General features: G+C 45.9%; 1 protein-coding gene across 2 annotated transcripts; it reads right to left on the bottom strand.

Annotated features, from left to right (window-relative positions):
• Positions 1-20,086: 20,086 nt before the first annotated feature.
• Positions 20,087-47,112, bottom strand: LOC137340831 (uncharacterized). 2 transcript variants are annotated; one of them, XM_068003644.1, is made up of 3 exons: positions 47,090-47,112; positions 46,209-46,335; positions 20,087-22,796 (listed from the first exon to the last, which is right to left on the bottom strand). In XM_068003644.1, the coding sequence occupies exon 3, from the start codon at positions 22,311-22,313 to the stop codon at positions 20,616-20,618; it is 1,698 nt and encodes a 565-aa protein (XP_067859745.1). In that variant the 5' UTR covers positions 22,314-22,796; positions 46,209-46,335; positions 47,090-47,112; the 3' UTR covers positions 20,087-20,615. The 2 variants fall into 2 exon arrangements, with proteins under 2 accessions (XP_067859745.1, XP_067859746.1); XM_068003645.1 differs by lacking the exons at positions 46,209-46,335; positions 47,090-47,112 and adding an exon at positions 30,247-30,331.
• Between the last annotated feature and the right edge of the window lie 24,977 nt (positions 47,113-72,089).

Genomic DNA, 72,089 nt, shown 5'->3' with positions numbered 1-72,089 from the left:
ATTATAGCACACATGGTGCAGTGCACGAGACGGTGAGCCTCACCGATAGGCCCATCGATGACTCTGGAGAGGGTTTCCTGGCAATGGCAGAGCCATTGTTGGGGGGGGGGGTGTCAGGGAGGGTCATGACCCCATCCCTCCCATCACTTGAGGTCGAACAATTTTGCATATCAGGACTCAGCCACAACTGACTGCAAATAATTTACTCACTTAACTTTTAAATTCCCGACCACGATTTTGTTACCTTTTTTGAGTCTGCTGTGAATGGCAATGCGTATTGAAGGACTTTGGCCAAATTGGCCCCATCTGGATTTGACCCCCCCGCCAAGTCCTTTGTCCTTACCCCTGCCCCTGCTTCCGAGACATAGTGATAGCATTAGGATGTGTTCCCCAGGGGGTCGGTACTAGGACCGTTGCTTTTTTTGATATATATTAATGACTTGGCCTGGGGCTATGGGGCACAATTTCAAAATTTGCAGATGATACAAAACTTGGAAGTGTAGTAAACAGTGAGGAGGATAGTGATAGAATTCAAGAGGACATAGACAGGCTGGTGGAATGGGCGGACACGTGGCAGATGTAATTTAATGCAGAGAAGTGCGAAGTGATATATTTTGGTAGGAAGAACGAGGAGAGGCAATATAAACTAAAAGGTACAATTCTAAAAGGGGTGCAGGAACAGAGAGATCTGGGGTATATGTGCACAAATGTTTGAAGGTGGCAGGACAGGTTGAGAAAGCGGTTAAAAAAGCATATGGGATCCTGGGCTTTATAAATAGAGATATAGGGGCCGATTGTCAGGTGACAGAGCAGGTGCAATGGGGGCGGAGCGGCTTTGAAAATCGCTAAAACGCCGAGCGAGTTCGGAGCCCGGCTCCAACCAGCCGACTTCCGGGTTCCCCAGTGACGCGTCCAGGCACACGCACTTCCCGAATGTGGGACTCCCACCGGAAATTAAAGCCGGCGGGATGATAATTTACATAGTTACTCAGATAGTTGAGGTACTTGACAGACCTCATTGAGTGAAGATTTCGGCAGGGGTGCAATTTTGAAGGATCCTCAGCGTGTTTCCCGTGCTGTGGGAAACACTCCCTGTTGGAGCAGACGTGTTTCAGCCAGCAGCCAGTGGGAGATGCAAAGGATTATTTGACAGGTGGGGGGAAAACCTCATTTATTGCAGCAGGGCACTCGGTCACTTCAGACAAAGTTTTGTCTGCAACACCTTTGTGTTTTCACTCAAAATTCTTACTTTCCACCCAAAACTCTGCTGTGTAAACATATTTACCTACTTTGCGGACCCCCTCAAACTCACACTGTCAGGATGGGGGGCACCATGGCTGCATTCATCACTTCATCCGAGGACGAGCAACATCACCAGCCTCGCCAGGCACACCGTCCACCTCCGCCACGTGGAGCTCCACAACACAGTGCTGCACCACAGGCACCTGTACAAGAGCACAGAGGGTAAGAACAGAGAGAGCGACACTGCAGGAGGCACTACCCTCGCCACAGGGTCTACAGACCGAGGCTCAGCTTCCTGGACCTCTCTGAGGAGCAGTGCATACGGAGGCTCAGAGTCAGTCACCAGGTAGTCGCTGACATCTGCAGCCTCCTTCATGCCGAGCTGCCCCTGGCTGGGCCTGAGCAGCATCTCCTTACCTGTTGCTGTCAAAGTCACTACTGCCCTCAACTTCTTCGCCTCCGGATCATTCCAGGGTGCCACCGGGGACATCGCCAGGGTCTCTCAGTCGTCAGCACACAAGTGCATAAGGCAGGTCACCGACGGCTTGTTTCGCAGGGCCTCGCACTATATCAACTTCCCCATGGACGACCTCAGCCAGACGGAGAGGGCAGTGGGATTCCACGCTGTGGCTGGCTTCCCACAGGTGCAGGGTGTAATCGATTGCACCCATATAGCAATCAGAGCACCTCCACACGAGCCAGGACTGTTCATCAACAGGAAAGGCTATCACTCCATCAACACTCAGCTCGTTTGTGACCACCGCAAGAGATTCCTTCACGTGTGCGCCAGATACCCTGGCAACTGCCACAATTCCTTCATCCTCCGGGAATCCCGCCCCTCTTCCACTCACTGAACACCTGCAAGGGCTGGCTCCTCGGGGACAAGGGTTACCCCCTGCACACATGGCTCATGATACCTATGAGGAACCCCACCACTGAGCAACAGCATTGATATATGGACAGCCCCATCGCTACCAGGTCTACAATTGAGCATGTTATAGGGCTGCTCAAGATGTGTTTCAGGTGCCCTGATCATTCTGGGGGAGCGCTTCAATGCACACCAGACAGAGTGGGACACATTACAGTCATGCGTTGTGCCCTGCACAACATGGCACAACAGAGAGGTGACGCTGGAGGAGGCCCCATCCACATCTGCCACCCACATTGAGGAGGAGGAGGAGGAGGAGGAGGAGGAGGCCGAGGGGGAGCAGGAGCAGCCCATGGGCAGAACAGCGGCTCACCTGGCTGCTCGTGAGGCCAGGGAGTCACTGATATGTGAACGGTTCTCCTAACATCAGACAGTGTGAAGAGTCCAGTCCTCACCACCTGGACAGAGCAGTGCCCACACCAGCCTCCCCCGTACCCCTCCCTGCACAAAACAGTCCTGCAACTACACCTACACCCACTGTAGACTGACCCAATGGGTGGCATCAAGTGTGGGTTTTCATGGTGAACCTCATGAAAGGGACTTATTACAGAAGCCAGTCACGAATGGCCAAGACATGGCAGTAGTGGTGACAATAATAATATTTAATGTGAGTTTAACAAAAAGCAAATATAAATAAAAAACATGATCAACCGTCAAACACCCTTGTGCATTCCCTTTATGTTTACAAAACCTTCGCCTTTCACTTCCGACTACTCCTACGTGGTGCTTCCCCTGTGGCTGCAGCAGAGGTCGTGGCAGGTTGCTCTTGTTCATGCCCTGACCGATTAGATGCTTTGGGCCTACGCCCTCTGGGTTTTGGTGCCTCCAAAGACTGCGATGAGCATACTGAAATGCTAAAGATGGCAAGGCATGTTAACATCAATTCATATTGTGAGTGCTGAATGTTAAAGTTATGTCATCAGACGTTTGTCGGGAGCCAGTCTCAGCGTTCCCGACGGACAGGCACTCGAGGGTGCGGCTCAGCTCCAGAGCCTCCTGCTCCAGGTTTGTGAGGACGACTATCTGTTGCGGCCCCCCTCCGGTCCTCGCCCTCTCCCGTGCATTCTGGGCTCTCTTCTCCTATAAGGGGAGGAGGTACAGACGCGTGAGTGAATGATGGTGACGTGGCCAACCGATGAATGCATTGGTTTGGGAGAGGCTGATCGTGAAAGAGATGCATCAGAGGGTGAGTATGAGACAGAGCCATGAGATTGTATGAAGATTGGGTTGTGTGGTAGTGGTGGGGTGACTAATGGGGAGGTGAGTAAGTGCTGAGAAAGTGAAGATGAGGTTTGAGTGGGTGTGAGGAGTGATGTGATAGAGGAGTGTTGGCAGTGCAGAATGAGTTGTGGGGTGGGGGCGGTGATGTGGAAGGCGGAGTGCAGGAGAATGAGTAAGTTACTCACTTTGACTGACCTAGTTAGGTCATTGAAGCGCTTCCTGCACTGGACCCAGGTGTGGGAGATGTTGCTGCTGCTGCTGACCTCCTCTGCCACCTCGAGCCGGGCCTTCTTGGTGGCAGAGGCAGGCCACTTCCTCCCGCCCGCCGGGAAGAACACATCCCTCCTCCTCCTCACCCCATCCAGTAGGACCTGGAGTGAGGCATCGTTAAATCTTGGAGCAGCCTTGCCCCTGGTCTGCTCCATTGTGGTCTGTGGGTGTTTGTTCCAGGAGCAGCCATTGGAGGACTGCCCCTTTAAATTGGGCTCCTCCAGCTGACAGCCTGTGATGCGGGTGCGCAGTCCGCCCGCTGCGCAGCTTTCGGACGGCAAACCCGGAAGCCACGTTAAGTGGCTCCAATTTACCCGCATGGGGAATGGACAGATTTTATTGGGCGGATTACCCACATGCCCAATTGTCCCCCCCCCCCCGCACCCCGGCTGCCATCCCACCTCCCCGCTAATATCGGGGCCATAGAGTGCAAAAGTAAGGAAGTTATGTTGATCCTTTATAAAACACTGGTTCGGCCACAACTGGAGAATTGTGTCCAATTCTGAGCACTGCACTTTAGGGAGGATGTGGAGTCCTTAGAGAGGGTGCAGAAAAGATTGACTGGAATGGTTCCAGGGATGAGGGACTTCAGTTACGTGGATAGACTGGAGAAGCTGGGGTTGTTCTTCTTAGAGCAGAGAGGGTTGAGAGGAGATTTGATAGAAGTGTTCAAAATCATGAAGGGTTTAGATAAAGTAAATAAAGAGAAACTGTTCCCATTGACAGAAAGGTCGAGAACCAGAGGACACAGATTTAAGGTGATTGGCAAAAGAACCAAAGGCGACACGAGGAATAACTCTTTTACGCAGTGAGTAGTTATGATCTGGAATACGCTGCCTGAAAGGGTGGTGGAAGCAGATTCTATCATAGCTTTCAAAAAGGAATTGGATAAATATTTGAAGAGAAAAAATTTGCAGGGCTACGGGGAAAAAGCGGGGGAATGGGACTAACTGGATTGCTCTTAGAAAGTGCCAGTATGGGCTCGATAGGCCGAATGGCCTCCTTCTGTGCTGTAACGATTCTATAATTCTAGGATGTAATGCAGCATTTATCACTTGTTCCATCATAGATTTGTGAATTACTGTATCCTGGTGGAGTTAACCTTTTCCCTTTCACATGATGTTTAAGCTATGTAGGCCATGTTGGTGATATGCTGGCCAGCCATTGGCAGCAGGCCAGGCATCAGGGCAAAATTCAGGAAAAATTCTCAGTTCAATGTGGGTGATATCAATATATTAAGAAATTATTAAAAATTGAGAATCTTGAAAAAAATTGTACTAACTGCAAAAGCATGTGGATATTTTTAATACTGGGGCAACATCGATCAACAAAGGCGCTTTCAAAATGCTCAGGTATGAATAAAAGGCATTGTACAATCGATGGCGACTCCCTTAGTTTCGATCGACAATATTTATCCCCCTGTGAACTCCCTCTGGTTTCTCTCTTTGTGAACTCTCAATTCCACGGAATTGTCTTCCCTCAGAAGGAAGGCAAATGAACTAACACTTCAACAAATTCTCAATCTTCAACCAATATAGGTAAGCTTATGGCTTCTTCGCAAATTTTTAAAGAAAGGCTTGCATATATATTGTGCCTTTCATGACCTCAGGGCGTGCCAAAGCACTGTACAGCCAATAAACTACTGGTAAAGTGTAGTCACTGTTGTGATGTAGGAAACTCAGCAGCTAATTTGTGCATAGCAAGGTCCCACAAACAGCAATGTGATAATGACCGGTTAATTGTATTTAGTGATGCAGGTTGAGGGATAAATATTGGCCAGTGAATAGATGAGCCATACAGACCAGGAAGATTCCAGGTTTGATCCTCAATCTGTACTGAGTGAACTGATCTCAGCTTGCAACCATCTTCAGCCAGAAGTGCCGAGTGGATGATCCATCTCGGCCTCCTCCCGATATCTCCACCATCACAGAAGCCAGGCTTCAGCCAATTCGATTCACTCCACGTGATATCAAGAAACGGCTGAGTGCACTGGATACAGCAAAGGCTATGGGCCCCGACAACGTCCCTGCTGCAGTGCTGAAGACTTGTGCTCCAGAACTAGCTGTGCCTCTAGCCAAGCTGTTCCAGTACAGCTACAACACTGGCATCTACCCGACAATGTGGAAAATTGCCCAGGTATGTCCTGTCCACAAAAAGCAGGACAAATCCAATCTGGCCAATTACCGCCCCATCAGTCTACTCTCAATCATCAGCAAAGTGATGGAAGGTGTCGTTGACAGTGCTATCAAGCGGCACTTACTCACCAATAACCTGCTCACCGATGCTCAGTTTGGGTTCTGCCAGGACCACTCGGCTCCAGACCTCATTACAGCCTTGGTCCAAACATGGACAAAAGAGCTGAATTCCAGAGGTGAGGTGAGAGTGACAGCCCTTGACATCAAGGCAGCATTTGACCGAGTGTGGCACCAAGGAGCCCGAGTAAAATTGAAGTCAATGGGAATCAGGGGGAAAACTCTCCAGTGACTGGAGTCATATCTAGCATAAAGGAAGATGGTAGTGGTTGTTGGAGGCCAATCATCTCAGCCCCAGGACATTGCTGCAGGAGTTCCTCAGGGCAGTATCCTAGGCCCAACCTTCTTCAGCTGCTTCATCAATGACCTTCCCTCCATCATAAGGTCAGAAATGGGAATGTTCGCTGATGATTGCACAGTGTTCAGTTCCATTCGCAACCCCTCAAATAATGAAGCAGTCCGAGCCCGCATGCAGCAAGACCTGGACAACATCCAGGCTTGGGCTCATAAGTGGCAAGTAACATTCGTGCCAGACAAGTGCCAGGCAATGACCATCTCCAACAAGAAAGAGTCTAACCACCTCCCCTTGACATTCAACGGCATTACCATCGCCGAATCCCCCACCATCAACATCCTGGGGGTCACCATTGACCAGAAACTTAACTGGACCAGCCATATAAATACTGTGGCTATGAGAGCAGGTCAGAGGCTGGGTATTCTGCGCCGAGTGACTCGCCTCCTGACTCCCCAAAGGCTTTCCACTATCTACAAGGCACAAGTCAGGAGTGTGATGGAATACTCTCCACTTGCCTGGATGAGTGCAGCTCCAACAACACTCAAGAAGCTCAACACCATTCTGGACAAAGCAGCCCGCTTGATTGGCACCCCATCCACCACACTAAACATTCACTCCCTTCACCACCGGCGCACTGTGGCTGCAGTGTGTACCATCCACAGGATGCACTGCAGCAACTCGCCAAGGCTTCTTCGACAGCACCTCCCAAACCCGCGACCTCTACCACCTAGAAGGACAAGGGCAGCAGGCACATGGGAACAACACCACCTGCACGTTCCCCTCCAAGTCACACACCATCCCGACTTGGAAATATATCGCCGTTCCTTCATCGTCGCTGGGTCAAAATCCTGGAACTCCCTTCCTAACAGCACTGTGGGAGAACCTTCACCACACGGACTGCAGCAGTTCAAGAAGGCGGCTCACCACCACCTTCTCATGGGCAATTAGGGATGGGCAATAAATGCCGGCCTCGCCAGCGACGCCCACATCCCATGAACGAATAAAAAAAAAGCTAATACAGTGGGGGGAGGGGGAGGGTAATGCTACATTTGGCCTCACAACCCCTGGGTTACTCAGGGGAAACTCAGACATGTGGCATGGTTTTTACTCGGAGCTGGGAACCCAGCAGGAGTGTAAATATTTGTGTGGGGAATCCGGAAGTCAAGTTAGTGAGTCGTAATCAGGCTGTCAGGAGGGAAAGGAGTCGCGATTCAGAAAGGAGGGAGGGAGAGATCGTGGGCCGTTAATGACATGGGGGGAGGGCCTTGGAGAAGATCGGTGATGGGGGGGGGTCTTGGAGAAGATCGTTGTTGGGGGGAGGGCCTTGGAGAAGATCGGTGGTGGGGGGGGGCCTTGGAGAAGATCGGTGGTGGGGGGGGGCCTTGGAGAAGATCCGTGGTGGGGGGGGGCCTTGGAGAAGATCGGTGTTGGGGGGGGGGCCTTGGAGAAGATCGGTGGTGGGGGAGGGCCTTGGAGAAGATCGGTGGGGGGGGGGTCTTGGAGAAGATCGTTGTTGGGGGGAGGGCCTTGGAGAAGATCGGTGGTGGGGGGGGGCCTTGGAGAAGATCGGTGGGGGGGGGGGGCCTTGGAGAAGATCCGTGGTGGGGGGGGGCCTTGGAGAAGATCGGTGTTGGGGGGGGGGCCTTGGAGAAGATCGGTGGTGGGGGAGGGCCTTGGAGAAGATCGGTGTTGGGGGGGGGGGGCCTTGGAGAAGATCGGTGGTGGGGGAGGGCCTTGGAGAAGATCGGTGGGGGGGGGAGGGCCTTGGAGAAGATCGGTGGTGGGGGGGGGCCTTGGAGAAGATCGGTGTTGGGGGGGGGGCCTTGGAGAAGATCGGTGGTGGGGGAGGGCCTTGGAGAAGATCGGTGGGGGGGGGGAGGGCCTTGGAGAAGATCACTGGTGGGGGGGGGGCCTTGGAGAAGATCGGTGGTGGGGGGGGGGGGGCCTTGGAGAAGATCGGTGGTGGGGGAGGGCCTTGGAGAAGATCGGTGCGGGGGGGGGGGGGCCTTGGAGAAGATCGGTGTTGGGGGGGGGGCCTTGGAGAAGATCGGTGGTGGGGGGGGGCCTTGGAGAAGATCGGTGTTGGGGGGGGGCCTTGGAGAAGATCAGTGGTGGGGGGGGGGCCTTGGAGAAGATCGGTGCGGGGGGGGGGCCTTGGAGAAGATCGGTGCGGGGGAGGGGGCCTTGGAGAAGATCGGTGTTGGGGGAGGGCCTTGGAGAAGATCGGTGGTGGGGGAGGGCCTTGGAGAAGATCGGTGTTGGGGGGGGGCCTTGGAGAAGATCGGTGTTGGGGGGGGGCCTTGGAGAAGATCGGTGCGGGGGGGGGGGGCCTTGGAGAAGATCGGTGTTGGGGGGGGGCCTTGGAGAAGATCGGTGGTGGGGGGGGGGCCTTGGAGAAGATCGGTGGTGGGGGAGGGCCTTGGAGAAGATCGGTGTTGGGGGGGGGCCTTGGAGAAGATCGGTGTTGGGGGGGGGCCTTGGAGAAGATCGGTGCGGGGGGGGGGGCCTTGGAGAAGATCGGTGTTGGGGGGGGGGCCTTGGAGAAGATCGGTGGTGGGGGAGGGCCTTGGAGAAGATCGGTGGGGGGGGGGGCCTTGGAGAAGATCGGTGTTGGGGGGGGGCCTTGGAGAAGATCACTGGTGGGGGGAGGGCCTTGGAGAAGATCCAGGACAGGGAGGAGATTGGATCAGCAGATGGATGAAGAGTCGGAGGTAGAGGTGGGTCTACTATCAGGGTGGGTCTATTATCAGGACGGGTGCGGGGGGGGAGCTGGTCGGCCGATCGCAGGGGCCCTGTTGCACCAGGTGAGCTTATCGGGCCTGGATGAAGCACTCCTGCTCCTCCAGGCCCACAAGCGGTGCAATAAAGACACTCACCTCACGGATCCAGACCTTCTCGCCTGCCTTCACCTGACAAGAATCAGAAGCCAAGGGAAACCCATGGATGTGAGTTTAAATTCGTTTCAGCTATTTCAATGAGGTACTTTAACAATCTGCCCACCGGCATTGAGTGGAGACGAGACTTCTGGGTTTCTGTTGCGTGCGTGCACCCAACGCGTTTGGGTTAAACACAGAAGTTGGAGCCGGGTTGCGATCCCACTTCAAAAAACTGTTATTTTTATCTCCCACCCACCCTAACCCACCCGTTCTTTGGGGTTAAAATTACCCCCACAGTTCCTGCTCCTGGTCCCTATCCACAGACACTTGCTATAAGTGTATGTGTATTTATGTTGAGCCCAGGATAGGATTGGGCTCAGCTGCGATGTCCATTGTGATGGACTAGCCTGCCAACATTCAGTGTGAAGAATTGTGCATGAGTAATGTTCACTTGGGAGAGATAAAAGAGAGTGACCCATGCCCGTGTAAACATACCCCAGTGAGGAAAAGGACGGGAAAACATGGCTGGAAAAAGCAAGTAAGCTTGCTGCAGATGGAATGTGCTGTGGGAGCCTGTGACAGAGTAGGAAGCACAATCGGGAGGGGGAGTGATGTACTATGACAGTCCATTATCACAAACATATGTGTCCCTGCAGGATTCTATTGTATCTCACCCGCACAGACCAAGCAACTGTGAAGTACATTTACATTTACATACATATTAACCATAACAGTAGGCCCCCTGCCCCCAGCCCTGGGAGCTGACTGAAATCCTAAAGGCTTTCAGGACTCCATCCACCTATCGGTTATTTGGCTCATCTTGTCAAATTTTAGAACATTTTTTTTCAAATTGTGCAGTGCTGTGACTGACCTGTCAGAGAATTACACGGGATTGTAAAAGATTCCGATTAATATGAGGCCAGATAATTCAACATGTGACTGTTTAAAATCTGCCTCAAGTTAATTTGCTAAAATCAAAGGCTTTAACCTCTGAACCCAGTGACTGAGGGCAGCCTGCCTCACCCATGCGTTAAAACCTGGCAATTAACTTGAGCTCTGTTGCACTGACTGATGCCAGTGGAACAGAACAGAGGGAGAAAAATTAGAAATCATTTCTTTCTTTCTCACAGTCGGAGGATATTAAATATTAAAAACTGCAAAAAAGATTATTAATGCTTTATCTCGAAAGGTTCTCGCAGAGCTTCTGGAAGTATTGTGCTATACTGTAGATTTAAAGGGGCCTTTCATCGTCATGACAAAAATACTTAGCAAACCTTTTATTTGTTTCAAAACACATAGAATGATAGAACAATACAGCACAGAAGGAGGCCATTTGCACATAAAGCAATGGCTACTCCTGTTCCTCCTGGCCCACAAGTAAACCTGAAATAAAATTTAAAAACTTACCTGCTTGAGCTTCTTCTGGCCCAGAATCCCCCTCCCGGCAGGTCAGGCCTGACATGGAAACCATCACTGCTCTCCCACTCAGGCCTCCGACAAAAATTGCAGATATCATCGGGACCTGATCTATATATCTAAAGAAAGGTTATGGAACCATGGCAGAACAGGCTCGAGGGGCTGAATGTCCTACTCCTGTTTCTATATTCCTATGTGTGCAGCTAGCCTGACACTCCCGAGGAGCAGAGGTTTCCCATTTTGGGGTACAGGAGATTGTGTCGAAGTGCATCACTATGACGATTGTGTCTAATGTCATGGTGACAAAAAGGGCGTGTAACACTTCCAGTCATTTTCCACTCCCCAGGCTATGGAGGTTTGCCAAACATTGCTTTTTCCCCCAAAGGCAATGCCCTTTTAAGCTGTTTCTGCGTTTAGTCTACATTTGCTTATTCCTCTTGGATTCTGCCCTTCATTAATGATCCTAACATGTCAAATCCTATATAAAAAAAGCATCTGGGAAAGAACAAGATGCCACAAGTCTGGTAACACACGCAGACTGCTGTTTGATTCAGAGATATACTGTTCAACATTGCAGCTTCCATAGCTACTCATTACTGGAATGCAGAGCTCCCATCAGAATGTGGTTTTTCAGACAAGAATGGTGCAAACCTGTCTTCCCAGATCCTCTCTGACAAACTATAAACAAAAAAGGAGAATATTTATTAATTTAGCGGGTAGCTTGGCAATTTCATCTGCCTTGTCCCCTCTCTCTTGCCGTCCACCATCATGTAAACACAATTTCCATCCAACCCATGCACAAAAATTCTAAAGATGAGTTCCCACCGTCCTCAGCCGGTGTGACATGTCTGTGGAGCACAGATTCCCTTTTTGGGGAGTCCAGGGGTGTAGAGGCCATAAATTTTCTCTGACTTCCATCTGAACTCAATCAGATGCACTACCTGGCAGGCGGGCAGGAGTAGGAATGGTCCCGGTAGTCATTGAAGTGGTGAGGGGGGCTCTGGACAAGATCGGGGGGGGGCAATTGGGGGGGAGCGCCCAGGGCAAGAGAGACCCAAAACTTTTTTATAAGGCCCGGAGCCTCCTGGCCCACAAGGAACCTGAAGTCAAATTTTTGAACTTACCTTGCTGGGCCTTTTCTGGCCCAAGATCCACCTCCCGGCAGGCGGGTGCAGTTAAAATCTGGGCTATTGGCTTTGCATTTAGGGATGAGCCTACAATCATGGCTTAGCTCAGGCAAGCCCACTGACCCCAAACCTGAGCCAACATATCCAAAAAGCCTTGTCTGCAACTCAAGGTGTGAAAACCTAGCTTAATGCCATCTTACATTGGTTTTCATGTCATTACTCAAAGAACAATGAATTCTGACCTCCTTTACACCCAGAGAACTTAGATTTTTTTCAGCCACTCGCAAGTCAACCTTTTTTTAAAAATTCATTCATGGGATGTGGGCGTCGCTGGCGAGGCCGGCATTTATTGCCCATCCTTAATTGCCCTTGAGAAGATGGTGGTGAGCCGCCTTCTTGAACCGCTGCAGTCCGTGTGGTGAAGGTTCTCCCACAGTGCTGTTAGGAAGGGAGTTCCAGGATTTCGACCCAGCGACGATGGAACGGCGATATATTTCCAAGTCGGGATGGTGTGTGACTTGGAGGGGAACGTGCAGGTGGTGTTGTTCCCATGTGCCTGCTGCTCTTGTGCTTCTAGGTGATAGAGGTCGCGGGTTTGGGAGGTGTCGATGAAGTCTCGGCGAGTTGCACAGTGCAACGATGGTGAAGGGAATGAATGTTTAGGGTGGTGGATGGGGTGCCAATCAAGCGGGCTGCTTTATCTTGGGTGGTGTTGAGCTTCTTAAGTGTTGTTGGAGCTGCACTCATCCAGGCAAGTGGAGAGTATTCCATCACATTCCTGACTTGTGCCTTGTAGATGGTGGAAAGGCTTTGGGGAGTCAGGAGGTGAGTCACACGCCGCAGAATACCCAGCCTCTGACCTGCTCTTGTAGCCACAGTATTTATATGGCTGGTCCAGTTAAGTTTATGGTCAATGGTGACCCCCAGGATGTTGATGGTGGGGGATTCAGCGATGGTAATGCCGTTGAATGTCAAGGGGAGGTGGTTAGACTCTTTCTTGTTGGAGATGGTCATTGCCTGGCACTTGTCTGGTGCAAATGTTACTTGCCACTTATGAGCCCAAGCCTGGATGTTGTCCAGGTCTTGCTGCATGCGGGCTCGGACTGCTTCATTATTTGAGGGGTTGTGAATGGAACTGAACACTGTGCAATCATCAGCGAACATCCCCATTTCTGACCTTATGATGGAGGGAAGGTCATTGATGAAGCAGCTGAAGATGGTTGGGCCTAGGACACTGCCCTGAGGAACTGATGTCAAGGGCAGTCACTCTCACCTCACTAGCTTTTAGTGAATTCTGAACTTTGACCCCTAAATCACTCTGCTCCTCCACTGTTCCTACCTTCTCACCTTTTAGAAAATACTCTGATCTCTCTTTCTTAGGTCCAAAGTGGATGACCTCACACATCCCCAGATTGAACTCCATCTGCCACAGTTTTGCCCACTCACTTAATTTATCAATGTCTCTTTGCAACTTTCTGCTCCCATCTACACTATTTCCTGTGCCATCTAACTTAGTGTCGTCAATAAATGTCGATGTACAGCTCTCTATTCCTTCATCTAAGTTATTTATAAATATAGTGGAAAGCTGAGGCCTTTCTATCCTATGATGAGGTCCATGCACTGCTCTGTGCCTCTATCGAGAACCAGCTGAGATGACTAGCTCACCGACTGGGCAAATCACCCACTAAACCAATGCACAATGTGAGCATGGGTGTCAATTATTTCAATTCTTAACGGTAGAACCAATAAATGAATTTATGAGGCATTGCAGCTTTAAAGGCTAGAGACAAAATATTGCTGCAATAATTTATTCACAGCCATCCAAAGATCTCAATCATATTTTGTGACCTTTCATTGGTGCGGCTCGTCTCATTCGTGTGCACTGCACCAGATGTGCGCATTTGACACGATAAATTTAATCTAAAAGTTCCTGTTATCAGCCATTTAGGAACCTCTCTAAGTTGTTTTTTGAGGGAAATAACATACCAGAAGAATAATGTGTTGGCATCAGTTCTTGACAAATGGCTTTCCTGTAGACGTTTGTATGGAGTCTGGAACATTGAAACCCAGCACAAACATCATCAGATCTACCGTACCACACCCACATTGTGTTTCCGATCAATGCAGTGTACCTGAGCATGAGGTCAGTACTTCCTCCTGAATGTGTGCCAAGCTTCAGACCTCCACCCTGCACTTTGACCTCATGATTTCATGAATTAACAAACTGTGATCAAAACAGGGTGGACAATGCTTTCATAATATGTTTACTATTTCCAAGATTTTACAAGAGTAAAATTACTTTTTTTTTGGAGCCCTCATTAACGAAAATAATATTTGCAACACATCTTTATTTTGTCCTCAAGTTTTTCTCTCCAATTTCACCCCTAGCCCCTCGCTCCTTAAGTACAGTTCTGAGAATGTTGATGGCCTTCTCATGAGCTAACCCATTCAGCAGAGTAATCCATTTCAAAGTGCTTACTCCCCATAAAACCTTTGTCCATTTCTCAGGTGTGCCGAGATATTGTTGCTTTTTTTTTGTTTTGGGAAACCTGGTTTCCCTTTTGGAATTCTCCTCTTTGCTATTTTGACAGAGGAAGATGTGGAGGAGGTGAGCAGAAGAAAGCAAAAGAACGTGAGGCAGTATCAAAGAAGGATGAGAGTTATCAAGCAAAATTTGACACTGAGTCACATAAGGAGATATTAGAAATAAAAACAGAAAATGTTGGAAATACTCAGCAAGTCAGGCAGCATCTGTGACCTTTCATCAGAACTGAAAGAAGTTAAAGATATTAGGACAGGTGACCAAAAGCTTGGTCAAAGAGGTAGGTTTTAAGGAGCGTCTTAAAGGAGGAGAGAGAGGGAGAGAAGCAGAGAGATTTAGAGAGGGAATTCCAGAGCCTAGGCAGCTGAAGGCATGGTCACCAATGGTGGAGCGATTAAAATCAGGGGTGGGCAAGAGACCAGAATTGGAGGAGCGCAGAGATCGCGGAGAGTTGCAAAGCTGGAGGAGGTTACAGAGATAGGGAGGGCCGAGGCCATGGAGGGATTTGAAAACAAGGATGAGAATTTTAATATTGAGGTGTTGCTGGAACAGAGCCAACGTAGGTCAGTGAGCACAGGGGTGATGGGTGAACGGCACTTGGTGCGAGTTAAGATACAGGCAGCAGAGATTTGGATGAGCTCAAGTTTATGGAGGGTGGAAGATGGGAGGCCGGCCAGGAGAGCATTGGAATAGTCAAGTCGAGAGGTAACAAACGCATGGATGAGGGTTTCAGTAAAAGATGAGCTCAGGCAGAGATGGGCAGTATTACGAAAGTGGAAGCAGACGGTCGTAGTGATGGGGCGAATATGCGGTTGGAAATTCATCTCTGGGTCAAATAGGATGCCAAGGTTGTGAACAGTCTGGTTCACCCTCAGACAGTGGCCAGGGAGAGGGATGGAGTCAGTGGTTAGGGAACAGAGCTTGTGGTGGGAAACAAAGACAATGGCTTTGGTCTTCCCAATATTTAGTTGGAGAAAATTTCTGCTCATCCAGTACTGGATTTTGTTTTTCATTCATAGGATGTGGGCGTCGCTGGCAAGGCCAGCATTTATTGCCCATCCCTAATTGCCCTTGAGAAGGTGGTGGTGAGCCGCCTTCTTGAACCGCTGCAGTCCGTGTGGTGACGGTTCTCCCACAGTGCTGTTAGGAAGGGAGTTCCAGGATTTTGACCCAGCGACGATGAAGGAACGGCGATATATTTCCAAGTCGGGATAGTGTGTGACTTGGAGGGGAACATGCAGGTGGTGTTGTTCCCACGTGCCTGCTGCCCTTGTCCTTCTAGGTGGTAGAGGTTGCGGGTTTGGGAGGTGCTGTCGAAGAAGCCTTGGCGAGTTGCTGCAGTGCATCCTGTGGATGGTACACACTGCAGCCACTGTGCGCCGGTGGTGAAGGGAGTGAATGTTTAAGGTGGTGGATGGGGTGCCAATCAAGCGGGCTGCTTTATCTTGGATGGTGTCGAGCTTCTTGAGTGTTGTTGGAGCTGCATTCATCCAAGCAAGTGGAGAGTATTCCATCACACTCCTGACTTGTGCCTTGTCGATGGTGGAAAGGCTTTGGAGAGTCAGGAGGTGAGTCACTCACTGCAGAATACCCAGCCTCTGACCTGCTCTTGTAGCCATAGTATTTATGTGGCTGGTCCAGTTAAGTTTCTGGTCAATGGTGACCCCCAGGATGTTGATGGTGGGGGATTCGGCGATGGTAATGCCATTGAATGTCAAGGGGAGGTGGTTAGACTCTTTCTTGTTGGAGATGGTCATTGCCTGGCACTTGTCTGGCGCGAATGTTACTTGCCACTTATCAGCCCAAGCCTGGATGTTGTCCAGGTCTTGCTGCATGCGGGCACGGACTGCTTCATTATTTGAGGGGTTGTGAATGGAACTGAACACTGGATGTCAGACAAGCAGTGTGACAAATCGGAGGCAGTGAAGGGGTCGAGAGAGGTGGTGATAAGGTAGAGCTGGGTGTCGTCAGCATACATGTGGAACCTGATATCCTCTCCCCCCTGGTTCTTTTGCCAATTATCATAAATCTGTGTCCTTTGGTTATCGACCCTCCATCCAGTGAAAACAGTTTCTCCCCATCTATTCTATCAAAAACCATCATAATTTTGAACACCACTATTAAATTTCGCCTTCACCTTCTCTGCTGTAAGGAGAACGATCCCAGTTTCCCTAATCTCTACACCTTACTGAAGTCCCTCATCCCGGGTACTATTCGAGGAAATCTCCTCTGCACCCTCTCCAATGTCTTGATGTCCTTCCTAAAGATGTCAAACCCTTGGAGAGTCCAGATTTGGATACAATACTCCAACTGAGGCCTAACCAATGATTTATAAAGTTTTAGCATAACTTTCTTGCTTTGTACACTTTACTTCACTAAGAAAGCCCAGGATGCACTTGCCACCTTCTGCACGGTGACCAGCAGAACCAATCAGGTAACAGAACAGCTCTGTCCATTGCTATCAAAGTCAGCACAGCTCGCAACTTTTATTTTGCGATCACCTTCCAAACTATAACCTAGGATTCACGCAACATCATCCAGGGTGCCATCCAAGCCTGCATACACCAGGTCAACGAGGAGGCATATGATAAAGTTAGGGTGAATAATACTAGAGGTAATCATCAGGAATATAGAAAGTGAAGTAGGGAGGGGAAAAGGAAATTGTAGAGGGCTGGGCCATCATTTTTCAATCTTCATTCAAAAAAAAGATTATCTGGTCAATTATCTCATTGCTGCTGTGGGGCCTTGCTGTGCACAAATTGGCTGCCATGTTTACTTACATTACAATGGTGACTGTGCATCAAAAGTAATTTGTTGCTGTGAAGTGCTTTACGAAATCCTGAGGTTGTGAAAGACACTATATGAATGTCCCTTAAACTGTATGGCAGCAGCAGCGTTAAAGCAACACAATGAAAGAAAGATTTATACAGTACCTTATCACATTGCTCCGAGACATCCCAAAGCACTTTATCTCCATTGAATTACTTTGAAGTACGGTGCCTCTTGTGTAAGTAAAAGTGGCAGCCATTTTGGTTACATACGAATATTCTACAGACAGCAATGAGATTAATTACCAGTTCATCTGTTTTTGTTTTGGTGTGTTTCATGAGGAAGGACATTGGTGAGAACAACTCCCCGCTCTTCAACCTCTTCCAAAACAGGTAGACAGGGCTTCACCTTAATGTTTCATTCAAAGGACAGCACCCCTGACAATGCAGCACTCCCTTAGTATTACCTTGGTAGGACTTGAACCCATAACTGATAACACCTAAAAGCCCCTTTGATCCTGAGGCTTGTTTATTTTGCATTCTGGGAGACTGACATCTGTGAGCTGATTTCCAGTTTTTACACTATCCTTTATCCCGGCTGCAGACTTAGAGACCAAGTTTTTTTGGGATCTATATTTTCTTCCGCCAGGATAAGGGAGTCAGTTCCCAGGTGCTGGTCTCCCAGAATCCATATATGAAAGGACTACAAATTGTTTTGTGGTCATAGTGATTTGGCAGAACCTTATTTGTTACAGTAGCTGATGTAAAACTGTGACTGTTGTCGAGACGGCAAACATGAAATAAAGGCATAGGCCCCGATATTAACGAGGAGGCGGGGAGGGTGCGGCGGAGCCCAGTAACTAGACAAGGCCAGAGACATGGAAGCCCTGCCGGTCTTAATGACAGGACCTCATTTAAATAAATAATTGCAGACTCCTGTACAACACCTGGCCAGATTGACAGCCTGGCCACTGGGTGTGAGTCGGAATTTAGCGGCAGGAGGCCATAGCCTGGGACCCTCGAGAATGGTCAGAAGGGGAGGAGGCAGGTTTCTGGCATGATCAAGGCGGGGGGGGGGGGTGGAGGAGGAAGGCTCTGGGCACGATCAGGATGGGGAGGGGAGAGGTCTGGGCAAGATCAGCTGTAGGCCTGGGCTGGAGAGGCTGAAGGCTTACTTGTGAGGCCTGGGGGGAGCACTCCTGCTCCTCCCAGCCCACAAGGAGCTTTAAAACAGGCAACGTTGCAAAACTTACATGGACCTCTTCTGGCCAATTGCCTCCTCACGCCATGTTTCTGCTGCCAGGGGACAGACAGCGCCGATGACATCATCGGGCCGTGAGTTCTGAATCCTAAGTAGACCCCTCACCTGCTTTTAGCAGGAGCCTCGTCCAGGGCCCGAATCGCAGCCGTAAATATTACAGCAGTTGGGAATGCGATGGGTTCTGGTCTGGTTGCTCGATCCAGATACTTTAACCCCCTGCCGACACTCTCCCGCCTGTTGGTGGGTGGGGGTTAAAATCGAAGCCTATAAAGTTGGGAAAGGAGATGGTAGAATCAAAGAGCTTGTGACTGAAATCAAATTGAACAGAGGAAAGGAAATAATTGCTGGGTCCCACACAGCCTTTCGAAATTCAATCATTGTGTCACATCTAATAATATTACAAATGACCTTCATTGACTGAAAACAGTAAAAAAATGATTTTATTGTTAATTTATTCTTATAAGATCTTTACCCAGGAGTATCTGGTGACATGGGATTTCCTGTATGCAGAGGGCCCCTGTGATGGCGCAGTGTTATTATTGAAGAGTTCAGTAGTCAAAACACTACGTAATGCCTCAAAACTCTCTGCCTAAGGCTGCACATTCTATAAAAAGCTAGTGTAACCGGGCCGACCTGAAAAATAATACATTTTATGAATTCTTTGAAGCTGATAGATTCGGATCAGATGTATTTCTTTCCCAATTTGCTGCTGTCTTCAATGAGTGCAAGACTCAGTTCAAACCTGAAGAGTGGTCTTGTCAGGTGTTTCTTGCTTGCAAGCATTTGTAATATTTCTACACCAACAAAAGCCTTTAACATGGTGAAGCTTCCCAGGAGTGTTACTGCACCCGTTGAAGTTGCTGCTGACGGGGAGCATGTTTGGTGGCATCAAAGATGGCAGCTGACAGAATGAGTCAACCATAAATTTTACAATGGTAGCAGGCAATCTCAAGAAAGTGATCATTTGTTCTTCTCTTCCTTTTCTCCGTTTAGCTTCTTTAGGGCTGTGCACTATTCCCCACCTGATTCTCAGGACTCTGTCAATATTAGTCAGTGACCTGTCGCCAGGGGATGTATGTGTGCCTTTGGGCGCCTTATCCACTGATTTTTCCTTTAATGTTGGCCTGGCTGAGACTTAAAACTCAATGAGTGAGGACCGCTTTCAATTTAGAAAGTATTGAAACAGACTGGAGTTGGGGGGGTGGTGAGAGGGAAATGGGAAAATTTCTTTGAAGTTTGCAGAAACTTAAGGAGAATGCTTGAAAAAAAATGATAATGGGGTAGAAATTGGCCTTGGGCAAGAGCACAAAGTGGCGGGATTGAAGTGCTGGAACCCTTTACACTCTTCATCCAATATTTAGCTCCAGTGACTTCAATAGAACTGAATATCAAACAAGGCATATAACAGGGGACCGATGCATTACCGCCTGTTTGGTGCTACATCCCAAGACAGATTTCTACCCACACTGTGAGCTCTGGCTCAGTGGTAGCACTCTCACCTCTAAGTCTAAAGGCTGTGGGTTCAAGTCCCACTCCAGAGACTTGAGCACATAATGTAGGCTGACACGCCCAGTGCAGTACTGAGAGAGTGTTGCACTGTCGGAGATGCTGCCTCTCGGATGAGATGTTAAACCCAAGGCCCTGTCTACCCCCTCAGGTGGATGTAAAAGATTCCCTGGCACTATTTCAAAGAAGAGCAGAGAAGTTCTCCCAGGTGTCCTGGCCAATATTTATCCCTTAACCAATGTCACTAAAACAACAGATTAACTGGTCTCTATCTCATTGCTGTTTGTTGGACCCTGCTGTGTGCAAATTGGCTGCTATATTACATCAGTGACTGTACTTCATTATGTAAGGAATCTTACGACACCAGGTTATAGTCCAACAGTTTTATTTGAAAATCACAAGCTTTTGGAGATTATCTCCTTCATCAGGTGAGTGAATGAGAGGTTCTCAAATCGCATATCTTATATTAGGCTGGGACACAATCACACCAATCAAAGGTGTCGTTGGTGTTCAGACAGGTTAGCCACGGAGAACAGTACATCCCAGTATACTGAATACACAATGGGTCAGATTACACAGACAGATAGAGACAGACACCCGAAAGGCAGAGAGAGAGAGAGAGAGAGAGAATGTCCAGTTGTATTAAAAACAGATAACTTTTTTTCCTGCTGGTGGGGTTACGTGTAGCGTGACATGAACCCAAGATCCCGGTTGAGGCCGTCCTCATGGGTGCGGAACTTGGCTATCAATTTCTGCTCGACGATTTTGCGTTGTCGTATGTCTCGAAGGCCGCCTTGGAGAACGCTTACCCGAAGATCGGTGGCTGAATGTCCTTGACTGCTTAAGTGTTCCCCGACTGGGAGGGAACCCTCCTGTCTGGCGATTGTTGCGCGGTGTCCGTTCATCCATTGTCACAGTGTCTGCATGGTCTCGCCAATGTACCATGCTCCAGGGCATCCTTTCCTGCAACATATGAGGTAGACAACGTTGGCCAAGTCACAGGTGTATGAACCATGTACCTGGTGGGTGGTGTCCTCTCGTGTGATGGTGGTATCTGTGTCGATGATCTGGCATGTCTTGCAGAGGTTGCCGTGGCAGGGTTGTGTGGTGTCGTGGACGCTGTTCTCCTGAAAGCTGGGTAATTTGCTGCGAACGATGGTCTGTTTGAGGTTGGTTGGCTGTTTGAAGGCGAGTAGTGGAGGCGTGGGGATGGCCTTAGCGAGGTGTTCATCGTCATCGATGACATGTTGAAGGCTGCGGAGAACATGGCGTAGTTTCTCCGCTCCGGGGAAGTACTGGACGACGAAGGGTACTCTGTTGGTTGCATCCCGTGTTTGTCTTCTGAGGAGGTCTATGCGATTCTTCGCTGTGGCCCGTCGGAACTGTCGATCAATGAGTAGAGCGTCATATCCCGTTCTTACTAGGGCGTCTTTCAGCGTCTGTAGGTGTCCATCGCGTTCCTCCTCGTCCGAGTAGATCCTGTGTATTCGCAGGGCCTGTCCATAGGGGATGGCCTCTTTGACGTGGTTGGGGTGGAAGCTGGAAAAGTGGAGCATCGTGAGGTTGTCCGTGGGCTTGCGGTAGAGTGAGGTGCTGAGGTGCCCGTCTTTGATGGAGATTTGTGTGTCCAAGAAAGAAACTGATTCTGAGGAGTAGTCCATGGTGAGTTTGATGGTGGGATGGAACTTGTTGATGTTATCGTGAAGTTTCTTCAGTGATTCTTCGCCGTGGGTCCATGGGAAGAAAATGTCGTCGATGTATCTGGTGTATAGTGTTGGTTGGAGATCCTGTGCAGTGAAGAAGTCGTGCTCGAACTTGTACATGAAAATGTTGGCGTATTGGGGTGCGAATTTGGTCCCCATGGCTGTTCCGTGTGTTTGGGTAAAGAACTGGTTATCGAAGGTGAAGACATTGTGATCCAGGATGAAGCGGATGAGTTGTAGGATGGCGTCTGGAGATTGGCTGTTGTTGGTGTTGAGTATTGATGCTGTCGCAGCGATGCCGTCATCGTGGGGGATACTGGTGTAGAGTGCCGAGACGTCCATCGTGGTGAGAAGTGTTCCTGGTTCAACTGGTCCGTGGGTACTGAGTTTTTGTAGGAAGTCTGTAGTGTCGCGACAGAAGCTGGGGGTTCCCTGTACGATGGGTTTCAGGATGCTCTCGAAGTATCCAGAGAGGTTCTCACACAGGGTTCCGTTGCCTGATACGATAGGACGTCCGGGTGTGTTGGCTTTGTGTATCTTTAGGAGGCAGTAGAAGTCTCCCACGCAGGGAGTACATGGGATGAGAGCACGCAGGATGCTTTGAAGGTATGGATCGAAGGTCTTGATCAGTTTGTTGAGCTGGTGGGTGTGTTCTTTGGTCGGATCTGCGGGTAACCATCTGTAGTGTTCCTGGTTGTCCAGTTGTCGGTATGCTTCTTTGCAATAGTCCGTTCTGTTCTGTATGACGATGGCTCCTCCTTTGTCCGCTGGTTTGATGACGATGTTGCGGTTGGTCTTGAGAGCGTTGATGGCGTTGCGTTGTGCTCGGGTGACATTCTGGACTGTCTTGTGAGTGCGGCTGATGAATCTGGCATTGACGCATCTCCTGACAGCTTGAGCATACATGTCAAGCTTAGGGCAGCGACCCTCCGGAGGAGTCCAGTTTAACTGTACTTCATTGGTTGTAAAGTGTTTTGGGACATCCTGAGGTTGTGAAAGGCGCTATATAAATGCAAGTCTTTCTTTTAATGTACCTATAACCCATTCTCTAATGCTCCTGCCGATTGGTTAACATTGGAGACACCAGGTAATGAATTCTCTAACAGAATTTTTTTTAACAATTGAGTAGAGAAAGAACAGAACTCTCTGGGGATCTGAATTGAAAGACAATGAAATGGGACTGTTGCCATATCCACTTTGTCAGTCTCATGATCTGCCATCAGGTGGTTCCCATGGCTCCTCCTCAGGCCACAACAGGTTTGATCATCTAATTCTCACTTGCAGGTCTGGTTTAATGTTTTTATCTACCGGTAAAGATAGGCAGACCCTTTGTGTGACCTGTCATTTGCTGATCTGATCAAAGGCTTCGGCTCTTGTAGTACACAGTGGCTGGTAAAACAAAGGTTATTGATTGTAAATGTTAACTGTCCACCTTGGTTTCATATGTCTTCAAAGCCCAGTGAAGCTCGATATTGTGTCAATCAATTTTGCTGTTTTGATGAAAGGCTTCAGCCACATTCAGTGCCATCAGCAAAGCAAAGGCTTTGGTCTCGTATTATTAGCTATAAATACGACAGGGCTTATTTCCACTTGAGGGCTAATGTCTGTACTATTGGAACAGAGTACGTTTAAAAAGAACTGCAAAATATATACAAGGCAGCGATGCTCCCATGTTGGACTTCACATATTTGGTTCTCAATGTTTCTTTTATTACTGGGATACAATAGGAGGAGCTGAGATTTCATGCATACACCGTCTATTACAGTACCCAAAAACCCCCACAGGAACATGTCAATATTTTGTCAACATCATGTCATTTAACAAAGTATGCTAATATTTTGTCACATTTTGTTGGTGAACCAGTCTAATCATTCAAGATACTTTCTGAAAAATTTTCATCTGCCGTTTCTTTCAAGGGCAAAGGGCAGTTTGGGTCTCATTCTCCTGGGCCTCCTCTTTACCCTCAATGCTATTAGAAACTCACCCCGTGCTCCCTGGGGGATTTTAACTGCCAGGCCTTATTTAAATTCCGTCAGCCGACTTCCCACCAGTTCTGAGCCCAGAGGCTGCCTGCCAACAGCAGGTAAAAGTCGGAATCAGCTGCTGGGCTGTGCACCGGAGGTCGCACGATCGAGGGAGTAGTGGGTTCGCAGCAGGAGAGGCCTACGCTTTTGTACACTTTGTAAAAATTGCAGTCGGGTCCCGATGATGTCATCTGCACCCGACGTGCATATGTTGAAAATGACCCCCCTGATTTTGGGCCCTTGCTGTCTGCTCAGGAGAGCAGATGAAAATCGGAACCTGTCAGCTCCTGGCGGCCCCAGGGCTGGTAAGTAACTTGGGCGATTTTCAGTGCCCACCTGCTGGAGGGTAGGGTTAACATTGCCTCCATTGTTCTATTGGTTTTAGCTGACTAGGTCCTAAGCTCTGGATGTCCCTCCCTAAACCTCTCCACTTCACTTGAACCTCCTTCCCAAGATCCACAAACAGGACTGCCCCGGGAGACCCATCATTTCAGCCTGTTCTTGCCCCACGGAACTTATTTCCTCCTGTCTTGACTCTATTTTTTCTCCCCTTGTCGAGTCTCTTCCGACCTACATCCCGTGACTCTTCTGACGCCCTCCGCCACTTTAACAGTTCCCAGTTCCCCGGCCCTAACCGTCTCCTTTTCACCATGGACGTTCCAGTCCCTCTACATCTCCATTCCCCACCAGGACGGCCTGCGGGCACTCAGCCTCTTCCTTGAACGGAGGCCCAACCAGTCCCCATCCACCACTGGCTGAACTTGTTCTTACATTGAACAACTTCTCCTTTGACTCCACTTACTTCCCCCAAATAAAAGGTGTCGCTATGGGAACCCGTATGGGTCCCAGCTATGCCAGCCTTTTTGTGGGATATGTGGAACATTCTTTGTTCCAGTCCTGCCCGGGTCCCCTCCCTCACCTCTTTCTCCGGTACATTGATGACTGTATCGGTGCCGTTTCCTGCTCTCGCCCCAAACTGGAAAATTTCATCAGCTTTGCTTCCAATTTCCACCCCTCGCTTTCACATGGTCCATCTCCGACTCTTCCTTCCCTTCCATAACTTCTCTATCTCCATTTCTGGTGATAGATAATTAGTTGACAGCCTATTATAAGCCCACCGACTCCCACAGTTATCTTGATTACACTGCCTCCCACCCCGCTTTCTATAAGGACTCTATTCCCTTCTCCCAGTTTCTCCATCTCCGTCACATCTGTTCTGACGATACCACCTTCCGCACCAGTGCTTCCGATATGTCTTCCTTTTTCCTCAACCGAGGATTCCCCTCCACTGTAGTTGACAGGGCCCTCGACCGTGTCCGTCCTATTTCCCGCATTTCTGCCCTCACCCCTTCCCCTTCCGTCCTAGATTCACGATAGGGTCCCCCTTGTCCTCACCATCTACCCCACCAGCCTCCACATTCAACATATCATCCTCCACCATTTCCGCCACCTCCAGTGCGATCCCACCACCAAACACGTCTTCCCCTCCCCTCCCCTTTCACCATTCTAAAGGGACCGCTCCCTCTGCGATACCCTGGTCCACTCTTCCATCACCCCCAACACCCGCTCTCCTCCCCACGGCACCTTCCCGTGTGAGTGCAGGAGATGCAACACCTGCCCCTTCACCTCCTCCCTTCCCACCGTCCAGGGCCCCAAACACTCCTTCCAGGTGAAACAGTGATTTACTTGTACTTCTTTCAATTTAGTTATACTGTATCCACTGCTCACAATACGGTCTCCTCTACACTGGGGAGACCAAACGCAGATTGGGTGATCGCTTTGCTGAACACCTCCGCTCTGTCCACATGTGTGACCCTGACCTGCCGATCACTTGCCGTTTTAATTCTCCGTCCCACTCCCACTCTGACCTCTGCCTCTTACACTGTTCTAATAAAGCTCAACATAAGCTCGAGGAACAGCACCTCATCTTTCGATTGGGCACTTTACAACCTTCCAGACTCAATACTGATTTCAATAACTTCAGATTATAACCACTGCTCCCATTGTTTTGGGTCAGTTAGTGCTGGTAATGGTTCTGCTGCTGCCATTTACAGCTACTCCTGACCAATCTTTTGTTTCTTTACTTGTTCCATTACCACTTGCCTTGCCTGGCACCATCAACCATTTTGTCATTTAATCACTCCTGCCCTCTACCCTATCACAGACCTTCCCTTTTATTTTTTTCCTCCCCTCTCCTCCCCCTCTTTTCTCTGGCTCTGTGCTTACTCTAAAACTTTAACTCTTTTAACATCTTCCAGTTCTGATGAAAGGTCTTCGACCTGAAACGTTAACTCTGTTTCTTTCTCCACAGATGCTGCCTGATTTGCTGAATATTTCCAACATTTTCTGTTTTTATTTCAGATTTCCAGCATCCACAGTATTTTGCTTTCGATATGCTGTCATGAGTATTTTGTTCCTGAATGTGTCACTATAAATTGGATGGGTTTACCCCCTTGAGGTGGCAAGGCAAATAGAGGAAATCCTTTGCCTGGAGGATCATAAGCACAAGTCGCAATCTATCACTCTGTGGCACAAGTAATTAATGCTGGAGCTCCGACGTCAGTGCAGTTCATATCATTATGAACCTTTTCTCCTTCAGAGTTTCTTTCCTTTTCTCCCGGAGGACAGGACTCACGCTGGGCTCCCATTGCATAGGTGCTGGTGGCCTCTATCTCAACCTAGTGGCCATTATTCACGGATGAACTAAGATAGTTAGTATTCATGGGGTGTTTAAACATAGGGGCATTGGAATCTAACCAGATCCTGTCTCTCCCAACATTTGGATCTACATGGACTTTTCAGCGGTGGTCACTGGATCGCAATTAGAATTGGCAACATTGTTTTATTTTCCCATCACTGGACCAGGGACAATGATTCAAATAGTGCTACATTGCTTTGGCTGGGATCAGATTGCTTGGTACAGACTGAGGAATTGAACACAGGACTTTCCTAGACTGTGTGTAGTTCAGGGTTGATAAGGTAAATCAGGGATAAATGTTTCCACTGGTCGGCGAATTGGCAGCCAGAGATTCATCATCATCAAAAGAGTGAAGAGTTAGAGCTTAGGGGTTTTTTTGTACATGAATTGTTAGGGCATGGAATCCCGACCAGAAACAGTGGTGAAAGTATAACAATTTTTAAAAAGGGAGTGGATAAAGAAAAATGTGAAAGGTTATGAGGAACTGGAGCCACTTGGCTAGCTTCTTAGGAGCACTGCCACAGATACAATGGGCCAAATGGCCTCCCTCTGTGCCATACAATCCTAGATTCTACAGCACCAGGCAGTTCTTTTATCTAGAGTCATTATGGCACCCAATACATCTTATGTAAAAAAAGTTAATCTCATTGATTTTCGCCATTCCTTCAATACCATCCCCTCGTTGCAGGTCACCAATAAGGACAACAGGTGCATTATTATTAGTTCAATTCATCATTTGAAATTACAATAGCTGAAACGTTGGTGAAAAATTAAAAATCTTTGCAAGTGGAAGATGCCAACTGTTCCCACAGAGTTGGAATGGGTTCAGGGTGGATGTAATGTGTTTAGATTGAAATGCCTTGCGCTCCAAAGATAGTTCAGCCACACAAGTGTGCAGACTACAACCTAACCGAAGCTTTTAAAAGATAAACTTGCATTTATATAGCACATTTCATGACCTCAGGACATCCCAAATCACTTTACAGCCAATGAAGTACCTTTGAAGTGTAGTCACTGTTGTAATGTAGGAAACGTGACAGCCAATTTGTTCACAGCAAGGTCCCACAAACAGCAATGAAATAATTAATGAGATAATCTGTTTTTGAGTTTCGTTCAAGGATAAATGTTGGCCAACACACTGGGAGAACTCCCCTGCACTTCTTCAAATAGTGCCATGGGATCTTTATCACCCTCCTGAGAGGGCAACATTGAAAGTCTCTTCTGAAAGACAGCACCTCTGACAGTGCAGCACTCCTTCAATACTGTACTGAAGTGCCAGCCAAGATTATATGCACAAGTCTCTAGTGCAGGATTTGAACTTTCATACTCAGAGGCAAGCGTGCTACCACTGAGCTACAGCTAACAGCTTTTATTGGATCTGTGCACATACTGAGACCCATACTTACAAAAAGAGTAAATCAAAACTGTGTTATCCATTGATGTGAGTACATGTGATACATGTATCAGTAAATGTTATTTTAAAGTTATATTTTGTTTGTATTTTTCCCTACTGCTGTAAATATGTATTAATCAAATGACATTTTTGTTGATTATATCTTCTCCAAAGTATGGTTAGCTGGGATAAGACCAGAGGAGTGGAGTCAAATTATGAACCAGGATAAAAGCTAAATTAAGTTTCCCAAACTGCAGCAAGTTGGGAAAGTTTTGCATTCTTTTGAATGTCTGCTTCTATTTGTTTTATCCTTGGTGGTCTTGAGAGAGGTTCCCAGTCCCTGGTGGTCCATTGCCATGGTATGTGCCTGTTTTTGCTGGTGGTCCACTGGTGTGCATACTTCAGTGCTGCCTGGCAGTATTACCAAGCTTACCCAGACCAAGAGGATCAGTATTTCATCCCTAGTGATACAGTGGCGAGTGTCTCGTCTGGTGGATTAACGCGACAGGATGCATTTATGTTTCAGGCTAGGTCTAGAAAGGCTCTGCTTCTGATACAAAGTCAATATTTCATTGCACAAACACTCCCAAACAATCAGTTCTATGTTCAGTGTAAAACTAGAACAAGGTTACCAGGATTTGGATGTGTCCCTGAGATTATTTATGACAGATTTATATTGGTATATTTGCATACTACAACAATTCAGCTTTACTTCAAAAACAATGCAGCCTAAAAATCGCAAAAAACGGGCACTGATGGGTCTAAAATGGCGTGTGCCGTGTGTGCACTCAGCCTACGCCAGCAGTGCGCCACATGCTATATTGATTAGAACGCTCTGAGGTGGTCCAGGGTGCCCACCTGAACGTCATTAGACTCATTTCCTACACAATGGTTCACGACCGACCGCTGCAATCAGTATTCTCAGCCGCGCAGTAGCCTTTAAAGGGAAAATATTTTACTTGCCTGAATGCAGGAGTGCTCCTCCCAGCTCCACAGTGCAACTGCAGGCTGCTGCCAGCCACCATTCCTCCCCATACCCGACTGCCTCCCCTCCACCACCCCCGCCACCCCTTCCCAGACTTACCTGCTGCCCTCGGTATCCCAGCCGGCCGATCTCACTCACCCCCACAACTGGCGAGTTGTCTCCAAGGACATGACTGGAGCCCACCACCCGCTGGTACTGCACTAATGAGGCCAACAGACCAATTTCTTGCGGTCCTGCCACCGGCCCCATGAGACGAATGCAGCCTGCACTGCCCCTGGAGCGGCCCCATTCGGGCGTGCTCCAAATTCTAGGTCTATAACTTTCATTTGTCTACAAAGCAATTAATATCATCATGCTTTAAAGTGGTAGTGTAATCCTGGTAAAATGTCAGGGATATCGTTCCACCAGGTGGTTGTAACCAAGGGATGTACAATGACGTGGATGGTGACCTGACATCATCTTGTTACTGAATTTGTTTGCGCCAAAAAAGTGTCTTTGAAAATTAAAACAGCCTCTTTACCACCTTACAGTAATCTAACATTAGAATTTTCAGGACTCGGAAAAGGCCACAGAGGTGATTTTCATGTTCCCAGTGCTCCGTTTGCACATAAAAATTATGCGACTGATGGAAGTATTGAATTACCGGTGATTTTTGGGTGGCCTGAGCACCTGCCTGAAACAGGGGGCAGACTCACACACTATATAAATATGCAAATCAGGCTCAAATATATAAATATGCAAATCAGGCTCAAATATATAAATATGCAAATCAGGCTCAAATGACACAAATAGGACCCCCAAAGCCATTTCTGTCTCAGCCTACCTCATGCCTGTCAGTTCCTGCTTCTGCCCACCAACCATGAACAACACAAGTCAGGAGACAGCCATTTCCTGCAAAATTGATAGGATTCTCAGCTGCAGTAATTTTTGGAGTTTGGGGAGACATTGTTATGGCAGTTGCTTATCGGTTTTGCATCTCAAAAGCATTCAAATTTAACGTCGTTGCTGTTGTAAGTTCTGCAAACATTCTCTGCTTTTCTAAAGTGCTGTTTCTTTTCATTCCTGATGCTAATACACCTCCCCTTTAAGGCCAGCCCAATTTCCACCCCCAGATCGGTAGCTGCCTATTAGGGAGGGTCTTTCGCACTAGCAGCTCATCGACCACAATATAATGAGGACCCAGGACCAAAATCAATCCTTCAGACAGCCGTCACATACGCCCTTGTTCACTGCCCGTCCGATTTACACACCACACAAAAATCTCACCGCATTAGGCCGAACAAGTCCATCCTTTTTCAAAAATCAACTCTACTTACCTGCCTTCTCACCAGATCCTTCAATCCTTTCCCTCTGCAGAAATATAACAACACTCTGTGCTGCTTATTGGGGTCGATTTTCACTGCCTTTGCCTGGTATTAAGGGGACAGTCGCCTTCCCGCCAAGTTAACACCAGCGATGCAGCCGGCTCCATTTTGAAAGGGGCCTACCACCGGGCGTCCAAAGAGCCTGCCTGTTTCAGGCGATAGACCCCTTTTAAAATGGAAATTGAGGTTCTATGACGTAAATAGGACTTTGATTGGCATTTTTGGTCTGAACTGGTTGTAGCGTGCGCTGTGCAGGCTCCAATCAATTCCACGGATGATGGAACGGAAGAAACCTGCCAAAGGTAAGTGTTGAATTATACTTGTAGGCCCCAGAGGAGCAGCAGTGCAACCCCCCTCCTCCCACACACAACTTACGCTGCCGGTGGTAGCCCTGACCCGAACATGAAGCCTCAATCTGGTGAGCTGCATCGAGACGCCTGTCTGTGCCCCACAGCTCTCCTGCCAAATTTAAATGAGGCCGTGGCCTCAACATCACAGGGGCTTCTTTACGCCGGAACAGGCAGCTGGCCAGCCTTAACCAATGGAAATAAAAATGGGGAGAGATGTAAAACGTGCTGCCGATACGCTATCACCTGTTTTACACCATCGCACGAAGTCAAAACGACCCTGTTTTGACCCGTGTGTCAGTTTGTCACAGTAAAAAGCAGCTTTTTTCACTAGGATCGGAGGCTGTTAACCAATCAGATCAATAAGAGGGCAGGATTGGAGGCTGTCAGAACCAATCAGATTAGCTGTTTATTTAAATTGGGTTAACACCTCTATTCAAATAGCAGACAGAGGAATGCTTTACGGTTGTATTAAGCATTCATCATTAACATTAATTGCTAACCTTATGTGTTTAAGGTTTTAAAAACAGAAAATATCAATGTTTAAAATAGAAAAAGACAGGTTAATGATTGACCTCAATTCTGATATTTTATTGCAATGATACTGACTCATCCTTATCCTTTCTGAAGCTACGTAAAAAAATTGTTTATTTAAAATAGTTAAACCAGCAAACCATCAATCCAAGCTACCTCCCACCTACCTCTGGTTTGCTATGGGATATGGGACAGGGACAGATGCGGTAGAGAGCTACATTGCCTTGTGGGATTATTATAGATGTATATTGTGAAAGGTTTCAGTTTACAACTGGGATTAGATTCCTAATAAAATCCTTACAATCACTTTTATTTTTATATTTAACTTATTTGTAATCTTTCCAGGATAAATTACTTTTCATTTGAAATGCAGCATTACACTAAGCTCCAAAATGCCAGAAAATACACCAAATAAAGTGCCAAAAAAGAAACAACAACAACAACTTGCATTTGTCCTTGAATGTCCCAAGGCGCTTCACAGGAGCGATTATCAAACAAAATTTGACACGGAGTCACATAAGGAGATATTAGGTCAGGTGACCAAAAGATTGGTCAAAGAGGTAGATTTTAAGGAGTGTCTTAAAGGAAGAGAGGAAAAGAGGCGGAGAGGTTTCGGGAGGGAATTCCAGAGCTTAGAGCCATGCCGACTGAAGTCACGGCCACCAGTAGTGGAGCGATTAAAATCAGAGATGCGCAAGAGGCAAGAATTTAAGAAACGCAGAGACCTTGGAGGTTTAAAACCATAAGAACATAAGAAATAGGAGCAGGAGTAGGCCATATGGGCCCCAAACCCTGCTCCACCATTCAATCAGATCATGGCTGATCTTCTACCTCAACTCCACTTTCCTGCCCAATCCCCGTATCCCTTGATTCCCTTAGTGTCCAAAAATCTATCGACCTCAGTCTTGAATACGCTCAACGACTGAGCATCCACAGCCCTCTGTGGTAGAGAATTCCAAAGATTCACAACCCTCTGAATGAAGAAATTTTTCCTCATCTCAGTCCTAAATGGCCGACCTCTTATCTACAGACTATGCCCCCTAGTTCTAGACTCTCCAGCCAGGGGAAACAGCCTCTCAGCATCTACCCTGTCAAGCCCTCTAAGAATTTTATACATTTCAATGAGATCACCTCTCATTCTTCTAAACTCCAGAAAATATAGGCCCATTCTACTCAATCTCTCCTCATAGGACAACCCTCTCTTCCCAGGAATCAATCTAGTGAACCTTCGTTGCACTGCCTCTAAGGCAAGTATATTCTTCCTTAGATAAGGAGACCAAAACTCTACATAGTACTCCAGGTGTAGTCTCACCAAAGCCTTGTACAATTGCGGCAAGACTTCCTTACTCTTATACTCCAACCCCCTTGCAATAAAGGCTAATAAAGGTTATAGGGCTGGAAGAGGTTACAGAGATAGGGAGGGACGAGGCCATGGAGGGATTTGAAAACAAGGATGAGAATCTTAAAACTGAGGCGTTCCTGGACCGTGAGCCAATGTAGGTCAGCGAGCACAGGGGTGATGGGTGAACGGGACTTATCTGCGGGGTGCGTTTCCCCAGAACCTCCCTTAGAAAATAAAACTCAGGCCGTCAGTACTCACATCCCTCTTGAATAATTCCTAAATCTACTACTGCCGCAAACTGTGGTCCATCCCCCCTCTCAAGTAGTTGTAAAAGATCTCACGATACTTTTCGAAGAAGAGCAGGACGAGCTCGCCCAGCATCCTGGCCAATATTTATCCTCAACCAGTATCACTAAAACAGATGATCTGGTCATTATCTCATTGTTATTTGTTGGACCTTGCTGTGTACGAATTGGCCACCTATGTTTCCTACATTACAACAGTGACCAAACTTCAGAAAGTACTTCACGGGCTATAAAGCTCTTTGGCATGTCCCGAGGTCGTGAAAGGTGTGATAGAAGTGCACGCTCTTTCTTTACCCAAAACCATTCCATCTCCTGAGCAAAGATTCTGTATATTTTCTCACTGACCCCATAGGCTGGATCCTCCTCCACTTTTCTGCCCGAAATCACCAGTTGGTAACACGCATCCCAATAACAGTGGGGCTAAAAGGGGTAAATCATGAGGACAGGATGCATAGATTAGACTTGTATTCCCTTGAGTATAGATTAAGGGGTGATCGCATTGAGGTGTTTAAGATGATGAAAGGATTTGATAGGGTAGATAGAGAGAAACTATTTCCTCTGGTGGGCGGAGTCCAGAACAAGGGGGAATAACCTTAAAATTAGAGCTAGGCCGTTCAGGGGAAATGTCAGGAAGTACTTCTTCACACAAAGGGAAGTGGAAATCTGGAACTCTCTCCCCCAAAAAGCTATTGAGGCTGGGGGTCAATTGAAAATTTCAAAACTGAGATTAATAGATTTTTGTAGGCAAGGATATTAAGGATTATGGAACCAAGGCGGGTAAATAGAGTTAAGATACAGACCCTGCACGATCTAATTGAATGGCAGAACAAACTCGAGGGGCTGAATGGCCTGATCCTGTTCCTATGTGCTGAAAGCAGCAATGTCAGCATCCCAACCTCAGAAAATCAGCCCCATAATATTTTACACAACCGTGAAAACTGCTCTTGTACTTTTGTTTCGTATAATTAATGTGTGCTTTTAACTCTGATATCTTTAAACAGTTTAAGTATGTCTCTGTAGTCCTCAGAAGATCAGTAGATGGAATTCTTTTGTAAGCTGTTCACTTTTCTTTAGAATAGATTCCTGTCTTTGGAGAAACACAAAGTGTGTGAGTGCGATTGGAGGGGAGAGAGTGGCCAGCCTGCCAGCTGCAGTCTGCACAAAGAGAAAGACAACCTTTGACCCACATGCAAAACTCCAGAAAATGTTACATTCTCTTCTTTTTCTAGCTGCTTAAACAAAAGTCCACTTTTGTTAACTTTGACAGTTGGTGACTAGTTAACACAAGTCTCTTTTGAAGTTACATGCCTCGGTGCCTTCCCATTTATTTATTCTTGGGAATCTCTGGCTTACTGCCTTAAATGTCTATGCATGAGTGCAGAAAATGCAATTAGTTATGGCCAACTGCAACCTTAAGTAGGAGAAATCTCTTTAGATCCATGCAAAGATGGATTTATATTAGAACTGTGGTTTGAATACTGAAGTGTGTGGGATCGGATTTTGCCTTAACATAAAACTGGTATCTTTTGCCAGGCTAACCTTCTTGTGCAGAAAGCTTTGAAACCTCACAGATTTGTCCTTTCTGTTATATTACAACTGAAAATAATAAAAATGTGATACAGCTAAGCCCTAAACATTAGTGCACTGCTTAAAAATGTAAGGTTTTGAAAGGACTGATTTGCATATAATATGCCAGATATAAAAGACAGGACTGACAGATCTGATCTTATATCTGTAACTAAAGGTTATTTTATTTTCCAGCTCTAAGCAATTTGGCACCAGAGAGAATTATGCCAAAATAATCTCCCTTCATTGGTCTCCTATCTTTCCATTTAAATCTACCACCAATCTCCTATAGGTCCGTCAGAGACTGATTAGTTACACAGAGACCAAACCTGCTGCATACACGTGTTGTCCCAACTACATGTTCACAGAAGAACCATCATTACTGATTCTTTTTTCTTGCCTTTAAGGATTTCCTACTAAAATTGTTGAAAAATTTGCCGACCCTGTTTGAAGGAATATTCCTATACGATGCTGAAATCAGCCAATGGAAAACAAGGCCTCAGATCTGCAGCGGCCCAGGAATGCCTCAATCTCGTGTAACTGTGTGCTTCCATCATGATGCTTGAGTAATGACAAAAACACGCAGATACACAGAACTGGCTCAGCACATTTAGCGGGCTGGGAAAGACAACAGTTACTCACATGGCAGATTGCAAGACCGGGGCTAAAAGGGTTAAATTATGAGGCCAGGTTGCATAGACTAGGCTTGTATTCCCTTGGGTATAGAAGATTAAGGGTGATCTAATTGAGGTATTTAAGATGATTAAAGGAGTAGAAGGGATAGATAGAGTGAAACTATTGCCTCCAGAAAAAGGGGACAAAACCTTAAAATTAGAGCTCGGCCGTTCAGGGGTGATGTCAGGAAGCACTTCTTCACACAAAGGGTGGTGGAATTCTGGAACACTCTCTCTCAAAAAGCTGTTGAGAATGGGGGTCAATGGAAAATTTTAAAACTGAGATTGATAGATTTTTGTTCGGCAAGGGTATTAAAGGTTACGGAATCAAGGTAGGTAGATGGAGTTAAGATGCAGATATGCCATGATCTAATTGAATGGCAGAACAGGCTCGAGGGGCTGAATGACCTCCTCCTGTTTCTATGTTCCTACGAAAAAGTGAACCTCCATTAACTTTGCTGTATAGAGGTTGGGGCGTTTATTTTTGAGTGCTGTTGACAGTTTGAGAAATGTTTATCTGTCACCAACGGCATCTCCTCAAGGGACAAACAACTTAAGACAAATTGAAGATTGGCTCAGTTGGTGAATGCACTGTCCCGTGTGGAGCCAGGTCAAAGGTTTGATTCCCATTGGGTTAGCTAGTGTAAGGAAAGAAAGATTTGCATTTATATAGCGCCTTTCATGATCTCAAGATTTCCCAAAGCACTTTATAGCCAATTAAGTACTTTGGAAATGTAGTCACTGTTGTAATGTAGGAAACACAGCAGCCAATTTGTGCACAGCAAAGTCCCACAAACAGCAACTTGATAATGACCAGATAATTTGTTTTAGGTGTTGGCTGAGGGATAAATATTGGCCAGGACACCGGGGAGAACTCCCCTGCTCTTCTTTGATTAGTGCCATGGGATCTTTTACATCCACCTGAGCAGGCAGACAGAGCCTCTCAGGGTTTAACATCTCATCTGAAAGTCCGCACCTCCAACAGGGCAGCACTCCCACAATACTGCGCTGGAGTATCAGCCTAGATTACGTGCGAAATTTTCTGGAGTGGGAATTAAACCGATGACCTTATGACTCAGGAGGTGAGAGTGCGACCACTGAGCAAAGGCTGGCACTGTAGTAAAGGCACTTCAGTTGACCTCTGCAACCCTGGGCAAGCATGAGTCAAATCGTACTCCTGATCATTATGAAGTGACCTTTGCTGGAAAGTGCACGTCTGGACATCGTATGAAAACAGGATTAAACTCAGTTCTCAGTTAAGGTGGCCTATGTGGTCAAATAACATGCTGACACACACTGTCTATGTTAGCACATTTCTAAAAAATGGCCACTTGGGCAAGGTAGTGAAGAGTTTCTAGTGGAATCATACCCCAGGGCCTTCAGGAGAGGTTGAAAGAAAGGAGCAAACTGGGGGGTGAATACAAAAACGAGGCTATTACAGACTGATATCTGGCCAAGTAATCAAAAAGGCTATTGGAATGTTGGCCTTTATCTCAAGGGGGAGGAAGTTATGCTTCAGCTGTAGCTGTAGAGCTTTAGTCAGAACCTACCTGGAGTACTGCGTTCAGTCTTGGGCACCACACCTTAGGAAGGATATATTGGCCTTGGAGGGGGTGAAGTGTAGATTCACCAGAATGATACCGGGGCTTAGAGGGTTAAATTATGAAGACAGGTTACATAAACTCTGTTTGTATTCCCTTGAATATAAAAGATTGAGGGGTGATCTGATTGAGGTTTTTTTTCGTTCATGGGATGTGGGCGTCGCTGGCGAGGCCGGCATTTATTGCCCATCCCTAATTGCCCTCGAGAAGGTGGTGGTGAGCCGCCTTCTTGAACTGCTGCAGTCCGTGTGGTGATGGTTCTCCCACAGTGCTGTTAGGAAGGGAGTTCCAGGATTTTGACCCAGCGACGATGAAGGAACGGCGATATATTTCCAAGTCGGGATGGTGTGTGACTTGGAGGGGAACGTGCAGGTGGTGTTGTTCCCATGTGCCTGCTGCCCTTGTCCTTCTAGGTGGTAGAGGTCACGGGTTTGGGAGGTGCTGTCGAAGAAGCCTTGGTGAGTTGCTGCAGTGCATCCTGTGGATGGTACACACTGCAGCCACTGTGCACCGGTGGTGAAGGGAATGAATGTTTAAGGTGGTGGATGGGGTGCCAATCAAGCGGGCTGCTTTGTCCTGGATGGTGTTGAGCTTCTTGCGTGTTGTTGGAGCTGCACTCATCCAGGCAAGTGGAGAGTATTCCATCACACTCCTGACTTGTGTCTTGTAGATGGTGGAAAGGCTTTGTGGAGTCAGGAGGTGAGTCACTCGCCGCAGAATACCCAGCCTCTGACCTACTCTTGTAGCCACAGTATTTATATGGCTGGTCCAGTTAAGTTTCTGGTCAATGGTGACCCCCAGGATGTTGATTGTGGGGGATTCGGCGATGGTAATGCCTTTGAATGTCAAGGGGAGGTGGTTAGGTGTTTAAAATGTTAAAAGGATTTGATAGGGTAGACAAAGAGATACTATTTCCTCTGGTGGGAAAATCAAGAACGAGGGGACGTAATCTTAAAATTAGAGCTCGGCCATTTAGGATGGAGATCAGGAAACACCTCTTCATGCAAATCTGAAATTTTCTGCCCCAAAAGGCTGTGGATGCTGGGACAATTGGAGCTTTCAAGACTGAGATCAATAGATTTTTGTGAGGTAAGGGTATCAAGGTAATATGGAGCTAAGGCGGGCAAATGGAGTTGAGGTACAGCTCAGCCATGATTTAATAGAATGGCAGAGCAGGCACTGAATGGCCCACTCCTGTTCCTAAATGTACAGTCTATATGAAGACTCAGGCCCTTGCAGGCTGTCTGTGATTTTTTGTGTTGTGGGCTGTAGAACATGTATTTTCTGTATGCCACCTCAAAATCATCGATAAGATTGTAAACAAGAATTGGCTAATATAGATTGAATTGTCTCTTGTCAGTCTGTCCAATGGTAGGAGAACATTAGTGACATGGCATCACTAGATTTTAAAACTGACGGTCTTTTGTAGCCTGAATTTTGTTGTAATTATTCATTCATACAATGCTGCGATAAACTATTTACTTAGGCATCACGCAGATGAGGAATGCACTAATAATTGCGGGGGGGGGGTGGTGGGTGAGGGGGTGCGACATTGCAGGGTGGAACATTCTTACCCTCTCTCCAGAAAAAGGCCTAGCAACTCCCCTAAAACTAACACTTCATAAATGGAGGGCCAATGTGTTTTGTATCTCTGAGAACTCAAGTTCCTTTGACTGTAAGAATTCACTTGTCTTGCCAGCATATTTGCATGCATGAGTTCTTTTCATTTCATACAAATATGCTCTATTGTTGAGAGTAGGAATTCTTAAATATTGCCTGAATATTATAGGGATTAGCTAATATCCAGGACTGGCTTCAATTCTGCTACTAATTTAATGGATCTGTAAACAGTTTGCACAGTGCCATTTGTTCAAGCAAAGCAGACACCCCACCACAGTCAACTGTAAAATCAAAGTTCTGGTTAATGAAATCACAATAGAGACTGAGTTCAATTCAGACAGGATGATCCAATCGGCATGTGATCTCACAAGATTTATGTTTGTTACATAGGAACATCGCAACAGGATTAGGCCATTCAGCCCCTCGAGCCTGTTCCACCTTTCAATTAGATCATGGCGGGTCTGTATCTTAACTCCATTTACCCGCCTTGGTTCCATAACCTTTAATCCCCTTACCCATCAAAAATCTATCAATCTCAGTTTTTAAATTTTCAATTGAGCCCCAGCCTCAACAGATTTTTGGGGAGAGAGTTCCAGATTCCCACTCCCCTTTGTGTGAAGAAGTGCTTCCTGACATCACCCCTGAACGGCCTAGCTGTAATTTTAAGGTTCTGCCCCCTTGTTCTGGACTCTCCCACAGAGGAAATAATTTCTCTCTATCGACCCTATCAACTCCTTTAATCATCTTAAGCACCTCAATTAGATCACCCCTTAATCTCCTATACTCAAGGGAATACAAGACTAGTTTATGCAACATGTCCTCGTAATTTAACCCTTTTAGCCCCAGTATCATTCTGGTGAAATGATCAGTTCATGGCCTGCCATGCCATTTGTTTTTGTCTAGTCACTTTCTCCCTTAGGCAACTCCTGAATGCATTAACTTGCTGATGGGATATTGTTCCATGGGTACTGGTTGGCCCCCACTACCTTGCCCAAATGGCCATTACTCAGCTGTGAGTCTTGACTCTTGAGTGTTGGCAAGCTTTTCACCATGGGAGGATCAAAGCAAAGCAGAATCCTGTCCTCAATCAATGAGCACGACCACCTGGGGTCACTGGATTGCAATCAGGTGCAGGAAGCTTGGTAGATTCTCAGCTCCCCAAAGCAGGAGGACAAAGTTGGCTAAGACCAATTGTAATTCCTCTCCTGCCTCCTCAGCTGAGGACAGGCCATGAACCAAAGCCTGCTTGTACCTTACGGGCATCACACTATCATCTGTGTAAAATTTTCTAACTTGTTTTTGGCCTTATTTGCATTTTTTCCCCATTTGTCTCTCTGAGCCATGCTTTGTTTCCCAGACTGCTTCTAGGCTCTATTAATGCCACCCTGTGAGCTGGCAGTTCAGAGATGCACAAGACTGGCCTGAGATGACTACTCCCCTGATTTTCCCTCTCTCTGTGAAGAGAAGCAGCTGGCCTTCACTCATTGTCTCGACCTGATGGTTTGATTGAGGCAGCAACTCACTGTGCAGCAAGTCATTGTCACAAATCTGAGCTTTCTGCCCCTACTTGTTTGTGCTCCCAAACAATACACCACTTCCCCCACCCTGCATCAAAACACTGCATACATAGAATTACATCGAATCGACAGCACAGAAACAGGCCATTCAGCCCAACTGGTCTATGCCAGCATTTATGCTCCACACAAGTCTCCTCCCACCTTACTTCATCTAACCCTATCAGCATTCCTTTCTCTTCCTTTCTCCCACATGTGCTTATCTAGCTTCCCCTTAAATGCATCTATGCTAGTCACCCCAACTACATACATTGCACTTTTAATTTGTGCCCTATTTAAACTGCCCCTTTTTGTGTGCGTGAAATTATACAAATGTAAGTTTTTGTATGAATTTTATAGTCTTCAAGGTAGTGCATTGGGAAATGGAGCACTTTCCTACTCTGGGGACCAGTGTCAGCATCAAGCGATCCCATTTTCAGGTATAATACTGTAAAGTGCAGTGTAAACTTCCCTCTGTTCTACCTCAATGTGGCCTCAGCTTCAACCTCAGAAGACACTCTCTATGTGCTAGTGTGACCCACATGATGTTTCCCACATCGGTGATATTGTGGCCTCTTTTTGTAAGGTTGTCAATTTACTTCTCATTTTGTGTTGTGACTCCTCGCCTGCACAGAAGTGGGTTGGGATTACCAAACTCATCTCATTTGGCCAACAAATAGAGGAGATTCTGACCTTGCCAGTCTAGCCTGGATTTAAACTCAGTTTCTGAGGTGAAAGGTCCGTGAGCTAATCCACTGCACCTTCTAGCACCTGTAAGTATTAAAAGTTTACACATAACCCCATAATAAAACCATAAGACCATAAGGGATAGGAGCAGGAGTAGGCCATTCAGCCCCTCGAGCCTGCTCCGCCATTTAGTGAGATCATGGCTGATCTGATTTTTACCTCAACACTGTGATTTTCATAATTCTTTCTTGAGTATTTTTAATTTTTCAATTTAAAAATAAAATGATAATTTGCTACACGACATGTAGCTGGAAAGAAATTAACTCAAATGTCTGTTCACTATTTTGTACAATTTCCTGTTAGCTGTTTCCTGTCATTGCACAAAGAATCATGGGTAGTGTGTACTCATTTGCAACAAGCCGTTGTTTATCCTGTACATTCTGAAGATGTTATGAGGTCATATCTGGTGGGGTGTTTTTGACTCGTTTATGTTTTTTAATACAACATAAAAGTGGTTTAGATTCACAACATTATATCCTCGCCAGTGGAAAGATGTATGTGTGAACTGAGTTTTCAATTATCAGCCCACTGTCTGCAATATGATTTTCTTCCCCACACAAAGTGACAGAATTGTTGCTGCAGACAGGGATACAAAAATGCAAGGTTATCTCTGATATCAAGGAAGCCTTTTACCCTGAATTACAATTGGAACAAATTATTTTGCTATGTTTCTACTTCACTTTAGTGACAGGTGTTAGCTGTAGCTCAGTGGTAACACTCTTACCTTTGAGTTAAACACAATGGATTCAAATCCCACTCCAGAGACTTACACACAAAATCTAGGCTAACGTTCCAGTGATGTCTTCTGGATGAGATGTTAAACTGTCTGCCCTCTCAGGTGGACATAAAACACACCTCAACACTTTTGGAAGAAGAGCAGGGGAGTTCTCATTGGTGTCCTACCAAATATTTATCCCTCAACCAACATCACTAAAAACAGATTATCTGGTCATCATCACATTGCTGTGAGCAAATTGGCTGCTGCGTTTCCTACATTACAACAGTGACTACACTTTAAAAGTACTTCATTGGCTGTAAAGTGCTTTGAGACATCCAGAGGTTGTGAAAGGTGTTATATAAATGCAAATCTTTCTTTCTTTATCAAATATCTGCACATTCAAAACAAATGGGATTCTTCTTGCATCTGTAAACAGGGCTATCCTTGCTCCCCTGTGATTATCAGTGTGCTGCGATGCAAAAAGCTTATTTGGATCAGGATAACAGTTTAATCGACTGACACGCGGTGAATGGCACATCCTGCCTTGTGTGACAGGAAGTGCACCCACACCAAAGTGCACACTCCCACAGTTGGACTGTCAGTTTATTTAGAGTACTTGCAGGAGGTTCAAGCACTTTTCTCTCACTTGTGGGAGTGCGTTAGTTTTGTTCAATGATGTATAGAAATGCAACCAAGCGATCCCTTGGGACAGAGAAATCAAACTGATCAAACACCAATTTTTGGGGGAATGTAGATGATGCATATTAATTGGTCCACAGTATTCTCATAGGGCATTTCTCAGCAGCAGTTTAGAACCATAGAGTCGTAGAATCATACAGAACAGGAGGAGGCCATTCAGCCCATCGTGCCTGTGCCAGTTCTCTGAAAGACCTACCAATTAGTCCCACTCCTCTGCTCTTTCCCCATAGCCCTGCAAATTTTTCCTTTTTAAGTAGATATCCAATTCCCTTTTGAAACTTACTATTCAATCTGCTTTCACCCTCCTTTCAGACAATGCATTGCAGATCAGAACAACTTGCCGAGTAAAAAAAACTCTCCTCATCTCCCGTCTAGCTATTTTGCCAATTATTTTAAATCTGTGTCCTCTGGTTACCGACCCTCCCACCAGCAGAAACAGTTTCTCCCTAATTACTCTATCAAAACCCCTCATAATTTTGAACACCTCATTAAATCTCCCTTTAACCTTCTCTGCTCTAAGAAGAACAATCTCAGCTTCCCTTGTCTCTCTAGATAACTGAAACCCCTCATCACTCTAGTACTTTCATTTATAGAGCCTCCTATCACATCAAAACATCTCAACCAATTACAGGAAATGAATTGCTTTTGAAATGCAGTGACTTGAGTAGACATTTGCCTTCACTAGACCTACTGTTCCGCTGTCTTGGCAGGTAGAGATCAGCTAGAGCTTCCTTCGAAAGCACCACATTATCAATGATTTCTAGCCTGCAAACTGCAACCCTCAGACATAAAAACATGGCTGTAAAATTCCCCGGGGGTTCTCCCAGTTTTCCTGCCACAACTTCAGTGGGAGACCAGTGGAACCCATCAAGAAAAACCTGTCATTTTGAACTGTTTCGACTGTTTCTCTGGGGGCTTCACAGGTCTCCCCCTGGAATTACGGAGAAGAATGAGGGATCCCTCATGGAATTTCAGGGCCCATCTTTTTATCAAGGACCCAGGAAAGTTGTGGACTACAAGTCTGCCATCTTCTAAATGATACAACTTTTATGTTCGTAATATGATCTTTTAATGCTCAACCAACACCACTAAAAACAGATTATCTGGTCATTTCACATTGCTGTTTGTGGGAGCTTGCTGTGCGCATATTGGCTGGTGTGTTTCCTACATCACAATGGTGACTACACTTCAAAAGTACTTCATTGGCTGTAAAGCGTTTTGGGACGTCCTGCGGTCGTGAAAGGTGCTATATAAATGGATTTTCTTTCTTTTTCCTTTTAAACATGCTGGGGCCAATAATGCATGGCTGTTCCAGTGGACCCCCACAAATGGCTTGGCAGAAGTCTGCTTATCAGCCATAGCATCCACCAGGACCCGGATATGCCAGGTCACAAGCCATGGGGCAAAGTGTCCAGGATAGCCATGTGGGGGCTGAGCCTCCACTTGCCCCTACAAGGCTGTTGATGTAAGTGGTGGTTGGGGCTGAGGGCAGGGACTCCCCCTTCAGTCGGGAGCTGACGTTGGGTCAGTGAAAGCATGTTTGGTCTCACCAGACATACCTCGCCAACAGGGCAGATTGGGAGTTGGGGTGGGCAGGTGGGGTACAAATGTGGAAAGGGACCTGTCCTCCGAAAATGAGGGATGCAAAATCGTCTTTTTCAAATATTATACAGGAGGCCGCTGGGAGGCAGAGTCGTCCCCTTTCTGGAGTGGAGGAACCTGGCGCCCCCTTGCCCAGCAAGCTTCAGCTGGTGATTCTGAACTCTTCGGGGGGGCGATGCCCCCAAACTGCCAAAATCCAACTACTCATGCCCCCTCCCATGGCACTACAAAGTTTAGTGGGGTCTGTGGTGGAGGCTGTGAGTGGGCACATCCCAGCATTTACACCAGAATGAGTCCCACCTGTGGATTTTCAGGGTCCTTGAACTTTAGATCAAAAACTGGTATTAAAAGCTGCCATGACAGATACGTTCTCACCTCTTTACATTCCTCAGTGGGATGGCAATGTCCGTTTAAAATATTGCAAGCTCTAAATTTTAATGTTGTTTTCCTGTTTAATTTTCTCCCTTCGTCTCCTGAAGTTGCTGACTCTGCAGAAACAGGATCCATCCCAATTTGCAGGCCTCACAAAGTGGAAACCCCATTCCAATGCTGGTGATGCACTGGAAATAGTGAGCAAATTCCGGGCCAGTATACCTCGTCGGTGGTAGGCTGGTCTGATATCAGTTACATCAGTTACCTGTTACATTCAGCTTCTCTTTTGAATTATGCCGTCAAACTGTTAGAATAACAGGAATGCAAAGATCTTGTTGGGGACTGGAGGGGATTAATTCCATGTGATATCTGCTGACTGAACTGCCAGAAAAGGCAGCAAGTGTAGCTTTTACACTTCCAACTGTACAACGGATCTTCAAATACTAATCAGAATTACCAGTGAATTTTAGTGGCATCATTTTCCCTCAACCTCTATTTCAATAATTTTCTAATATTGGGTATATACCTTGGACTTTCCAGTCTTCACATGGTTTGAATTTCTTCATGCTGACTGTGCCAACTCAATGATTGGGATTTGGTGTTAGCGTCTGAGGTTTCAGTAATAAAAGCATCAAGTGGTACTGGACACTTCCTAAGCATTTTTCTGAAGAGCTCTCGCTATCTTTAAGTCAATTTTTGTCAATGCTGAAATGTTACCTGTTTGTGACTACAACCATGGAGATCTGATTTCCTTGTTATTTGCTGAATGAAATCCACTAAGCTGTTTTAAAGTCCCTTTGATAGATTATACATTCAAAAAAGATGGTTTTGTTATTTCAGACTTGTTCTCCGTCCCTCTGCAGTGCTGCATTTCCGAAAAAGGTAAGGTCAGTTTCTCACCACGGTGGGGCGAGGGTTGAGATTTCTGTGCACTATTTTAACAAGGTCATGAACACATTTGAATTAATCAGTTAATGATTTTAACAGAGGAATTTGACCTAAATGTGAAGGGCACAGCAGGCTATAATTATTCAGGACACATAATCTGGAACATACTGCAGAGCCTTTCCAGACCTGTCCAGGCTTCGAAAACGTGACCTTTAAGACCCCAACGGTCCTCTCGATGACCACTCTTGTAGAGGCATGTACCTCTCTGTAATGCTCCCCTACTGTTATTCTGGGCATTCTTGGTTGGGTCATTATCCATGGGAGCCGGGACTAGACCGAAGTGGTCAAGAAGAGCCAAATTTCGAAGGATGAAGGCATTGTGACAACTTCCAGCATATCTCGCATTGATGCATAAGATATGATTTTAACATGGTGGCAGGAACTCAGCAGGTAGGTAATTGGTCACGTGGGAAAGCAGGAAATAATTTTTGCGCTCTGCTTTGAGTGATCGCAACTGGATTGAAGGCCATTAATTTTACTTCCAGTTTCATGTCTCCAAGCTGCGCAGTGGGCGTACTGTGCACCCGCATGATGTGCTGTGAACTGGAGTCTTTAAAGGGCCAGTGCAAAAATTGATTTTGAAGGAGAAAGGAGGTGCAATGAAAACGCAGCATCATTTATGCCAAGGCAGCATCCTGGTTCAGCGACGCTTCCCTTGAGTTGTAACTGGCTGTTGTGAGAAGCAGGAGGGAGGTCCTGTACCCACCTGACAGGCGGAACTGACCTGCTTCTGCCACTAAGAAGGCTTGGCCAGAGTTGGATTAGGAGCTGGGCAGGTCATAGGTTCAATGCAGGAAGCAGTTTAATGACCTAACCAGGTCAGGAAAAGTGAGTATATTTGCTGATTCACCTACATCCTGAGAAAAGAACTGCCCCCCACCCACCCCCCCACTCTGTGTTGCCAAGCCTACTCCACCACATCACTTAAATTTCATCAACTTACCTTGACTTTCTGTGCACTTCCTCACCTCCCCATTTGTGAACCCACCATTGCCACTCACCCCAATCCTGATGCAATGTGATGAATCTGTCGGATAGTCACCCTCTGATGGATCTGTTTCATTGTCAGCCTCACCCAAAGCAATGCATCACGTTCAGTCACTAACATGTCTGTTCTTTCTCCCCTTGTAGGAGAAGAGAGCACAAAATGCAAAGGAGAGGAATAGAACTGGAGCCAGGCCGCTACAAATAGTCCCGTTGGCATGCAGAGGAGGAGGCGATGGATATCAGTTGGGCGGTTACATGCCTGGCTGTCAGAGGTGGAGAGACTGGCAACCCACAGATGGCTGCAGATATCTGCGTCCACCTGCCAACTCAATCTGAGCCTGCGTAGGCACTGCTCCTCAGAGAGGTCCAGGCCTCTGCCTGTAGACCCTCTCACGTGTCTCCTGTGCCCTTGCCCCTCCGCTGATCCCCTCCTCTGCTCTTCTCCAGGTCCTTGTTGTGCATCTCTGTCTTGTGCACCTGCAGATCCCAGGTGCCGTGCCTGCCATGGATGGTGATGTGCCTCCTCCTGAGCTGTAGTGTGGAATAGATCCATTGTGCCCACCCCATCCTGATCTTGTCAGTTTGAGGGGCTCCAAAATGTAGGTAACTTTATCTGAACACAAGAATTCTCAGTCTCAAGAAAGAAATTTCAGTCTAAACACAAAGAACTACCACCCAAAGATTTGTTTGCGAGAACTGAGTGCCCAACTGCAATACCTCACCTTTCAGTGAGATGTGGTCAATCACTGCTTTAAAGGTCCAAATGAGCTTCGGCTGCAACTTGCCTCCGTTTAGATGACACGTTTCAGAAACCACGGGAGACTCGTTCAGTAGAAGTTAAATTCAATTCTGTTGCAGAATCCACAAAAAGTTAAATCACCTTAAGTCTTTCAAGTACCTAAATTAGCCCTTCAAATATCGGCCCACCGCCCTCAAGTGCCGGTGGGACTTCCAGGTGACGGTTGCGTGCGTGCATCCTAACGCGCCTGCGTTAAACCCGGAAATGGGCGTGTTGGAGCCGGAATGCGGTCCCGCTCCAAAAATCTACTATTTTTACTGCCCACCTGCCCCAAACCCACCCGTTTTTGGGGGTTAAAATTACCCCCATAGAATCCTTGCACAATCCTTGTTGTGCATAATGTGTACATTGAGGAAACGGGAGCCCTTCTTGTTGAGGTAGTTCAGAGGATGTTCTGTAGGATCCCATAAAGCAACACGGGTGTCATTGATTGCACCCTGGACCTTGGGGAAGCCAGCAACCTTCTAAAAATGGATAGCCCGATCTCACTGTTGCCTCGCTGTGATGCCAAAGGTGATGAACTGCCCAGCTCTCCTGGAAAGGGCATCAGTGACCTGATGAATGCACGCCCATACTGCAGTCTGTCTAATATTGCACAGATTGCCCGTGGCCACCTGAAATGACCTTGTTCCATAAAAGCTGAGCATGGTGATCAACTTCATAGCCACAGAGAGAGCACTGCAGGAAGATGGGTCCTCCTACAGTAGATGACAGGGCTGCCCCATTACCTCTTTAGTTAAGCACACTCTTCTTATGCAAACAGTAAGGTCCTCATATGATCTATGCTGCCTCCAAAACATTTACCTGAGGAAGGAGGAAGTCTCCGAAAGCTTGTGAATTTAAAATAAAATTGCTGGACTATAACTTGGTGTTGTAAAATTGTTTACAGTTTTCTATAGGGGTGGGGAAGGGGTGGAATAGTATCTGGAGGCTGCATCCTCCTTAAATGCAGCCTGACTCTCCTTTCCTCCATCCTGTTCTTATCCCCGAGTTCAAATTCCTTATCCTCATTAGGTGTCAACTTTGGTTCAGTGGTTGCACTCTGACCTCTGAGCCAGAAGGTCATAGGTTCTAAGCTCCATTTCAGAGACTAGGTGGTAAATTTTAACCCCCAAGAATGGGTGGGTTGGGGGCGGGTGGGGAGTAAAAATACTCGGTTTTCAGAGTGGGACTGCATCCCGGCTCCAACACGCCTGCTTCTGGGTTTAACCCAGGCAGGTTTGTCTGCGTGTGGACAGCAGACATCAGGAAGTCCCGCCCCCACTTAAATCCATTGGGCCGATACTTAAAAGGGCAATGTACCTCATTACTATACTTGAGGTACTTAATATTTTGTCTATTGGAATAATAAAATGAATTTAACCTTACCTGTTGGGGTTTCCCATTGCTTCCCAGTCATGTCAGGTGAAAGCAGGTGGGAAGGGCTGGATCCATGAGGTGAGTTCCTTTATTGCACTGCTTGTGAGCCAAAAGGAGCAGGAGTGCTTCATCCAGGACCAACAAGCTCATCTGGCCATGATCGGTCACACCCCACCCCCCCCGACCCCCGCACCAATGATGCCTCCCCCACCGTTGGTGGATTTCCTCCCCCCACCCCATGGTGAACCCCACCTACCTCCAGCACTTTACCCAACCTCCAATGACCTCCGATCTCTTCATCAGCCCCCCCGCCCTCGATCTTCTCCCTGAACCCCCCCCCGAGAGTCTCTCCGGCCTATGATCCCTCCCTTCCTCTGATCCCTGGCTGCAGCCTGCTACAGCAGGCCTTCCTGGCCAACAGCCAGCCAGCCTGGGCGCGAAACCCGGAAGTGAAATTGATGGGCCTCATTAAGGTCATGATCGCCCACTCACCTTCCGGGTTTTGCACCCAAAAATCTTTCCTCCCCCCCCACTCCCTTCCTGGCTCTCAGTTAAAATTTACCCCTTGATATCGAATCTGGGCTAACACTTCAGTGTAGTACTGAAGAAGTATTCCTGGTGTTCAGCCCAATATTTATCCCTTTACCAATATCACTAAAAACATATCATTTATCTCATTGCTATTTATGGGATCTTGCTGTGCACAAATTGGCTGCTGCATTTTAACATAAGAACATAAGAACATAAGAAATTGGAGCAGGAGTAGGCCAATCGGCCCCTCGAGCCTGCTCCGCCATTCAATAAGATCATGGCTGATCTGATCCCAACCACAAATCTAAAGAACACAAGAAGTCGGAGCAGGACCCGGCCACACAGCCCCTGGGCCCTCTCCGCCACCCACAGGGCATTGACCGATCCGAACTCAGCTTCATGTCCAATTTCCTGCCCGCTCCCCATAACCCCTAATTCCCTTTACTTCTAGGAAACTGTCTATTTCTGTTTTAAATTTATCTAATGATGTAGCTTCCACAGCTTCCTGGGGCAGCAAATTCCACAGACCTACCACCCTCTGAGTGAAGAAGTTTCTCCTCATCTCAGTTTTGAAAGAGCAGCCCCTTATTCTAAGATTATGCCCCCTAGTTCTAGTTTCACCATCTTTGGGAACATCCTTACTGCATCCACCCGATCAAGACCCTTCACAATCTTATATGTTTCAATAAGATCGCCTCTCATTCTTCTGAACTCCAATGAGTAGAGTCCCAATCTACTCAACCTCTCCTCATATGTCCGCCCCCTCATCCCCGGGATTAACCGAGTGAACCTTCTTTGTACTGCCTCGAGAGCAAGTATGTCTTTTCTTAAGTATGGAGACCAAAACTGTATGCAGTATTCCAGGTGCGGTCTCACCAATACCTTATATAACTGCAGCAATACCTCCCTGTTTTTATATTCTATCCCCCTAGCAATAAAAGCCAACATTCCGTTGGCCTTCTTGATCACCTGCTGCACCTGCATACCAACTTTTTGATTTTCTTGCACTAGGACCCCCAGATCCCTTTGTACTGCAGTACTTTCCAGTCTCTCGCCATTAAGAAAATAACTTGCTCTCTGATTTTTCCTGCCAAAGTGCATAACCTCACATTTTCCTACATTTCTACAGTGATTATACTTCAAAAGTACTTTATTGGCTGAGAAGCACTTTGCGAAGTATTAAGGTCATGAAAGGAACTATATAAATGCAATTTCTTTCTTTTTCATTTACAAATCCCTCTGCAGCCTTACGTCCCAACTCACACCCCCCACTCTCCTGAGTCTGGAGCACTGAGCATTCTGGTCCTTCGTCTATCACGGTCCAGCATTCTGAAACTCTCTTCCTTAATCCCACCCCCCACCTTTCTCCATCTCTCCTCACCTTTGAAAGTTTCCTCAAAACCTTTTCAACCTAGCCTTTGATTACTTCCACTGCCTGTTATCTCTATTTCTGCTTGGCAATCAATCCCCTCTCACCCTGTGAAGGGCTTTGGGACATTTCATCAAATTAAAGGCACAATATAAGTATAAGTTGTTGTTGTACATGACTTAAGTCACAGCAACGGCTTGCGAGGGCTACATGCTCCTTGCTGGTCTAATGTTGGAGTATACATCCGTTGGTGTAGTGAAGTGTGCTGAGTCTATTTCCCTGGCTGTGTTCAAGGGCTGATCAGCCCTGGAAAGGATTTGTATTCTACACCTGACGATGCAATGGTGCCCGTCTGATCCCTCAGAAGTATCAGAGCTGAGTCTGATCACATCTTCACCTCATGCCCATACATGAACACCTTCCACCAGGAGTCAATGGAAAGTGACCTGGAGTGTAATCATTTTTCAATTCCACAGCTCAGAGGTGCTGAGGGCAATTGTAGCATTTCATATCATCATCCCAGTTCAGATTAAATAACTCAGAACAGACTGGAGATCTGGTCTGTATGGTTCATACCGGGTGATGCATTTATACACTGAGTCATCCTGGCGGTGGAGAGGGGATCATGCAGATGTTTTTTCTGTCGCCTCTGAGTCAGAAGGTCGTGGGTTCAAGTCCCACTCCAGAGACTTGAGCACATAATCCAGGCTGACACTCCAGTGCAGTACTGAGAGATTGCTGCACTGTCGGAGGTGCCGTCTTTCGGATGAGATGTTAAACCCTGCCTGCCCTCTCAGATGGGTGTAAAAGCTCCCATGGCACTATTTCGAAGAAGAGCTGGGGAGTTCGCCCTGGTGTCCCAGCCAATATTTATCCCTCAAACATCACTAAAATCAGATTATCTCGTCATTATCACATTGCCGTTTGTGGGACCTTGCTGTTCGCAAATTGGCTGCTGCTTTTCCTACATTACAACAGTGCCTACACTTCAAAAATACTTTATTGGCTGTAAAGCACTTTGGGACATCCTGAGGTTGTGAAAGGCTCCATAAAAATGCAAGTTCTTTCTTTCTTTCAAATAAAATATGGCAAGCAAAGAAGCAGTAGCTAGGTTGAGTGTTTGGTGCTAATTGTAAATGTCCTAAGACTGTAAGCTATGGGAATGAGTACAAACGTGGAGCTCAGTTTGCCTCGCTGCAGGTGTCTATTGTACACGGTGTGTCTACTTTGAATGGGAACCTAAGTTTCCTTATAATGACCAACAATGGACACACAGTCAGTTCTCAACATATGGTCTTATCCTGGCAAAGTTCAGCCTCAGCATCCCTGCTGTTGCACATCTGTCTTACAAGCATTGTATTGCTGTCGATTTGTAAGGAACAGGACTTGAGTATTGCAATAGAGAGGAGGCATCTCTCAGGCTCTCTGTCTTTCTCACCTGCTGAGCAAAGTTCAGAGGTCATGAAGGAGATTCCAGTGCAGAGAGTGATGCTATGACTAGGAGTCGTTTACCATGGTGTAAATATGTGCATGATTGTACTCAGTTTAACCCGAGTGAGATGTATTATGACTAAAGCATAGTGAAGCATTTGAAATGTATTTGCTGCTTTAAAATAAGCAAACAGGTGGCAGTAAACAGACCCAATTTTTTTAAGTGTCAGCATTACCATTTGCACTATTTTATGATGTCTAAAAATTGTGTCCAATTTGGTATCAGCTAATCTATCCCAGACTGCACCAATAGTACTTGCACTAGGAAGCTAGCCCCTTTGAGGCCCAAGTTCTTTGATAAGGGTTTGTAGTTTTCTTTCTGATCAGTTTTGTCTAACACTAGATGCAATACTAATTTTGAAAAAAAAATCTGTTTAATCTGCCTGTTCATTTTGCTCCAGTTTTCTCCTCCTGTTTTGAAGGCAATGGGGGTAAAATTCAATGGGAACACAAAATGTGCGGTAGGAAATTGGCCGCCCGTTGTCCACTCCATATCATTTTCCTCTCCATTGACCCGTTTTGTGCCCCTGCCAAAGTTGAATTTTACTCCCAATGACTGATACTGGGGTGCTCTCATTTTGCTAATGGCAGACCCTTCCTATACCATGTACATGTAGCATGGAACATTTCTGTTGTCGCTTCCATTATTGTTTGGGATTTGTGTATCTCCAAAAAGAAAAGCAAGGAAGACTGCTGTTAAGGTATCCCAATGTCATTGTACAATCTCAGCAACTGTATGACAGAAATGTTTCCACATGCGCATTGTTCTTTGTACAGCTGCATCAGCAATTTATTTTTCTTACAGAATACGAAGTATAATGAAAGCTTCAAACACTGGGGGTAATTTTGACTTTGTGCGATAATGTAAAATGGGTGATAGTGAATCGGCAGCCCGTTATAATCTCTTCCGATTTTTACTTCCATGGAAATACAAATTGTGAGATATGTAAAACGGGCTGCTGATTCACTGTCACCCGCTTTACACTATCGCACAAAGTCAAAATTACCCCCATTAAATGCACAATCAATATACTGAAAAACACTAGGATTGCTTTGAGTAACTGATATGCGTTATGCCAGAGCAGGTGTTGATTTGTTAATCCCCTCGCTACACTTGCACTTTTGAATCTATAATTATAATTATATTGGTAATAATAAAAGTGAATTGGGGGAACTGAGGAATGCAGTGCGATTAATGTACAACTTATCTAAGGTGAAACGTGATAATGAGAGATCTTTAAGTTCATTAGTACACAATCAAACTAAAGTCCATGATGAAAGCCACCCCAAGAAGAACTTAGAAGCAATACTACAAATACTGAGTTGTGATATGTGATTGAAATCTAAAGGTCAGCTTTTATATGCCCAAAGCAAAATGTTATCTGAAACCAGATTTGACCGTGTTGAATTGACCATGATATAGAAAGAAAGAAAGAATTCACATTAAAATAGCGCCTTCCATGACCTCGGGCGTCCCAAAACACTTTACAGCCAATGAAGTACTTTTTGAAGTGTAGTCACTGTTGTAAAGTAGGAAACGCAGCAGCCAATTTGGGCACAGCAAGATCCCACAAACAACACTGGGATAATGACCAGGTAATCTATTTTAGTGATGTTGGTTGAGGGATAAATATTGGCCAGGACACCCGGGGAGAACTCCCCTGCTCTTCTTCGAATAGTGTCACGGGATCTTTTACGTCCACCTGAGGGGGCAGACGGTACCTTGGTTTAATGTCTTATCTGAAAGATGGTACCTCCTACATTGCTGCACTTCCTCAGTACTACACTGGAGTGTGAGCCTGGATTACATGCTCAAATCTCTGGAGTGGGACTTGAACCCATGACCTTTGGACTGAAAGGTGAGAGTGCTACCAGTGAGACACGGCTAGGATATGGGGCATTTACTGTAACTCTTAAAAGTTATCTCTTTGCAAAATGCTAACAAATTATGCTCAGATGGAATCCTCTTTAGAAAGCAATGAATGGAAAAGGTTTTGTAAACTAAACTTTTATGATCTTAAGTGGGGTTGATCTTGTGAGGTTTTACGTTAAGTGAGCTCCATGTTTCACTCTGTGATATGCAAGTTCTAATTGTAATTATAAATGATAGGCCATCAGTTCAGATTCTAAGAATTCAACTCCACTTCCACTGCACTATTATCACCCTGCCATTAGCAAAATGAGGGCATCAACTCCTGATCACTATCCAATGACTTCTGTTAGAATTAATGTTGGCCATGATGTGGAGATGCCGGTGATGGACTGGGGTCTACAATTGTTAACAATTTTACAACACCAAGTTATAGTCCAGCAATTTTATTTTAAATTCACAAGCTTTCAGAGGCTTCCTCCTTCCTCAGGTGGATTTCATTTCGTTTCGTTCACCTGAGGAAGGAGGAAGCCTCCGAAAGCTTGTGAATTTAAAATAAAATTGCTGGACTATAACTTGGTGTTGTAAAATTGTTAACAAGAATTAATGTTGGCAAACCTACTAAGTGCCACTGGTGTTTATCATTCATTTTTGTTTAAAATCTGACTGATTTTGAAATATATCACTCTTAAAAAGAACCACAGCTCCATACATTTCAAAGGGTTTGCAATCTATCTCCCTGGGACTGACCATGCATGCTATGATGGCTTTAGATGGCAGGTGTTTAGGGCAATGAAGTGATAATCACCACTGTCTATTGATACTGCCCAGGCTCACAACAAGATTAGGTGAGTTAAAGGGATTGTATCCCAGCACGAGTCACCACAATCAGGAGAGGAAGGATAAGAGAAGAATCTTGGAGGAAATTTATTTTTATTAAATTGCAATGTTGGATGGTGCGCAAACAGTGATCAATGTTTCGATAATATCATATTTAATTTTAGTCTTACTGACACCAGAATTAAATTCTCCTGATGATTTTGATTCTTTAACACATTAACAGACTTATTGAGAGGATTTATTTGCTGCAGCTCCTTTTCCTGTGGCTGAAAGGAGTTCCTTTAACTCCTGAAAAATTACTCTAATTTCAATCACTATTGGCTGAACGTAGTAAAGCAAAGTTTCACCTGTTCAAATCTTTTACATCACAGAAGATACAGAGACAATGAATATCTTTTGCAAGCAGCCAGAAAAAACATTTTGTCAGCAGAAACTAACCAGAAAGTGGAGATTTTTGAGCATTCTCTCACATTTAATTTAATCATGGCTCTATTTGGTGACAAGCAAACACTCCAGTCGGAAATGGCTGAAGAGCCCTGAAATGTGACTTACAGAACTCAAGGACAACATTTTAATTGAGGCTAAACCAGTGCCATGTAATTAAAGCCAGATGTCGAACTGAACACTTTTTACCAAGTTCTGATTCCGGTACTTTCTCGGGGCCAAAAATGTCTCCCAAGCAGTGTCACCTTTATGTTAACTCGGATAGATATCGGGATAGATATCGGTCCTTGTCATATCCTCACTATGATGTGGAGATGCCGGTGATGGACTGGGGTTGACAAATGCAAGGAATCTTACAACACCAGGTTATAGTCCAACTGTTTTATTTGAAAATCACAAGCTTTCGGAGGCTTTCTCCTTCGTCAGGTGAATCCCACACTCACCTGACGAAGGAGAAAGCCTCCGAAAGCTTGTGATTTTTAAATAAAACAGTTGGACTATAACCTGGTGTTGTAAGGTTCCTTACATATATCCTCACTAGACAAGGCTGCCAGTATCCTTACTCCTGCATGAGTCAGTACTTCCAGGAGACAAAGGAAATAAAGGAAAAAATGGGAGGAGAGAGTTTAAGTAAAACTAGATAGATTGTAGCAGTCAAAATTAGTGCTTTAAACAATAATTAATTAGATAGCAATGTTGGATATCTGGTCATGAACTAACTAGTGATTAACTCTGATTGAAATAGATTTGGGCTATCACTTGATATTTTCCAAAACTCAACAGATTTAGTAGAGCAATCAATTCTCAAACTAACCAGTAAAGGAAATATTATATTTGAAAAGTTTCCTGTTCCAGAAATGCAGACTTGACAAGTTCATTCGTGCTATCATTTCTAATTTCAGACTTCACATTTAAAATTGTTTTGCCTTTTATCATATTTGTTAACTATTTCTAACAGTAATGTTTCGGTACTGTTTCAGTGTCAAAGAATGGATGAAGGCTAATCAAAAAAACTATTTTGTAATATGACAAGTCAGCATCTTGAATGCTACCTCTCAAGTAGTTACGTCAATGGAAAGACTGCAAATAATTCAGGAAATCTACTTTAGCTCCTCTGTCTGTCATGCTAAACCTCTGCTAAGCCACATTTTGGAAATGGTCTGAAAAGAACTCTTTTGGAAAACCCAAGCAAAATGTACCTTCATGGCATCACAACCCTGCTACAGTTACACCATGGAGATTATACTACATATACTAGACATTTAAGTCCAGTTATTCCTGGGACAACTTGTTATCAGTCAAGAGCTGCGAAACTTCACAAAGTTAGACAAAAATACTCTCGGACTGCACCAATGTTGGGCCATTTAAGCATCTGTGGAACATTGTGTTCAGTGTAGTAGCACAATGTATGTTGGTACCTAGAAATATATTCAGACTTTTCAAAACTTGTCATACAGAAACACTTTGGTACTTTCCCTTCTTTTTATAACATCACATGCATACTATTTATATTAATTTTATTGTTCTTTGTATTTCGCCATATGGAGCAAAATTTGCATGCTTTCTCAGGTACATTCCAGGATATTTTATGATACATCCAGCAAGTATCTTACACAGTTCTGGAACAGTTTGAATGTTGACAAGGTTGAGACCAGTCCTTGCATGAAGGCTTAGTTGACAGAAATCAACAGTAAAACTTTAAGGGAACTCATACAAGCATTTAACAAAAGTGGCTTTGACCTTATACAGAAACTTGTGCAAATGCAATGAAACATATTGACTCCCACTTGTGCTAGTGATGGGTTATTATGCAGTGGGGTATGCTGATTCCAATCATTGCTTTTAGCACACTACTGGGTCACCTTTCCTGGATGTTATTATATGCTGATAAAATGAGAAAAAACTGAGCTTGTCTGCGTATCACAAAAGTGTCTTCTGAGAGAAAGAATGTATCTGAGTATTGGACAGATAAGGAGTGCAACTGCTATAGGTGCGAAACATTAAAAATGTCATCTATTCTTATTACCAATTTTTTCCCTTTCTGTTTTAAAGCCTGTGGCCGGTGTTACCTCCTGGTACCTGGCCCAAATGGCCATTGTTTCTGTCTGATCCAGGATAAAGAATGTCAACAGGCCTCGTAGGCAAGCCTGATCCTGCCTTCACCTGACATCAACATAAGGGCACTTTCTAACAAGGGTCACTGGGTAGCAATGAGGAATAGGATCCCTGCCGTCCAGCACATTCCATCCGACATATTATTCCATGGTAAACAGTAATGACGTTAATTCCTCACTGGTCATATTTTAAAAGGTAAGTTGTATAGTAACAGTTGAGATTCTGAATTGAGTTACTTCTTAAAGTTAAGTCAGAGCACAGTGTATGTCCGAGAACGAATTTCTTAAAAACTTCTGAAGTGAGGCGATGGAGTTGTGTTTCTGTGCATTTGATCATTTCATGTATAATAAGTTTTTAATCGTGCCAAGAAAGTGTTGTTACAGCAAAACTATGTGCTTGTGCGTGACTCTTGTAAAATATCACTTAAAAGGTTGCATGTTATAATTAACAAAGATCTATAGACTTGAGTAGGTTGAGCATAGACAGATCTTCTTCCAAGATCAACCACAGTGGAATTGGGTGTGGCAGGGTGCTGGATTTTTTTTCCTTTCTTTTTCTTCTGCCAATTTTCCTCCCTCCTCTCTCTCCTGAAGGCATTGACTTGTTGCTGGGATATGTTTCTGCAGGAATCTCTATTCCCCTACTGTACCTCACTCAAGTGGCCATTCTTCATATATGATCCTAGACAGTGAGGATCAAATGCAGGGAGCAGGACAGCCAAGCCCGATCATATCCTCACACACGTGCACTTCCATTAAATGTCACTGACTGGATAGCAATAAGGAACAGGCTTTGCTGATTTTCCTCTCTCAAACCCAGGGCCACTGAGATCAATTGTAGGACCGCTGCAGCCAAAATCAATACAAAACTGGGATCAACAGGCCTGTGACCTTCCTGGCCTGTACGGCTCAGCTACTCATTGACTTAATCAACTGAGCTACTGGGAGACTCAGAGTGATAGTGATTTCCACCAGCGCTCCATAAAGATGCATTGGTTTTCAAACAAAGGAGTATGGAATTATACTTTTGACTGTTTAATGAAGTTATCACATTTCTGATTCAATAAACAGGGGGAGAAAATTGCCTGTGAGTAAATGCAATGGTATATCAGGGTGCTCCCTGTTTTAATCCCTAGTCTGTTCAAATCCCAGCCAGGGTAGCCAGTGGATGTCAAGCAGTACAACTTAGCTCAGAATCCCTTGGCTTGCAAGGCAAAATTAGCAAAGATTCCAATGACCCCCTTTAGAAAGTATATGTGTGAGCAGTGGGTGAGAACAATACTGAGTTAGGCTAATGCCACAGTCAAATAGCATACTGACACCCAGCGGGTGAATTTCCTCGTGGTTTTTGGTCTACTTACCGTCCAGGAAATCTTTTTAGCAAGGAAGTTCGGGTGGAAACAATTTCCTCACGATTTCCGCCTACAAAACGCTTCCTCCGAGTTTCCTAATGTTTTTTGAGCCTTCCCGTGATCCGTCTGCAAAGTCGCCACTGGCCTCACTTGCATGCGTCCAAGTGAGAGGCATCTCATCCACTAGTTTAAATATCCACTCCCTCCAGCACCGACGTACTTTGGCTGCAGTAAGTACTAGCCACAGGATGCGCTGCAGCAAGTCGCCAAGGCTTCTTTGGCAGCACCTCCCAAACCTGAGATCTCCACCACTTAGAAGGACAAGGGCATCAGATAACGGGAACAGCATTAGCTCAAAGTTCCCCCCAAAGTCACACACCATCCTGACGTAGATATATATTAAGTATTAAGGGGTTTAGTATCTTTGAAAGTAGGTAAATCGCCTGGCCCGGATGAAATGTGTCCCAGGCTGTTTGGAGAAACAAGGGAGGAAATAGCGGAGGCTCTGACCATCATTTTCCAAGCCTCTCTGGCTACAGACGTGGTGCCGGAGGACTGGAGGACTGCTAATGTTGTACCATTATTTAAGAAGGGAGAAAGAGATAGACCGAATAATTACAGGCCAGTCAATCTAACCTCGGTGGTGGGCAAATTATTGGAAACAATTCTGAGGGACAGTATTAATCGTCATTTAGAAAGGCACGGATTAATCAAGGACAGTCAGCATGGATTTGTTAAGGGAAGGTCGTGTCTGACTAACTTGATTGAATTTTTTGAGGAGGTAACAAGGAGGGTTGATGAAGGTAGCGAATTTGATGTAGTCAATATAGATTTTAGCAAGGCTTTTGACAAGGTCCCACATGACAGACCGGTCAGAAAAGTAAAAGCCCATGGAATCCGAGGGAAAGTGGCAAGTTGGATCCAAAATTGGATGTTTTGTGACAGGAAGCCTGTTTCCAGTGGGGTTCCACAGGGCTCAGTACTAGGTCCCTTTCTTTTTGTGATATATATCAATGATTTAGACTTAAATGTAGGGGGCATGATTAAGAAGTTTGCAGATGATACAAAAATTGGCCGTGTGGTTGATAGTGAGGAGGAAAGCTGTAGACTGCAGGAAGATATCAATGGACTGGTCAGGTGGGTAGAAAAGTGGCAAATGGAATTCAATCCAGAGAAGTGTGAGGTAATGCATTTGGGGAGGGCAACAAGGCAAGTGAGTACACAACAAATGGGAGGATACTGAGAGGTGTAGAGGAAGTGAGGGACCTTGGAGTGCATGTCCACAGATCCCTGAAGGTAGCAGGACAGGTAGATAAGGTAGTTATGTGGTGCTGACGTCTTCACTCAGGTGATGTTGATTGACGTGCTCGTGTAGCAGCAACGAGGGCTGATGCGTTTTCATGTGGTAGGATGGGTAATGGTCTGACAGGATACTTTCCTTTATTAGCTGAGGCATAGAATATAAGAGCAGGGAGGCAATGCTGGAACTGTATAAAACACTGGTTAGGCCACAGCTTGAGTACTGCGTACAGTTCTGGTCACCACATTACAGGAAAGATGTGATTGTACTAGAGAGGGTACAGAGGAGATTTACGAGAATGTTGTCAGGAGTGAAGAATTTTAGCTATGAGGAAAGATTGGATAGGCTGGGGTTGTTTTCTTTGGAACAAAGGAGGCTGAGGGGTGATTTAATTGAGGTGTATAAAATTATGATAGGACTAGATAGAGTGGATAGGGAGGACCTGTTTCCCTTAGCAGAGGGGTCAATGACCAGGGGACACAGATTTAAAGTAATTGGTGGAAGGATTAGAGGGAAGTTGAGGAGAATTTTTTTCTCCCAGAGGGTGGTGGGGTCTGGAACTCACTGCCTGAAAGGGTGGTAGAGGCAGAAACCCTCATCGCATTCAAAGGGTACTTGAATATGCACTTGAGGTGCTGTAACCTACAAGGCTACGGACCAAGAGCTGGAAAGTGGGATTAGGCTGGATGGCTCTTTTTCGGTCGGCACAGACATGATGGGCTGAATGGCCTCCTTCTGTGCATTAAATTTCTATGATTCGATATCACTGTTCCTTCATTGTTGCTGAGTCAAAATCCTGGAACTCCCTACCTAACAGCACTATGGGAGAACCTTCACCACACGGACTGCAGTGGTTCAAGAAAGCGGCTCACCACCACCGGCATTTATTGCCCGTCCCTTATTGCCCATCCCTAAGGGCAATTAGAGATGGGCAATAAATGCCGGCCTCGCCAGCAATGGCCACATACCGAAGAATGATTTTTAAAAATGTTCTGGAAGAGGCATCGCAGCACATGTCAGCACTGAAGTCTTCTCTTTTATGAAACAAATTTTACCTTTGATACCACAGACTTACCTCCTTCTTTCCTGCTTTGAAATAAAGGGACATTCCCTCAAACCATTACCCATCCTACCACGCATCAGCCTCGTTGCCGCTACATGAGCATATCAATCAACATCACCTGAGTGAAGGCGTCAGCACCACATAAGTGCTCCCTTTCCTGCATTACTCTTAACCTCCATCAATACCAAAGAGCCATGTCAATGCACATTCTATTTTGTTACAGTGAATTGCAATGTACACAATCACCCTACTCTTTCTTAACACTGTGCTTCCCCGGGGTGCCTGCATGTGGTTTCTTTAACCTATTCTCATGCTTCTTCTTGGTGCCACCTGAGGGCCAGGACTGTGGGAGGTGATTGGCTGCTTTTGCTGCAGAGTAGGTGCATGGGACTGAGATGGCCCTCTTCTCATTTCAGCTTGCTCCTGGCAGGCAGCTTGGTGTCACCCTCCTATGTTCCACTTGTGTAGTGCTTTGAGGAGGGGATGTCTAGAGGCCTGGCACCTGCTGTCCTGAGAGATGCCAGTGTCATGCAGCTGCAACTCCTGGGTGGCTTAGTCCTCTTCACCATCATCATCATCTTCCTTCCCCTGCACTCTCCATTGCTGTGATGGATCGGCAGAAAAAGAGGGCAGAAGCCAAGAATGGGCGTTTAAGGAGATGGAGAAGAGGGTGGAAGGTTGTGTCTTTGTGGTGTTTCACAGGCAACCATGTAGGTGGTCAGTCACTAATCTGGCTTTGGCAAGATGCCACCGACCTCATCACCTCCCACAACAAAAATTGAGTTCCTCCCCATGAGCTCTGTGGCCTTCTCCTCGAAGAGGGTGAGGTACTTACAATTGGGGAAGCCCCCTATGGTGGCCTGTCTGTGGCGGGGCAATGTGTGCCAATTTGTCCTGTGAGAGAACAGAGTGAATGAGGGTAAGACTAGTAGTTGAGGAGTGTGTGCATGGGAGAGCTGAAGGAAGAGATGTGTGGGAGTGAGGCTGCTAAAGTATAAGAAGGGGTTTTAGGGTTCTGCATGTAAGTAAGTGAGAGGAGCTGGGTTGCCATGGTGCAAGATGCTGAATTAGAGCCCTCTTTGACCAGAGAGCATTGTGAAGAGTTAGTTGTGCAAGTGTTACTCTGAGAGGGTGAAGAGTGTGTTGGTGTTTAGGGTTGGCAATGAAGATAAGGGAGAATTGACCATTATGTTACCTTGCCAGCCCTGCTGAGGATGTGAAACTTTTTGCAGCACTGTTCTGCATGTTCTAGGGGTGAGGGAGCTGGCAGTCAGAGCCAGTGCCACCTCCCTCCAGGAGTCTGTTTCTCCTGCCCTCAATGCCATCCAGGAGGGCTTGTACAAGAAAGCATTTGCCTCCTGTATTTTAACTCGATCTGGCTTTTTATTCTGTCTGTACAATTTCTTGAATTAGTTGTTCCTTTCATTTCATGAGCTAAGGGTGAACAAAAAACTTGGGTTTGATACTGTCAACCCCCTCCCCCACCCCCACTCCACTTTTCTGCCTTTTTGCCCTTACCAGTTCTGATAGCAGAGAAAAAAAAAATTGCTTTAAGGGGGACTAGAGGAGCATTTTACTTCTAACTTTGCAAGGTGTAGATGTATATTTCTGCGTGTCTGTCTGGGCATGTAATAGACATATAATTAAGTAAATATAGGTTTTCATTCATGTTATTTCAAGGAGCCGAGAAAGTGAAGAATGTGATACAATATCATCTATTCAATCACAATGCTGCAAAATACTTCATTCTGACTGTCCATAGCTGTCAGTTAATTGTAAATTGGGACAGTCAGGACAGACTGAGAATATTCTCAAAAGATTTCCAACATGTGATAGGAGAAAAGGAGGAGATTTCCTCTGTTTCTATATGTAGCAAAATCATAAATCTATTTGGTAAAACCATGTTTCTGATTTCACCACACATAGTTGGCATTTCAACATGTCAGCAACACTTGGAGTTTATCATTACTGTTTGAACCAAGTCAGGATTCTTGAAAACTGGATAATGAAAATGGGCCAACACCCACTCTGCACAGGGGCATTAAGGAAACAACAACAAGAAGCTGCATTGATATGGCACCATTATTACAGCAAACTATCCCAAGGTGTTCCCGTTGGTGGAAGGGTCGAGAACCAGAGGACACAGGTTTAAGGTGATTGTCAAAAGAACCAAAGGCGACACGAGGAATAACTTTTTTACGCAAGGAGTAGTTAGGATCTGGAATGCGTTGCCTGAAAGGGTGGTGGAAGCAGATTCAATCGTGGCTTTCAAAAAGGAATTGGATAAATATTTGAAGAGAAAAAATTTGGAGGGCTACGGGGAAAGAGCGGGGGAATGGGACTAACTGGATTGCTCTTACAAAGAGCAGGCACAGGCTCGATGGGCTGAATGGCCTCCTTTTGTGCTAAAATAATTCTGTGGTTCTATTAGTCTATGACATTGGAGGTCATACCTCAGCAGGAGTAGGAAGAGAGCTGGACGAGGTGGCTAAAGGCATTGTTCTAGAGGTAGGCTTGAGGGTTTGAAGATGAGGGGCTAGCAAAATGAAAGCAGCTTAGGGACTGAGTTCCAGAGTGTGAAGATAAGATGGTTGAAGGCTCTGCCACTGATGGTGGAGTGGAGGGAGGTGGAAAACACAAGGTTGACCAGAGGTGGAAGAGCAGAGGGAGATAGAGCTGGAGGAACCAAATGAAGGCAATTGGTAAACTCAAGCAACAGTTTGTATTCTAATCCTTGATATTCGGGGACACTAGGTGGTCTGCACTGTTATTTAATTTTGTGCATTTTTAGCAGAAACAGGAAGAACTCCACATGGACGAAAAGGTTTAGTGTTCCGTTTTCAGGTTCAGCTGCTAAATTTATTACCGTCTCTATCCAAATACCATCCTCAGGGACATACCTGAAAATCTTGTTGTCTTGAGATGTACAGGCATGTATTGTAAAGACACCCTGGGAGAAATTATGAGATGCCAACAGAAAACAAGAAAAAAACCTTCTGAATATGAAACATTTGGGCCACATTTTCCAGTACTTGAGCTAAGTTTTAAAGAAATCATCTAAAATTGAAATTGGACCCTTCGCCCAATGACTTAGTGGATAAGTGAACTGTGCTTACTGATATCAGAGGGAAAGATAAAGAGGGAAAGATAGTGAGCAGAGGAAATTGTTGCTGCATCCCCTCCCCCACCAGCATCAGGCTTTGCTGTGATGTGTCCTACAGTCAGCTTACCCGCCAACACTTACTGTCATACCTTGCACTTCAAGAAAGAACATCTGGAACTGATGCTGCTTGAAATATGTATTATAAAATACTTGTTAAAATGTCTTGAATTAATTATTTGAGTCCCTGCCTTCAGAAGAGAAGAGATAATGGGAGAAAATCAGAGGGAAACACAATGTGAAATCAGCTCAACCTTTCATAAGCTTCAGTTTGTAACTCTCACCAGTCCACTACAGCGTGTTGGAGCCATAAAGACCCATCACACTGCTTGGACATTGTGACATACACACTCCAGAAATTTGATAAGGACATTGCTGCAGGAGTTCCTCAGGGCAGTGTCCTAGGCCCAACCATCTTCAGCTGCTTCATCAATGACCTTCCCTCCATCATAAGGTCAGAAATGGGGATGTTCGCTGATGATTGCACAGTGTTCAGTTCCATTCACAACCCCTCAAATAATGAAGCAGTCCAAGCCCGCATGCAGCAAGACCTGGACAACATCCAGGCTTGGGCTCATAAGTGGCAAGTAACATTCGCACCAGATAAGTGTCAGGCAATGACCATCTCCAACAAGAAAGAGTCTAACCACCTCCCCTTGACATTCAACGGCATTACCATCACCGAATCCCCCACCATCAACATCCTGGGGGTCACCATTGACCAGAAACTTAACTGGACCAGCCATATAAATACTGTGGCTACGAGAGCAGGTCAGAGGCTGGGTATTCTGCGGCGAGTGACTCACCTCCTGACTCCCCAAAGCCTTTCCACCATTTACAAGACACAAGTCAGAAGTGTGATGGAATACTCTCCACTTGCCTGGATGAGTGCAGCTCCAACAACACTTAAGAAGCTTGACACCATCCAGGACAAAGCAGCCCGCTTGATTGGCACCCCATCCACCACCGTAAACATTCACTCCCTTCACCACCGGCGCACAGTGGCTGCAGTGTGTACCATCCACAGGATGCACTGCAGCAACTCGCCAAGGCTTCTTCGACAGCACCTCCCAAACCCACGACCTCTACCACCTAGAAGGACAAGAGCAGCAGGCACATGGGAACAACACCACCTGCACGTTCCCCTCCAAGTCACACACCATCCCGACTTGGAAATATATCGCCGTTCCTTCATCGTCGCTGGGTCAAAATCCTGGAACTCCCTTCCAAACAGCACTGTGGGAGAACCTTCACCACACGGACTGCAGCGGTTCAAGAAGGTGGCTCACCACCACCTTCTCAAGGGTAATTAGGGATGGGCAATAAATGCCGACCTCGCCAGCGACGCCCACATTCCATGAATGAATAAAAAAAAAATTCAAAGAACTGGATGCTGAGATCAGCACCATTCATTCGTGGCGTTCTTGATTTTTCAACCACTGGGTACGGAGTCGAGCAGTTTCAGGGCTATACAGCACAGCTGGCATGTACAATTATGTTCAGTGTGTCTAACAAGCTAATGCATTGCTTATACTAAGGCCAAGCCTAGATTTTCTGTTCCCAGTCGCCTATCGTACCAAAGTAAATCGGGACCAGAAAATGGGCAGGAGTTCTGTTCCGCCCCCATTTTAGTATCGTAGGTCATATTTTTCATAATTACTATCTCATTAATGGCAGTTCATTTCCTTGTTTTTATAAAAGAAATGTGCAGAATAGTTAGGCAATGCTAGAGAAAAGGCAATTTAAAGAGGCTAGCAGCTAGATTTGTAGATTTGTAGGAATTGCAGAAACCATTTGTTATTACTCAATTTTAAGAACATAAGAACATGAGAAGTAGGAGCAGGAGTAGGCCATACGGCCCCTCGAGCCTGCTCCGCCATTGAATCAGATCATGGCTGATCTTCAACCTCAATTGCACTTTCCCGCCCAATCCCCATATCCCCTGATTCCCCTAGAGTCCAGAAATCTGTCTATCTCAGCCTTGAATACACTCAACGACTCAGCATCCACAGCCCTCTGGGGTAGAGAATTCCAAAGATTCACAACCCTCTGAATGGAGAAATTCCTCCTCACCTCAGTCTTAAATGGCCGACCCTTTATCCTGCGACTATGCCCTCTAGTTTTAGACTCTCCAGCCAGGGGAAACAATCTCTCAGCATCTACCCTGTCAATCCCCCTCAGAATCTTATTTGTTTCAATGAGATCACCTTTCATTCTTCTAAACTCCAGAGAGAATAGGCTCATTCTACTCAACCTCTTTTCATAGGACAACCCTCTCATCCCAGGAATCAATCTAGTGAACCTTCGCTGCACCCCCTCTAAGGCGAGTATATCCTTCCTTAGATAAGGAGACCAAAACTGTACACAGTATCCAGGTACAACTGTAGTAAGACTTCCTTACTCTTGTACTCCAACCTCCTTGCAATGAAGACCAACATTTCATTTGCTTTCCTAATTGCCTGCTGTACCTGCATGCTAATTTTTTGTGTTTCTTGTACGAGGACACCAATATTTAATAGTTTCTCACCATTTAAAAAATATTCTGATTTTCTATCCTTCCTACCAAAGTGAATAACCTCACATTTCCCCACATTATACTCCATCTGCCACCTTCTCACCCACTCACTTAACCTGTCTGTATCCCTTTGCAGACTCTTTGTGTTCTCCTCACAGCTTACTTTCCCATCTAGCTTTGTATCATCAGCAAACTTGGGTACATTACACTCGGTCCCTTCATCTAAGTCATTAATATAGATTGTAAATAGCTGAGGCCCAAGCACCGATCCCTGCGGTACCCCACTAGTTACAGCCTGCCAACCTGAAAATGACCTGTTTATCCTCCTCTCTGTTTTCTGTCCATTAACTGATTTTGTTGATTTTGTCTTTGTTAATTTGTTGGTGACAATTACTTTCACATCTACCTTTGAGTCATTTACTGTGGGACTGTCATTTCTCACCCTGCCCCCATTACAGACTGGGCATAATGGTTTTCCCATTTGTAATTGCCTTTTAGAAGAGGAGGAGGAGGAATGGAGGGATGCTAGGCTGGTTAAGGCAGCACCCACCCATCAGTACCCCCACATCAGAATATACAGGCAGGAGCAATGCAACCCCCATTTGTCCCAGCAACAGTCCTTGTGGAGGCGTCGCTTTACAAGGGAGTCTCAGTTATGCCATATGGTGCAACCAAGCCTACAGCCCACCTCCACCACAGCACTGCAGTGCCAGCGCTGTAAAGCTCACAACTGCTGTAAACTTTTATGCTACAAGATCATCCCAGACTACCACTGAGGACATCATTATCATTAGAAAGACCGCATTTATATAGTGCCTCTCATGACCTCAGCTGACACCTTTAGCCAATCAACTGTGCACAGAAGAATTAAGCAAGTCCTGGATGAATTGTTTGCCTCAGAAAGCAATTTCACCCACATCTCCATGAACAACTGGTGGCAACACTACAATTTTACAGAGTGGCATGATTTCTTGAGGTTCAAGGAGCCATAGATTGAATCCAATTGGACATACATGTTCCCTTGCTTAATACCACTGCCTGTGTCAACACTCTATCCATGTGCAGCTTGTTTCCACAACTAATGTGTGTGCATGTCCCTACTTCTCACCACCAGGCTTCCCCTTGTTCCAGTGTGTTTTTTGAACTCTTAAACCTAGGAGCTATATGGGTGGCAGGAATGTCTGGTTGTTGTGGTCCAATTGGAACCTCTTGGGACTGAGGTGGTCCTCGTCTTCTAGCAGCTAAGTCCTAAGATGGGCCTGCTGCAGGCGGCATCTCTTGTGCTGCTGCATCCTTTCTGTCAGATGTGCAGTTATCAGACGGGACTGGTAGTGAGCTTGCATGTGCCGCCGTATTGAGAGACAGCAAAATCATCTGTGCACATTTCTGCCATGGCACTATACCAGGCCACTGCCTCTACACGGCTACTGATGCGTGGAAAAGCAGACTTAATGGTACCAATGAGATCAGTGAAGCCCTGCTTCATGCTTGTCTGTAACCTGTGGCCAAGCCTGTTGAAGCTAAAAGAGACTCTCCAGGCCTCTATGACAGCAATGTAAACATCCATGGAAAAAGTGCGGACTGCCCTGAAGGCCTCTGTTAGGGGGCCTCTGCTGCAGATGTCCCTAGATCTGGCACACACTCCGTGGTGGCCTGCAGTATTGTTAAACCATTCTCTAATATACTGCACATGTTCATGTGGACTCATCCACCCAGGCCATCATCTGCAGTATGCTGTCTGATGCAGCTCCCAATGATTGCACCAAAGCTTAGTGCCTTGTCATCACATCAGCATCGTTCTTTTAAATACTAACCCATGAGCTCTAAAACCACAGATTGTTTAGCCACGAGTCAATGTATCCAGCCAGTAATATCCTCCTCATGTGCCACCACCAGCTGGTCCTACTTGCTTGTGCTTTCTGTCTGACCCAGTGCACTATCTCCCCTTGGGTGGATGTCTCTGAATCGATGCTTGGGTGAGATAGAGTAAATGATGGTGCAGGTTACAAGGTGTCTTCTTGCTGCAGCATTTGAGGAGCAGAGCTTGCATGTTACTTTCAGTAGAAGGAGTGACATGAAGGTTTCATGATATGGTTCACTGACAATTAATAAAGGCTACAATAGGAAGAGAAGGAAGGGAAGTTGGCACATGTCCTCCAACTTCCCCATCTCTGACACACTCTGTGGCCTCCTTCTCCATTTGTGATGTTTCTTCCTCATAGGGGATTGGAGTTCTGAAGTTTGGCTGCTGCCTCCTGTTGCACCCCTCCCTCTCTCTCTCTCTCTCTCGGGTATTATGAACCATCTTCTCCTTGAAAAAGAATGCAAAAGGTAAAAATTGACTTTTATTTCTATGATATGCAGTAAAACCCAGGTTTCAGCTTGAAGCCCATAATGAGTGTGATGACAGGTGAATGCAACAATCATATTGCAAGAAATTCATTTGCGAAGTGGGTGCATGTAAGGATGTGAAGAAAAATGGGAAGAAACCTTTCTGTCTCCACCCTGGATCCCAAGGTTGTTGTTACACTCTCCAACTGCCAACATTTCCTGCAGCTTAATGTTTCTAAAAGCAAAGCTCTTCTCTTTGGCTCCTGCCAATGTCAATATGGCTCTGGCCTTGTTTCCATTAAGTTCCTGATCTCCACATCCGTCTAAGTCCATAGATGTGGAACGCAGCATAGCTAGGTGTGCACAATTTACACATTCACATCTGCTTTTCTTACTTCCTGGAGCAGCGAAAATGGGTGTGTTTCCCCACTGTGTCCCTCAGTGCTGCTCACATTCTGACCCCTTTGCTGCTCTGGGATGAAACATTGCTGTGGGTAAGATTCCAGCAATAGTTTTACAAGATTTGGAATTACAATCTCATAGAACTATTGTGAGAATTCCTTCCCACAGCAGCAATCAGTCAGAACTTGAAGACTTTACACATCATGGTGGCAATATTAATGAAACATGGAAGCTACTGGAACAAATTATTTCACAGATGTTTATAGTTTATACTGTGCTGCCTCTGAATTGGTTTCAACATAAAACCTACTCCAGGGCTGCTAACTCTTTGTGTTGGGACTAATTTTAGGAGCAGATTTTAGCAAATATTGATTGCAATTTGTGGCTCAGGCCTATGGAAAGACCAAGTTTGCTCCAGTGTCTGGCTGACCATGTAAGTGGAGGTATAGGAGAAAACCTAGGAAGTTTGATCTGAGGCCCATAGCTGCATTGTATTAAAAATGATGCAGTACCTCATCCAGCAAAGGAAGTGCATTTTTGGGAACAATTCCTAACATGTCCTAATGCCTGAAGCCATGTAGAGTGAATGTGCTAGTAGATGAAAAATATTAGTGAAGCTCACCAAATATTTGTGTATATATTTGGGGAAGGGAGATGAGGAGACATTTTTATATACAGCAAATTGTTATGATCTGGAATTCGCTACCTGAAGAGATGGTGGAAGCAGATCCAATAGCAACATTCAAAAGGGAATTGGATAAATAATTGAAAAGGAAAAATTTGCAGGGTTATGGGGAAAGAGCGGGGCAGTGGGACTAATTGGATAGCTCTTTCAAAGAGCCAGCACAGGCACCATGGGCCAAATGGCCTCCTTCTCTGCTTTATAATTCTATGATCCTATGTATTTAACTCCATTAGAACCTTCGGAGGTTTTAAACCCTGAGATTTGGAACTAAGTGCACCATTTGTAACCAACTGATGTACAGGTCTTCTAGAGAGCAAAACCCAGTTTCCCCTCACTCCTTGATTTTAGGGGATAGCTTTAGTCTCTAATTGTCCCCTGTAGTTCAAGAGAAGTGGCCACCTGTGACCTAACACAAAACTCTGTGAAAAGCTTCTCTGATCTTCAGGTCTTCCCTTAGTGTCTTAAGAAAACAGAGAATGGTTTTGACCGCATCGGCTCTTACTTGAAAGTTAATAGTTTAAAAGCCTCAGGATTGAGCCAAAAGCCACAGACAATAGTCCCTTTTGTTGTGGCTGAAAGAACGGCCATGTGTACCATTAATACCACACTCCAGTACAGACAAGCACACCACTAGTTGCGTATTCAGCTTTGATTAGTGAAGCTATCAGGGTTCGTTTAACTGTGGATGATTTCCCTTGCGGAGCCTGGGGTGGGGGGTGGGGGAGGGGGATGAATGGACTAGAGAGTAAGTGGACGATCCTAAAACCTGGCACTGGCCAATCGCCATGGATTGTAGGTCACTGGCGAACCTCGTTCCCACAGTAGCAACAGGTCTGCTGAGAGGTCATGTGACCCTCCCCTGGGCAGTTGGCTCAGGGGATGTGTGGGAACCAGCACAGTGACAGAGTGTGATAGAGGATTACAAGGTTCAGTAACCAGGCCTTTTCAATCTGTGCACTGTGCTGTGCGCACAATAGAAGACTCCCACAGGCCCTCTCTCTGTGGGCTGTCCTGAATTAAGTGGGGCTGATTAAGACAGACATGGAGAGGAAGGCCCCGAGGAGTGAAAGCCACTGTCTGGAGAATATATGGAGCTGCTGCTGATTGAAATTGTGCCTTTACACCTGCTGTCGATGAGAGTGGGTCACAGGAGGGGAAAGAGCAGGAGGGGAAAGAGCAGGAGGGGAAAGAGCAGGAGGGGAAAGAGCAGGAGGAGAAAGAGCAGGAGGGGAAAGAGCAGGAGGGGAAAGAGCAGGAGGAGAAAGAGCAGGAGGGGAAAGAGCAGGAGGAGGGGAAAGAGCAGGAGGAGAGAGAGCAGGAGGGGAAAGAGCAGGAGGGGAAAGAGCAGGAGGGGAAAGAGCAGGAGGAGAAAGAGCAGGAGGAGAGAGAGCAGGAGGGGAAAGAGCAGGAGGGGAAAGAGCAGGAGGGGAAAGAGCAGGAGGAGAGAGAGCAGGAGGGGAGAGAGCAGGAGGAGAAAGAGCAGGAGGAGAGAGAGCAGGAGGGGAAAGAGCAGGAGGGGAAAGAGCAGGAGGGGAAAGAGCAGGAGGGGAAAGAGCAGGAGGAGAGAGAGCAGGAGGGGAAAGAGCAGGAGGAGAAAGAGCAGGAGGGGAAAGAGCAGGAGGAGAAAGAGCAGGAGGGGAGAGAGCAGGAGGAGAGAGAGCAGGAGGGGAAAGAGCAGGAGGGGAAAGAGCAGGAGGAGAAAGAGCAGGAGGGGAAAGAGCAGGAGGAGAAAGAGCAGGAGGGGAAAGAGCAGGAGGAGAAAGAGCAGGAGAAAGAGCAGGAGGGGAAAGAGCAGGAGGAGAAAGAGCAGGAGGGGAAAGAGCAGGAGGAGAGAGAGCAGGAGGGGAAAGAGCAGGAGGGGAAAGAGCAGGAGGAGAAAGAGCAGGAGGGGAAAGAGCAGGAGAAAGAGCAGGAGGGGAAAGAGCAGGAGAATTGATGTAAATATTAATAAATGTGCTAGTGGAGAATTAAAAATAGCAAATTCAACTCAGGTCTGCTGGTTTCATCTGAGCAACAGGGTCCTTGTAGAATTTTTTTAGATATAATGGGCCCAATTTGATCATATTTGGGATCTGTGAAAAAAAAATCTACATTTGGTATTTTGATGCCTGTTCGTGCACTGTTGTGTTTCATCAATCAGACTATGTGATTGTATCACAACAACACATTACGTAAACTGAAAGCCCAATTGCAATGTTTTTGATTGGTTTTAAATGAGAATAAAGCAAAAATTTTAAGGCATATAAAAGCAGAAAGATCTGGTTTTGAATCCCACAAAGAATGGAATACACTGAGTTAAACAATCTTTCCCCAGTACCAGTGCCATCATGCTATTAATGGCAAGTTCACTGTGCCAGCCATTATTTTTCCCCTTACACTGAACAACAACAAAAATAATTTATATTTAATGCACATGTAGCTGATTGTACAGTGGGTTTTGTCTGTCTAGTCTTCCAATTACAGTATGTCATGGTCTGTCACACTGCACCAATGTCAAACCTGCAGCATAAGTAGAAGAAAGAAAGATTTGCATTTATATAGCGCCTTTCATGACCTCAGGACGTCCCAAAGTGTTTTACAGCCAATGGAGTACATTTGAAATGTAATCACTTTTGTAATGTAGGAAATGCGGCAGCCAATTTGCACACAGCAAGGTCCCACAAACAGTAATGAAATAAATGACTAGATAATCTGTTTTTTAGGTGTTGCTTGAGGGATAAATGTTGGCCAGGACGCTGGGGGAAATCCCCTCCACTACTTCGAAATAGTGCCATGGGATGCTTTACATCCACCTGAGAGGGCAGATGGGGCCTTGGTTTAACGTCTCATCCAACCATACAGCACTCTCTCAGTACTGTACTGGAGTGTCAACCTAGATGATGGCACAAGACTCTGGAGTGGGACTTGAACCCAGTGCTACCACTGAGCCATGGCTGACAGTTATTCCGAGAAATTTGACAGTTTGGTATTGGTAGACC

This window comes from Heptranchias perlo, chromosome 22 (genome assembly GCF_035084215.1).
Source record: "Heptranchias perlo isolate sHepPer1 chromosome 22, sHepPer1.hap1, whole genome shotgun sequence".
Taxonomy (NCBI): domain Eukaryota; kingdom Metazoa; phylum Chordata; class Chondrichthyes; order Hexanchiformes; family Hexanchidae; genus Heptranchias; species Heptranchias perlo.
Note: the sequence above shows the minus strand (reverse complement) of the source record. Positions and strands in the feature narration are given on the sequence as shown.

Coding starts and splice junctions, on each gene's coding strand:
- LOC137340831 (XM_068003644.1), bottom strand. CDS start 22,313: ATGTATGCTCAAGCTGTCAGGAGATGCGTCAATGCCAGATTCATCAGC.